At 44.4% G+C, this 65824-nt stretch overlaps 1 protein-coding gene and 1 long non-coding RNA gene across 6 annotated transcripts; one reads left to right on the plus strand and one right to left on the minus strand.

The window, feature by feature from the left end:
* Window positions 1-25445: 25445 nt before the first annotated feature.
* On the minus strand, window positions 25446-41482 carry LOC121536875 (protein mono-ADP-ribosyltransferase PARP4). 5 transcript variants are annotated; one of them, XM_045206507.1, is made up of 34 exons: window positions 41361-41482; window positions 40955-41082; window positions 40581-40800; window positions 39972-40101; window positions 39656-39734; window positions 39402-39509; window positions 39027-39185; window positions 38663-38800; window positions 38362-38541; window positions 37973-38121; window positions 37752-37883; window positions 37566-37664; window positions 37300-37483; window positions 37020-37170; window positions 36694-36839; window positions 36339-36470; window positions 36162-36248; window positions 35514-35678; window positions 35372-35415; window positions 34209-34290; window positions 33955-34092; window positions 33635-33833; window positions 33366-33436; window positions 32727-33014; window positions 32413-32583; window positions 30999-31079; window positions 30846-30926; window positions 30651-30746; window positions 30347-30568; window positions 28804-30200; window positions 28628-28703; window positions 26725-26827; window positions 26283-26421; window positions 25446-26091 (listed from the first exon to the last, which is right to left on the minus strand). In XM_045206507.1, the coding sequence occupies exons 1-34, from the start codon at window positions 41410-41412 to the stop codon at window positions 25893-25895; spliced, it is 5826 nt and encodes a 1941-aa protein (XP_045062442.1). In that variant the 5' UTR covers window positions 41413-41482; the 3' UTR covers window positions 25446-25892. The 5 variants fall into 5 exon arrangements, with proteins under 5 accessions (XP_045062442.1, XP_045062444.1, XP_045062443.1 ...); XM_045206509.1 differs by having other exon boundaries at window positions 40955-41086; XM_045206508.1 differs by lacking the exon at window positions 41361-41482 and adding an exon at window positions 41260-41352 and having other exon boundaries at window positions 40955-41086.
* Window positions 41483-44288: 2806 nt separating this feature from the next.
* Window positions 44289-46591, plus strand: LOC121536297. The gene is made up of 3 exons (XR_005994850.1): window positions 44289-44492; window positions 46199-46286; window positions 46463-46591. It is a non-coding gene; the product is annotated as an uncharacterized LOC121536297 (long non-coding RNA).
* The last annotated feature ends 19233 nt before the right edge of the window (window positions 46592-65824 follow it).

A 65824-nucleotide genomic window follows, 5' to 3' on the forward strand; every position in this document is an offset into this window, starting at 1 on the left:
TAATTATTTGAATGGATAACAAAGGAAAATAATTTATGGCTCTGGTTCGCGGGTAAAAGAGAGACAGTCCAGCCCGTTGTAAGATTTCAAGTAGAGGTCTAAATACTCGACTGGAAAACAGTTATTTGACTAATTCTAATTGTTATTACTTTATTCGATAGGTTGCTTAACACCAGTGGTGTATGCAAATAGGTGGTGAATTCTAAAACAATCATTTATTTTCGTTACGTGAACCAGGAGATGCAAGTAGCTTTGGCTATTGTGCTGAGGGAATAGCACCAATTTATAGTGGGTTCTAGATTTGTTGAATAAACAAACTTATATTTTAAACTAAAGTAATGCAATAGGCTACAATTATAACACTATCAGAAAAAGGCACAATTTAATGCGAAATAGCTATTACAAGTGTCATTGATCCAGTAATGATAGAAGGATAGAGGAAAGGCAAGGGATAAAATCTCATTTAGGGAAAGAAGAAGAGTATGAAGATATATTAGGAAGGAAAATACCATTAACTGAGGGATATAAAAATGTTTAGCTGAGAAAGGCAACAGGAATAATTTACCCTACACCCTAATATAGACACTGAACCACACAAGGAGTAGGGATGGCAGGAACACCAGTAGCAATCATGAAGAGAAGGTTCCCAAAAAATTGTAATATTGGTAATATCTCTGACAAATGGGAAAAAAGGACCAGGAAAATAGTAACTAAATGGCCAAAGGAGGGAACATTTGGTGTAAGAATGGATAAGATAAGGGAACAAAGAATAACAAGAAAATTAGAAGAGAGAGAGAGAGAGGGAATGAACCAAAAAAGGCTGGTTTAACTACACCACCACCATACACAGAAGGGGGGCAGTATTCTCAGGTCACAGGTTTAGTCTCAATAAAAGGGAATGTAGAGATAGAAGAAGAAAAAAGGAAGCAGCAGGTTTCCACACCAAGGAGAGGAGAACAATCACATTTAGGTATAAACTGTTATGAAAGAGGGGATGTTAACAGAACTGGAAAATTATGGGATAGATGAACAAGAGTATGATGGGCAAAGAGATGGGGGGAATACAAGTGATGAGGAAGGTGAAGAACTTAGACAGTATGCTGACTCTGATCAAGAACAGAGGGAGACAGAGGGACGATTATCACAGCAAGGAGCCACGGGAGGCAAACCTATAGTAACAGAATTAGGTAAGGCACTATATGCTCATCTGGAAAAACCACATTTAAGAAACAGAAGGACAATAAAAAAAGCCAGAAAAGTATGGAGCTCAATATCCCATTTTGGTAAAGGGGACACAGGTTCACTATGTGCCCTGGGGATCACAGGACCTGGAAGGCCTGGTGACTAGACTGCCTAACATACATGAAGGAGCAGGAAAATGGATCAGAACATTTGAAGAACAAACAATGGGGAAACTACTGGCGGTGGGAGATTTGAAGGCATTGCTGGCCAGGGTGGTGGTAGTGGCCAAAATGGAGGACCTGTTGCAGGCGGGTGGCCTCATTCAGGCGGTGCAGAGGACGTTACTGGATGGAGTGGACTTTGACAATTATAGGCCAGGACTATGGCACATTCTGAGAATAGAGTATCCAGCCAGAATAGACCCTAAAGCACTGAGAGGGGAGCCATTGGGGGATAAAGAAAACCCGGCAGGGTACCTGGAGGACCAGCTCAAGAGGTGGCGACAAGAAACAGAAAAATACCCAAAGGGGGATCCACTGATGACAACACTATTCAGGACATCACTGATGGAGGCAATGCCAACGCCTGTCAGAAGCAGACTGGAGGATGGGGTGGGACTAACGTCAAAGTCACACAAAGAGTTCTGCGACCATGTTATCGACGCAGTGGAGAAATACAGGAAGGACGAACAGAAATTGACAGAGAGGGGAGAGACATTCAGAGAACTGAGACAAATGCAGCTGGAAGAGCTGACAAGAAAGGACAAAAAGAAAACACAATTACTCCAGTACTGCCAGAGGAGGGCGCAATAGCACCTGTTCTCCAGGGAGGTTCACAACCACCGCCTCAACCGCAAGGCCAAAGAGCTACTGCCATACCAGTAATGAATGTGTACATACAACAATTCCCTGGACAGTGGCAAAACAAAAATTATGGACCCAGGAATCAAGTGCACCAACCACAGCAACAGGCATACCAAAATGGTGGACCAGGAAGACCTCTAGGTGTCTGTTGGAGGTGCAATAAATCAGGACATACAAGAAGGAATTGTCCTACCAAACCATGGTGGCCTAGAAAACCACAACAAGTAATTGGCAAAGAAATGACACCAGCTCAGATGCATGGCGGCAGTCTCAGATACAGGCCCAGTGAACCCGTGGGGAGGACCAAATCATGGATACTAGGGGTGCCCAGGGAATCCTAAAGGGGAGGGTCAGCTAGTGGCAGTAACTATGCAGGCTGATGAAGAACCTATGCTGCAGGTTCAGGGGAATAATAGAGGCACACCCATGATGATAGATACTGGAGCAACTTACTCATGTGTAAGTCCAAATTATGCCTCTCACCTCCCCAAGTTAGGTCGATATGCAAAGACAGTAGGATTTTCGGGACAAACGTAGCTAATACCTATGACAGTTCCAGTAAAACTAGAAGAAGGAGTACTGGTTAAAACCCAGAGTGACTGTAACACACCACTGCTACCAGTACTAAAAGCAGACAAACAAAAGTGGAGACTGGTCCATGACCTGAGAGCAGTGAATGACGTAGTTGAAGACTACCAAGCAGAGGTGCTCAATCCCCACACACTGTTAACAAACATTCCACCAGATGCAAAATGGTTCTCAGTAATAGACTTATGTGGAGCATTTTTTTGTGTACCTTTAGCAGATGAAAGTGGACACTTGTTTGCGTTTACTTACAAAGGACAGTAATTTACATACACAAGGAATTAAATAAGGCCATTTTTGTTTGTACCATATGGTTTGCAAATAACAACACACAACACACTTGTTATGAATATTTGTTAATGGTGTTAATACCATGTTTGATTTCTTGTGTTTTTTGGGGAGGTTTAGTGGATTCTTCACAGGTTAGAAATAATACACCTTCAAGGGCACATAAATTACATTTTCTGAAGTTTCTATTGCCAGAGTTTTGGTTGCACACATGTACATTATCCTGAAAACAAATGTACTGAAAGACTCAGTGTAAACCTGGTACACATTATGTTTGAACTGTCTTTAAATAATGTCTGAGATACAGGGGAAGAAAAGGGAAAGAGACACTCACTTAATGGGGTTGAATGACCTCTGACCTCTTGTTCTGACTTTCTGGTGAGGCCTGATCACCCTCACTGGAGAGCCTAGATACATTGGGTGAGATTTAAATATAATATGTAAACACTAATGATTAGGAAGAAGTTTATAATTTAGCAATAGTCCTATTGTGATTCGGACCATGACAAGGACAGAGAGAGAGCGCTAGCCCTGAATGAGGGACACCTGTCGTTAGTCAATTTTACTATTCCTTGAATTACCTTATGGGATACAATTAAGTTAAGATGTTATCAAGGGTTGTCATTCTCATTTGATTTGTTATTTTGATTTAACAGGCAGTGTTGTTTTGTTTTTTGGGTATGTGTATGGACAGTATGTGAATAGAAAAGGTGTGTATAGCAGTAGTTATATAGGATGAGCCATGACTAGAATACAGTATATACATATAAAGTGGGTAAACCAGTATGTAAACATTATTAAAGTGACCAGTGGTCAATTACTCTATGTACATAGGGAAGCGATCTCTATGGCGCAGGGGAGAGTAGACAGTGGTAGCCGGCTAGTGACAGTGACTAAATTCAGGGAAGGGTACTGGGCGGAGGCCGGCTAGTGGTGACTGTTTAACAGTCTAATGGCCTGCAGATACAGTATAAGCTGTTTATCAGTCTCTCTGTCCCAGCTTTGATGCACCTGTACTGTCTCCGCCTTCTAGATGGTAGTGGGTTGAACAGGCCGTAGCTCGGGTGGCTGAGGTCCTTGATGATCTTCTTGGCCTTCCTGTGACACCGGGTACTGTAGATGTCCTGGAGGGTAGGCAGTGTGCCCCCGGTGATGCGTTGGGCTGACCGCACCACCCTCTGGAGAGCACAACAGTTGCAGACGGTGCAATTGCCGTACCAGGCGGTGATACAGCTCGACAGGATGCTCTCAATGGCGCATCTGTAGAAGTTTGTGAGGGTCTTAAGGGCAAAGCCACATTTCTTCAGCCTCCTGAGGTTGAAGAGGCACTGGCATCAAGTCTGACACCAACAGGCTCCTGAACAGCTTCTATCCCCAAACCATAAGACTGCTAAATACCTTGTATTGTATTTTTTATTTTTGCACTGTCTCTATGGGCCTACACACACTGACACTCCAACAAACACACAAACACTCACTCCATAATTTGCTCACACACACATACATTTATACTGACTCTACACACACGAACACTCACTCACATACAATCATCATATACGCTGCTGCTACTCTGTTTATCATATATCCTTATGCCTTGTCACCTTACTCCTATACATATCTACATCTATCACTCCAGTATCCCTGCACATTGTAAATATGGTACTGGAACTTACTTTCTTGTGTGTTTTTGTGCTACCGTATGTTATTTTTAGTATTACGTTGTTATTAATTACTGCATTGTTGGGTTTAGAGCTTGCAAGAAAGGCATTTCACTGTACTTGTTCACGTGACATTAAAACCTGAAACTTGATGGGACCATTTCAACTTGAAGCATTTGACCCTCTCTACTGCGGCCCCGTCGATGTGGATGGGAGCGTGCTCTCTCTGCTGACTCCTGCAGTCCATGATCACCACCTTCGTTTTGTTGACATTGAGGGAGAGGTTATTTTCCTGTTACCACTCCGCCAAGGCACTCATCTCCTCCCTGTAGGCTTGTCGTTGTTGTTAATCAGGCCTACCACTGTTGTGTCGTCAGCAAAATTCATGATTGAGTTGGAGACGAGCGTGGCCACGCAGTCCTGGGTGAACAGGGAGCACAGGAGGGGGCTGAGCACGCAGCCCTGTGGGGCCAACGTGTTGAGGATCAGTCAATGGCCTTAAGTCAAGTAAGTCTGATTATATCCCTATTTCCCTCCTCTGGTCAGAAATGTTCATGTAAAGTCAGTAAGCAGTGCACACACACCTAAGTGACAATATCGACTCAAGGAGAGTCCCTCCCTTTCCTGAGTTCAGGGTTTGATATTGCATGAATGACATAAAGTAGGTGTGGACTCCACATGTGGAGCTACTGTTGATCTCATACAGTATGTAGCTGCTGTAGACAACACATCACATGGATACTGTCTGTGGACTCTGGTAAAGGGAGCAGCTGGAACTATCATAACCCTGCTAAGAAAGACACAGCTACCATTGAGGAGCCATGGCTTCCCTTGGACAGATCATCTTCTGGGGGTGAGGCCTCTATTCAATGTGTATTTGTTATTTGATGCCCAGCAACAGCTGTGCTTCTTATCACCAACAAGTGCATAGTGAGATGAATTTATCATTGGATATTGTGATGTTCATTTGACTTGGAAAGTTCTTATTCTTCCCCTCCCTCGATCTCTATTTGCAGCCTGATAGTCAGTATCTTCGTAACCGCTGGACTCATCATCCTCATCTTGCCTGTATCATTTCCAGGTATGTAGTGAGCATATATATTCACTTGTGTCACCATCATTGTCAATATTCATGTCATGTCTCTGTTAACATGTAACATGTATTTGAGCATATGTGAGAGTGCATGTGTACCTGTGTGCATTTGCCAGTGTGTGTGTGTAACTATAGTCCCTACAGTGGCTTGTGAAAGTATTCACCCCCCTTGGCATTTTTCCTATTTTGTTGCCTTACAACCTGGAATTCAAATGGATTTTTCTGGGGTTTGTATCATTTGATTTACACAACATGCCTACCACTTTGAAGATGAAAAATATTTTTTGTTGTGAAACAAACAAGAAATAAGACAAAAAAACAGAAAAGTCAATACTTTGTAGAGCCACCTTTTGCAGCAATTCCAGCTGCAAGTCTCTTGGGGTGTGTCTCTATAAGCTTGGCACATCTAGCCACTGGGATTTTTGCCCATTCTTCAAGGCAAAACTGCTCCAGCTTCAAGTTGCATGGGTTCCGCTGGTGTACAGTAATCCTTAAGTCATACCACAGATTCTCAATTGGATTGAGGTCTGGGCTTTGACTAGGCCATTCCAAGACATTTAAATGTTTCCCCTTAAACCACTCAAGTGTTGCTTTAGCAGTATGCTTAGGGTCATTGTCCTGCTGGAAGATGAACCTCTGTCCCAGTCTCAAATCTCTGGAACACTGAAACAGGTTTCCCTCAAGAATATCCCTGTATTTAGCGCCATCCATCATTCCTTCAATTCTGACCAGTTTCCCAGTCCCTGCCGATGAAAAACATCCCCACAACATGATGCTGCCACCACCATGCTTCACTGTGGGGATGGTGTTCTCGGGGTGATGAGAGGTGTTGGGTTTGCGCCAGACATAGCGTGTTCCTTGATGAACAAAAAGCTCATTTTTAGTCTCATCTGAACAGAGTACCTTCTTCCATATGTTTGGGGAGTCTCCCCACATGCCTTTTGGCGAACACCAAACATGTTTGCTTATTTTTTTCTTTAAGCAATGGCTTTTTTCTGTCCACTCTTCCGTAAAGCCCAGCTCTGTGGAGTGTACGGCTTAAAGTGGTCCTATGGACAGATACTCCAATCTCCGCTGTGGAGCTTTGCAACTCCTTCAGGGTTATCTTTGGTCTCTTTGTTGCCTCTCTGATTAATGCCCTCCTTGCCTGGTCTGTGAGTTTTGGTGGGCGGCCCTCTCTTGGCAGTTTTGTTGTGGTGCCATTTTAAATGGATTTAATGGTGCTCCGTGGGATGTTCAAAGTTTCAGATAGTTTTTTTTTTTTATAACCAAACCCTGATCTGTACTTCTCCACAACTTTGTACCTGACCTGTTTGGAGATCTCCTTTGTCTTCATGGCGCCGCTTGCTTGGTGGTGCCCGTTGCTTAGTGGTGTTGCAGACTCTGGGGCCTTTCAGAACAGATGTGTACAGTGGGGAAAAAAGTATTTAGTCAGCCACCAATTGTGCAAGTTCTCCCACTTAAAAAGATGAGAGGCCTGTAATTTTCATCATAGGTACACGTCAACTATGACAGACAAAGTGAGGGAAAAAAATCCAGAAAATCACATTGTAGGATTTTTTATGAATTTATATGCAAAATATGGTGGAAAATAAGTATTTCGTCAATAACAAAAGTTTCTCAATACTTTGTTATATACCCTTTGTTGGCAATGACACAGGTCAAACGTTTTCTGTAAGTTTTCACACACTGTTGCTGGTATTTTGGCCCATTCCTCCATGCAGATCTCCTCTAGAGCAGTGATGTTTTGGGGCTGTCGCTGGGCAACACAGACTTTCAACTCCCTCCAAAGATTTTCTATGGTGTTGAGATTTGGAGACTGGCTAGGCCACTCCAGGACCTTGAAATGCTTCTTACGAAGCCACTCCTTCGTTGCCCGGGCGGTGTGTTTGGGATCATTGTCATGCTGAAAGACCCAGCCACGTTTCATCTTCAATGCCCTTGCTGATGGAAGGAGGTTTTCACTCAAAATCTCACGATACATGGCCCCATTCATTCTTTCCTTTACACGGATCAGTCGTCCTGGTCCCTTTGCAGAAAAACAGCCCCAAAGCATGATGTTTCCACCCCCCATGCTTCACAGTAGGTATGGTGTTCTTTGGATGCAACTCAGCATTCTTTGTCCTCCAAACACGACGAGTTGAGTTTTCACCAAAAAGTTCTATTTTGGTTTCATCTGACCATATGACATTCTCCCAATCCTCTTCTGGATAATCCAAATGCACTCTAGCAAACTTCAGATGGGCCTGGACATGTACTGGCTTAAGCAGGGGGACACCTCTGGGACTGCAGGATTTGAGTCCCTGGCGGCGTAGTGTGTTACTGATGGTAGGCTTTGTTACTTTGGTCCCAGCTCTCTGCAGGTCATTTACTAGGTCCCCCCGTGTAGTTCTGGGATTTTTGATCACCGTTCTTGTGATCATTTTGACCCCACGGGGTGAGATCTTGCGTGGAGCCCCAGATCGAGGGAGATTATCAGTGGTCTTGTATGTCTTCCATTTCCTAATAATTGCTCCCACAGTTGATTTCTTCAAACCAAGCTGCTTACCTATTGCAGATTCAGTCTTCCCAGCCTGGTGCAGATCTACAATTTTGTTTCTGGTGTCCTTTGACAGCTCTTTGGTCTTGGCCATAGTGGAGTTTGGAGTGTGACTGTTTGAGGTTGTGGACAGGTGTCTTTTATACTGATAAGTTCAAACAGGTGCCATTAATACAGGTAACGAGTGGAGGACAGAGGAGCCTCTTAAAGAAGAAGTTACAGGTCTGTGAGAGACAGAAATCTTGCTTGTTTGTAGGTGACCAAATACTTATTTTCCACCATAATTTGCAAATAAATTCATTAAAAATCCTACAATGTGATTTTCTGGATTTTTTTTCTTCTCAATTTGTCTGTCATAGTTGACGTGTACCTATGATGAAAATTACAGTCCTCTCTCATCTTTTTAAGTGGGAGAACTTGCACAATTGGTGGCTGACTAAATACATTTTTTCCCCCACTGTATATATACTGAGATCATCTGACAGATCATGTGACACTTAGATTGCACACAGGTGGACTTTATTCAACTAATTATGTGACTTATGAAAGTAATTGGTTGCACCAGATCTTATTTAGGGGCTTCATAGCAAAGGGGGTGAATACATGTGCATGCACCACTTTTCCGTTATTAATTTTTTTGCATTTCTTGAAATAAGTTATTTTTTGCATTTCACTTCACCAATTTGGACTATTTTGTGTATGTCCATTACAAGAAATCCAAATAAAAATCCATATAAATTACAGGTTGTAATGCAACAAAACAGGAAAAACGATTTGCTGTGTGCTGTCCTCTAGGTCAGGGTTTGGGGGTTTCCAAGGGCACTGTGGATAGCACTGACAAGTGGCCCATTGGGAACTTGGGGAGGATGTCATCCTGAGCTGCAAGTTCAAGACTTCCACTAACAGCAGGGAATCGACCAGTCAGGTTTCAATCACCTGTACGAAGGAGGGGCTAAGTGAGGTGGTGTACGATAAAGGACCAGACATCACAGTCATAGCAAGTAAAATGTTTTTGTAACCGTTACTGAAAATGTTGTTATAGTGGGAGTTTTCTGTTAGTTGTGTCAGGAAATGTTGAATATGATTAATGCCAGCCCTGAAGCTTTTGAAATGACTAACATAAGTGTGAGTGGTAGATGGCAGTAATAATAAATTATCCATATCTTCATTATCTTATTGTAATTGGAAATACAACTTTTGAGCCTGACAATGCTTTCTTCATTAACATTTTAAAGGAAAAATGATGTATGGTTGAAATTGGCTATTGAAACAATCACCAAAAAGTATGTATTTTCAACGTCTGTAGAAGACGTCCTTTCTACTTTTATTTAGAACTGAAAATGAACGTGATTCCACATATGTAAAAGACATCTTTTCAACATCCAGAAAATATGTATTTTCAACGTCCGGAAAATATGCATTTTCAATGTGAGGAAAATATGTATTTTCAACATTTGAATTTTTTTTTTTTAAAGGTATAATCTTCGTAAATGATATCATAGGTAGGACTGGTGGAGTTATGTCGCACATGCAGCTAACAAAAACAGATGGAAATGTCTGCTCTACCCAAAATTACAACCAAATAATTGCAGCATTACCGCAAAAATGGAAGAGGAAAGTGGAAGGGGGAGAAAGTAAGGAACTTGTCTGTCGGCCCTGCATTAAAGAACATAATTGGTTAAAGAAAATTGTGAAAAATAAAAAAGTATACCAGTTTAATTTAAGGACCAAAGGTTTGACAGCCGTCCCATATAGATTAAAAAATTGTTGGGAAGAGATTTTTGACGTATCGATTCCATAGCATAGCATAGCACCCGAGTGGTGCAGTGGTCTAAGGCACTGCATCGCAGTGCTAGCTGTGCCACTAGAGATCCTGGTTCGAATCCAGGCTCTGTCGTAGCCGGCCGTGACCGGGAGACATGGGGCGGCGCACAATTGGCCCAGCGTCGTCCAGGGTAGGGGAGGGAATGGCCGGCAGGGATGTAGCTCAGTTGGTAGAGCATGGCATTTGCAATGCCAGGGTTGTGGGTTTGATTCCAGTATAAAAATAAATAAATGTATGCACTCACTAACTGTAAGTCGCTCTGGATAAGAGCGTCTGCTAAATGACGTAAATGTAAATGTATGAGCTGATATGCAAAACGACGCCGGATTCAAAACTTAGAATTTTTCAATTAAAATTATTGCACAAAATTCTTGCTACCAAAATAATGTTATTTATATGGGGGATACAATCTACCCAGCTCTGCAGATTTTAGATCATTTGTTTTGGTACTGTCCATTTGTAGCTTGTTTTTGGACACAGGTCCAGGAATGGCTAAAGGATTGCAATATTTACCTGGCGCTAACCCTGCAGATAGCACTACTGGGTGATCTGAAAAGTCATAGTCAATCGATCAATAATATAATAATACTTTTAGCAAAAATGTTTATTTACAATCTGTAGAAACAGTGATATTAGAAGGGTTCAGAACTTTTGTAAAACATTACAGTACAGTTGAAAAATATATGGCAAATAGAAATCCAATATGGATGGTGTTAAGAGATAGATGGGAGGTGTTGAATGGAGTTGAAGGATGGGACTAATAACAACTAATAACAACAAGATAACTAATGTAAAGCATACTGTGTCCATAATAAGTATATAGGTTGAGAGCTTTTGTGAAAGAGCACAGTTAGAAAGATATGGCATATAGTAGCAAACCGGATGGACATCATGAAAATGATCGGAGAGGTTGAGGGTCGAGGAAGTTCAGGAGTAAAAACAAACAAAATATAATTATTGTAAAATTGACTGTCCATAAAATGTATATAGTATGTATAAGCTGGAAGTATATGTGTGTGTATATATGTATATGTGTGTATATATGTATGTGTGTGTATATATATATATATATATATATATATATATATATATATATATATATATATATATATATATTTGCGAGAAGAAAAACATCAGGGATTGAAAGTGATGCAGACAATTACATTGATGGAAGTTACAATCTATCTGCAATATTAAAGCTGATCTACCCCCTAAAAAAAAAAAAAAATGTTTTAAGGAAGAATGATCTTTGGTTGAAATTGGCTATAGAAACAATCACCAAAAAATATGTATTTTCAAATGTCTGTAGACAACGTCCTCTCAACTTTAATTTAGAACTGAAAATGAACGTGATTCCACATATGTAAAATACATACTTTCAACATCCAGAAAAATGTATTTTCAACGTCCGGAAAATATGCATTTTCAATGTCAGGAAAATATGTATTTTCAACTTTCATTCAGAACCGAAAATGTACATAATTTCAACATCTGGAAATACATTGCTACGTCTTTTTAATATCATAATGCTCACTGGGCTGAGTCTTCAAGAACAAATGGAATAAGATGAGACTCTTCTGTGAACACTGACTCCTGATTTTCGTCTGACAAAAAGAAATCAGAGTATGAAATATCTTGCCATGAATTCCCAGGAGTCCCTCTCCTGATGAACTGAAGGTGTCGAAGACAGATCCTCTCGGCCCTCTCTTTTGCAATTTTCTGCAGTTCATTCTTCAAATGATTGTTTACCTCCTCTGAAAGAATTTCCTTGTACAACCTTTCATAATATGGTTGATTAACATGGCCACACTTCTTTGTTCTTTTGAGACCGGTGAAGATGCACTCACACAAGTGCCAGAAAACAAGGCCCCCGGCAACCAGAGGCAAGCCAATGACCTGGGAAAGAAAGTAGTCAGTAGCTAGGTTTGCATCCAATAGGCACAGATTTCCAAGTGAATATTCCTACAGAGGTTAGGTGGCTAGTTAGCTACAGTAGTTAGCTACTGCCATCAGCTGTGTTATCATAATAATAATATAATATGCCATTTAGCAGCCGCTTTTATCCAAAGCGACTTACAGTCATGCGTGTATAATTTTTTTTGTGTGTATGGGTGGTCCCCGGGGATCGAACCCACTACCTTAGCTTTACAAGCGCCGTGCTCTACCAGCTGAGCTACAGAGGACCACCATCATATTTAGCCTATTCCACGTTTGTAGTATGGATACTGGCATTTGAATATAGCGCAGGAACAGGGAATCCGGACACACTGTGGACACGTTAGACACATTTAAATGTAGGTCTAGATGTATGATCAGAGCTCTATGATCAGAATACTAAAGCCTATTATTCAAGGAACTTGATTTTGTTTCACGGGTGGCTGTTTATTTAAGCAATAAGGCCTGAGGGGGTGTGGTATATGGCCAATATACCACGGCGAAGGCTGTTCTTAGGCACAACGCAGTGGAATTGTACGATTTATAAAATTGTGTTTATTTTAATTTATACAAGTCCTAGCAAAAAAAACTAGTATAAATTCTTCATTTTCTGGTTAAAAGAAAGTGGAGGGGCAAAACAAAAGTTTGCACCCCCTATTTTAATTTGCTCCATGGCTCAGGCAGCCAAGTGTATGCTACCGCGAAAAGCTGTTTGGCTCAGTCGCAACTCGAGAAGAGAAAGAACTTTGCAGATGTTTCTGATCAATAAACATTGCCATGCTGGTGGGTGGTAACATTCCAATAAACTCCAGCCCTGAAAAGAGACAGACTGAAAACTATTAGCACGTCATATCATAAGGGAAACTAACGGCATTGACACAGAAAAAATCTGAAGGCCCCACTTCAAGACCAAATATAGCATACTTTGACTAAAACAATGACTTATTGACTTCAATCGTTTTGCAACATCATGGGTAAGCTCCGGTCATTGTCTTTCAGTTGAAAAAAATGAATTTCCGCTCGTGGTACTTTAAGTTTCAATGTAGGCCTACCGAATATAAAGCAGAAATTCAATTGCATTTTCAACTCTACCAACAGTTTTGACACAAAAACTGTTGCAATAAATAGCAAACGTGGCCAATCTGGTTGTGGCACATTTTAACAAGACAACAATTTGCTGATAAAGTGGACAGGGTAGGTTATAGGATGAGGTAGGGATAATAGTAATATCATTTTTATTTGATAATTGGCAGCCAAGCATCCATTATCATGTCACCAGCTTTCAAATAAAACTCTAGATACAGTGAGCTCCATAATTCACTGGACAGTGACCATTCTTTTGTTATTTTGGTTCTGTACTCTAGCACTTTGAGTTTGAAAGGATACAATGACAATGAGGGTGAAGTGCAGACTGTCAGCTTTAATTTGAGGGTATTTTCATACATATCGGATGAACCGTTTACGAATTATAGAAGCTTTTGTACATGGTCCCCCCCATTTTCGGGCATCAAAAATCATTGGACAGTTTAACATAATGTAGAATAAAGTAATCATTGTTAATATTTGGTCGCATATCCTTTGCATGCAATGACTGCTTGAAGTCTGCGATGCATCGCCATCACCAGACGCTGGGTATCTTCCCTGGTGATGCTCTGCCAGGCCTGTACTGCAGCCATCTTCAGTTCCTGCTTGTTTCGGGGACTTATTGCCTTAAGTCTCCTCTTCAGCATGTAAAATGCATGTTCAATTGGATTCAGATCTGGTGATTGACTCGGCCAGTCAAGGTTTTTCCACTTTTTGGCCATCAAAAACCCCTTTGTTGCTCTAGCAGTATGTTTAGGGTCATTGTCTTGTTGCGTGATTAAGTGCCGTCCAATGAGTTTGGAGGCATTTGGTTTTATCTGAGCAGATAAAATATTTCTGTAGACTTCAGAATTCATTGTTCTACTTCTGTCTGCAGTCACATCATCGATGAAGACAAGTGAGCCTGTTCCACTGGCAGGCCATACAGGCCCAAGCCATAACACCCCCTCCACCATGTTTCATGGATGAGGTGGTATGCTTTGGATCATGGGCATTTCTTTTTTTTCTCCACACTTTTGTCTTTCCATCACTCTGGTACATGTTAATCTTTGTCTCATCTGTCCACAATATTTTTTTCCAGAACTCTTGGGGTTCTTTTAGGTGCTTTTTAGCAAACTGTAATATTGCCTTTCTGTTCTTCAGGCTTATCAGTGGTTTGCATCTTGTAGTGTACCCTCTGTAGTCCTGCTGGTGTAGTCTTCTGCGTATGGTAGACTTTGACACATCTACACCTGCATCCAGGAGAGTGTTTTTGATCTGTTGGGCTGTTATCAGGGGTTTTTTCTTCACCATAGAGAGTATTCTCCGGTCATCCACTACAGTGGTCTTCCTCTGTCTACCGGGTCTTTTGACATAATTGAGTTCACCGGTTGTTTTTTTCTTGTTAATGATGAACAAAACTGTTGACTTGGGCATGGCCAGGGTTTTTGCAATGTTCCTGAATGATTGATTTTCATTTCTGAGCCTTATGACGGCCAACTTCATTTGCATCGACACTGCTGTCTTCCTCATGTTGTCACACCCCAATAACAACCTCCAAAGGCAATAGCAACGTCTAGAATCATTACTATTCATCAACAGCTCTCCTGCATTCACTAACGACACAAATGAATACACCTGCCTAACGACACACATCTGTGAAGCCAATTTAACAAATACTTGTAGTACCTTAAAATGGGGGGACCATGTACAAAAGGTGCTGTCATTTCTAAACGGTTCATCCGATATGTATGAAAATACCCTCAAATTAAAGCTGACAGTCTGCACTTCACGCTCATTGTCATTGTATCCTTTCAAACTCAAAGTGCTAGAGTACAGAACCAAAATAACAAAACAATGGTCACTGTCCAATGAATTATGGAGCTCACTGTATATATTGAACATTTGCATTTCCTCAACAACTAAGAGCAGGCTCAACTTCTCTGCTGTTTTGGTGTCCTGGCTTCCACACTGTGAACAGTGCGAGGCGAACCCGTGCACATGCGCATTTCGCTGAGTCTACCTTTAAAGCTGGAATCCTTAATGGTGAAACAGCCATGTCCATTTGCAATATTACAACAACAAAGAAGTTACTGCAAACAACAAACAAATTGTTTCCCCCTCGGACATCATTGAACGTGAAATAGAATAGCACAATATGTAGCCTAGGCCTACTGCAAAAATGTTTTACCTTGCTGCACAATGCTCCTCAGTTTGGCATTAAAAACGGTGGTGGGGGAAACCAGTGGCCCTACTGCGGATTCCATCTTTAACCACCATGAAGTTCATCATAACTAATTTAATCTGCCTGTAAACTCTTCAAGTGGCACTCCAGTCTCCTCATCACCTCATTTAACACCTGCTTTTCCATGTTGTAGTGGTAGTACAACGTAGAATATCATTGCGTGACTCCAAGTTTACTTCGACATGATTGTTTATTATATCAATATTTGCTGCGCATAAAGGACTTTCCACTGCAATTGTCGCATAATTCATATTACAGACACAAATATTTCCCACCATGTCGAACGAAAAAAGCAATTGTCTGTTGACATTTGACATTTGTACAGACATTTCATGTTTCCATCACACCGGTCATTATATATTTTTTATAAGGCATGCATGACAATATAAACTGTGGATGAAAACATGTTTAGTGAAAAGATCTGATCCAAATCCCAAAGATTTTAAAGTGACAGTTGGTTATATAGAGACTTTTCATCCATCCCTGAGCAGTCTAAATATTTACATTATCATATTTTAAATCTACACACACATTCACATAATTAATGGCAGGTATATTTATTAGTATTAAATAAATAATTTATTGTATCTAATTTGTAATGCATTTGTCAGTAACATTTGTACACTTGCTCTGTGACACTCTGGCTCCATGGACTTTGATTATTGAGCCAGGGTTGTTCATTTTCATTGTTTGGGTGTATTTCTATGTTGGGTATTCTAGTTGTTCATTTCTATGTTTGGTGTTTGTTCTTGATTAGTCATATGACTCCCAATCGGAGGTAACGAGTGTCAGCTGTCGGCTCATTATCTCTGATTGGGAGCCATATTTAAACTGTGTGGTTTCTCCTTGGTTTTTGTGGGTTTTTGTTCCGTTTCGGTGAGTGTACCGTGGACTTCATTGAGTCGTCTTTTGTTTTGTATAATAGTTACGTTTATTGAATAAAGTCATGTTTCTTGGACACGCTGCACCTTGGTCATACTTGGACGACATAGACCCTCGTGACAGAAAAACCCACCATAAAAGGACCAAGCGGCGTGTCAAGCGGCAACAGGATCCACCTACACAGGATTTATATCCACCCATAAAGGATTCATGGACATGGGAGGAGATTCTGGATGGTAAGGGGCCTTGGGCACAACCGGGAGAATATCGCCGTCCTCGTGAAGAGCTGGAGGCAGCTAAAGCCGAGAGGCGGCGATATGAGGAGGCAGCACGGAGGCAAGACTGGAAGCCTGTGGGTACTACCCAAGAATTTCTTGGGGGGGGGCTAAGAGGGAGTGTGGCGAAGTCAGGTAGGAGACCTGCGCCTACTCCCTGGACTGACCGTGGAGAGCGAGAGTACGGGCAGACACCGTGTTACGCAGTTGAGCGCATGGTGTCTCCTGTACGCAGGCATAGCCCGGTTCGGTACAGTCCAGCTCCACGTATCGGCCGGGCTAGATTGAGTGTTGAGCCGGATGTCATGAAGCCGGTCCCACGCAGCTGGTCACCAGTGCGTCTCCTCGGGCCGGGCGTACATGGCACCAGCCTTGCGCATGGTGTTCCCGGTTCGCCCACATAGGCCGGTGCGGGTTATTACACCTCCCCGTACTGGTCGGGCGACGGGGAGCATCAACCCAGGGAAGGTTGGGCAGGCTCAGTGCTCAAGGGAGCCAGTACGCCTGCACGGTCCAGTATTTCCGGTACCACCTCCTCGCTCCAGCCCAGTACCACCAGTACCTACACCACGCACCAGGTTTCCAGTGCGTCTTCAGAGCCCTGTGTCTCCTCCACGCACTGGCTCTATGGTGCGTGTCTCCAGCCCTTTACCACCAGTGCATACACCACGCACCAAGCCTCCTGTGTGTCCCCAGAGTCCTGTGCGTCCTGTTGTTGCTCTCCGCACTAGCCCTGAGATGCGTGTCCTCAGCCCGGTACCTCCAGTTCCGGCACCACGCATCAGGCCTACGGTGCGTCCCCAGGGTCCAGCATGCCCTGTTGCTTCTCCCCGCACTAGCCCTGAGATGCGTGTCCTCAGCCCGGTACCTCCTGTTCTGGCACCACGCACCAGGCCTACGATGCGCCTCAGACGGCCAGAGTCTGCCGTCTGCCCAACGGGGCCTGAACTGTCCGTCTGCCCAACGCCGTCTGAACTGCCCGTCTGCCCAACGGCGCCTGAACTGCCCGTCTGCCCAACGCCGTCTGAACTGTCCGTCTGCCCAACGCCGTCTGAACTGTCCGTCTGCCAAGCGCCGCAGGAACTGCCCGTCTGTACTGAGCCTGCAAAGCCGCCCGTCTGCCATGAGCCGCTAGAGCTCTCCGCCAGACAGGAGCAGCCAGAGCCTTCCGCCAGACAGGATCAGCCAGAGCCTTCCGCCAGACAGGATCAGCCAGAGCCTTCCGCCAGACAGGATCAGCCAGAGCCTTCCGCCAGACAGGATCAGCCAGAGCCTTCCGCCAGACAGGATCAGCCAGAGCCTTCCGCCAGACAGGATCAGCCAGAGCCTTCCGCCAGACAGGATCAGCCAGAGCCTTCCGCCAGACAGGATCAGCCAGAGCCTTCCGCCAGACAGGATCAGCCAGAGCCTTCCGCCAGACAGGATCAGCCAGAGCCTTCCGCCAGACAGGAACAGCCAGAGCCTTCCGCCAGACAGGATCAGCCAGAGCCTTCCGCCAGACAGGATCAGCCAGAGCCTTCTGCCAGACAGGATCAGCCAGAGCCTTCCGCCAGCCAGGATCCGCCAGAGCCGTCCAGCCAGGATCCGCCAGAGCCGTCCAGCCAGGATCCGCCAGAGCCAGCCAGCCAGGATCCGCCATTCAGTCCGGTGCTGCCCCTCAGGCCGGTGCTGCCCCTTAGTCAGGTACTGTCCCTTAGTCCGGTGCTGCCCCTTAGTCCGGTGCTGCCCCTTAGTCCGGTGCCGCCCCTTAATCCAGTGGGGTTTAGTTGGGGGTGGTCATGTGGAAGGGGCTACGAAGCGGATAGTGACTAAGGTGGGGTGGGGACCACGACCTGGGCCAGAGCCGCCACCATGGACAGACGCCCACCCGGACCCTCCCCTAGACTGTATGCTGGTGCGCCCGGAGTTCGCACCTTTAGGGGGGGGTACTGTGACACTCTGGCTCCATGGACTTTGATTATTGAGCCAGGGTTGTTCATTTTCATTGTTTGGGTGTATTTCTATGTTGGGTATTCTAGTTGTTCATTTCTATGTTTGGTGTTTGTTCTTGATTAGTCATATGACTCCCAATCGGAGGTAACGAGTGTCAGCTGTCGGCTCGTTATCTCTGATTGGGAGCCATATTTAAACTGTGTGGTTTCTCCTTGGTTTTTGTGGGTTTTTGTTCCGTTTCGGTGAGTGTACCGTGGACTTCATTGAGTCGTCTTTTGTTTTGTATAATAGTTACGTTTATTGAATAAAGTCATGTTTCTTGGACACGCTGCGCCTTGGTCATACTTGGACGACATAGACCCTCGTGACATGCTCAGCATTTAGCCTTTTTGCATGATTAAAAAATCATAATTCTTAACATAATATCAACTCTTACTTACAACTGAGTCAGTCTTGTAATCAGTGATGACAAGTCTCTCATCATAGGTCAGGTTTTCCGTTTTTTTACAGGGAATTCCCACTTGTTTGGGGTGGTTGTTGGTCTTATAGCACACATACCATTCTCCATCTATGAAAACAGCAGCTATCCAGTAGAATACTACAGACAGAAATGTGATCCCAATTTTGGTAAGTGAACAGAAGCAATTGCAGCAGTTACACTTCCTGCAGCACCCACTGCATCTCTTGCGGCAAAACGTCTTCTGGTACATCTTATCAACTAGCATGATAACAGAAGTTATTATAATGGGTGGACACAGCATGTACAGTAAGCCATGAAGGCCTATAGGTTGTGTGCTGTCCCATGCAGGCCTGCAGAAGCACGGAAAGTTCAAGTTCAATATGTACTCCAGAATGAAGACAGCCAGGAGAACAAAAACACCTGCAGCTTTGGTCAGCAGGGAGAGCAGTCTCTGAGGAACGTCAAAATTGTGAAGATTCGCCATCGTGTTTGAAGAAAATGCCACAATAAATTTTAAATAGTGGTTTTTGATTCTCTCAAGGTCAGAGGGATAGTTATGTTGATTGCTTGAATGTCTGAGTATTGTAGTCCTGCAGATGTTCTGAGAAATAATTACTGGAGTTGCTGAGGTTGTCGTAGAAATTTTTGACTAAAAAATAGTCAACTCAAAAATATCTCTCAAGAGACTGGAGCTTGTGAATCCAGAAATTAGACTTTATTATTGCGTAACAAAGCCGAGCCACTCCATGGAACGGCTGTCTCTCTTTGGCTTAGAGATCTCTTATATACACACAAATGCACAGTCATGTATACATAGCTTACAAAGCTACTCCCCTTAAGATCACTGATTAACATCTTTAACTGCCACGCCACTATTATCTTTGAAAGTCCAATAACACATGTTGTTTACTCCACAAGGCCATGGGCGCTTTTGCCTCTTTCCCTTATCTCATTATATTGGTGGCATGGCACAGACACTTTTTAAAAATAAAATACATACATTCATCAAAGCATGTTTACACATTGTATTGACTATATTCCTTATTTAGACATGCATCTGGACTTATAAAATGTCAATCATGTTTACTATATTTTATCTTTGACATTTCCCAACATTTTCCTTAATGATACATAAAATATTACCATAAGGTTCCAAAGAGAATAAGTAAAATGGGGATTTCTTGTCTGAGATTTTATGCATTATAAAATAGTCATGAAGGCACTCAAGTAGTTTTGCTCTACCTTTTAAAGCTTTCATATATTACAGGAAGTGGTGCTGCACCAACGTATGCATAGACCACAACATCCTCCCGACCTGCAGTGTCCGAGCACACTGCAGTCTCTGTAACAGCTCTGAACTGGTTCTCCTTCTACCTCTACAATGACTTCGGCAATGCTCTGTTCGGGGGCCTTTCAGCCAAATTAACATCATAGGTTAGAACTAATCCAGAATAGTGCTGCCAGAGTCCTCACCAAGACCAACAATTCAAACGACATCCCCCCCATCCTCGCTGACCTCCACTGGCTACATGTCAACTATAGGAGTGACTTTAAAATCCTCCTCCTACTGTTTAAACCATTGAACGGATTGTGTGGCACCTACATCAGCAAACTCATTTCTGTCAACAAACCACCTCGCGCTCTTCGCTCCAGCACTTACCACTGCTTCAAGTCAAGACACGTCTCCGTACTATGGAGGACTGAGGCTTCTGCTCCCTTCCCTCTCAGCTATGAAATGCTCTCCCTGACAGTATGAGAGCCAGTCCATGCCTAACCGGCAGGTCTCAGCACGTACGAATTGAGTACCACAGTATGAATCATAAAACCCTGAAATGGTTCTAATCGTTTTTTCACCATTCATTTTTCCATCTGGGATTTGAGAACTACTTCATATAAGTTATTTGTTTTGTGTAGGCTGGTGTGACATTTTGATAACCGCGCAAATGTCTCTCGGACAAGGAAACTTTTATCAATAATTAGCATTGCAAATTTCTTCGAGTAAATTGAGGCTAATATCTTGATAAAATAAAAAATAGGCTACTAAGTTCTCAAAATAACTTTGCTTTACAGAGAGTAGACTTATGAGACAGACAGTGATGTGGCGCTCAGTAGTGAGGCTGAGACAGGCTGCAATTCATGCAGGAGGAAGCAGAGGAGACAGAGAGAGCGGAAGCAAGTTAGGAACGGAAAAATATAAAAAATATGAACATCTCCACATTGCATTTTAATGTAGGCCTATAGGGAAGATAAGCAATCAAAATGTAAAATGTGTTTGTAGATGGACTGAGGTGACAACCTACCGCAGCCAAGGTGATAATGGCTGGGGTCGTTTTTTCCTGTTTTTGCTGTTCTCCAAATAGCATTTTAAAGTTGTTTTATTGTATAGAAATGCAGGAAAACATTTAAGTTGAAGCTCATTTACTGCATTTCTATACAATTCAAAAACTTTAAATGCTATTTGGAGAACAGCAAAAACAAGCAAAAATGACCCCATCCATTATCACCTTGGCTGCTGTAGGATCATACTTTTTTGACTTTTTGAAGAGATTAAAACATTTTCTTCTTTTGAACCTCAGCAACTCCAGTAATTCCTTCTAAAACCATCTGCAGGACTCAGACATTCAAGGAATCAACATAACTATCCGACCTCAGAGATTAAAAAAATACTATTTTTAATTAATTGTGGCATTTAGACTTTTTTACAACCACCACAACTCCTCTCATCCCCCTTCTGGATCTCACTAAAACTCAAACCCTGGTTAAGGCCCTGCCTTGGAATGACTTCGATAGCAACGCTGAATCTAGCCTTTTTTTTTTCTGATAGTGGATATAATGTTGAAAATCAGACATTGTTTTAAAGGTACAAAATCAACATATTTTATACAAGGTTAGCCAGGAGCAGGTGCAGAAATGGTTTAATAATAAGAACCATGACCAAAATCCAAAACAGGCGAAACGTACTGAACTTAACCAAAACCAATACCGCCTGATGACTGAGGCTACAGAGGGCTATATGAAGGGAGAGTAATCAGGATGGTGATGAAGTCCAGGTGTGATTAAACGATGGGGAGCAGGTGTGCGCAATGATGGTTACCAGGTGTGCGCAATGTGGGTTGCCAGGACCGGTGGTTAGTAGACCGGCGACGTCGAACGCTGGAGGGAGGGAGCAGGAGTAGGCATGGCAGTCTGTTGAAATTTGGTTACCATGATGACATAACCTGTGGTTGATTACGTTTTTAAAAATCCAATGTATTTTCCAAGTAGATTCCACAGGACTTTGACAAATGATGTTGAAACAACGTTGATTCGACCAGTTGGTGCCCAGTGGGTAGTGACTCAATGTAGTTGGCGGTAAACTCTTCTGGAGGCATCACGCTAGAAACCTGTATGGAAGATATCCATTAAAGGTACACTACATGACCAAAAGTATGTGGACACCTGCTAGTAGAACATCTCATTCCAAAATCATGGGCATTAATATGGAGTTGGTCCCCCCTTTGCTGCTATAACAGCCTCCACTCTTCTGGGAAGGCTTTCCACTAGATCAGGGATGCCCAACCCTCTTCCTGGAGATCTACTGTACTGTAGGTTTTCAGTCCAACCCTAATTTAGCATATCTGATTCAGCTAGTTAAGGTCTTGTTGAGCAGCTAATAAGTAGAATCAGGTGTGTTAAATTAGGGTTGGACTGAAAACCCACAGGACGGTAGATCTCCAGGAAGAGGGTTGGGCAGCACTGATCTAGTGGAAAGATGTTGGAACATTGGTGCGGGGACTTGCTTCCATTCAGCCACAAGAGCATTAGTGAGGTTGGGCATTGATGTTGGGCGATTAGGCCTGGCTCGCAGTCAGCGTTCCAATTCATCCCAAAGGTTTTCGATGGGGTTGAGGTCAGGGCTCTGTGCAGGCCAGTCAAGTTCTTCCACACCGATCTCGACAAACCATTTCTGTATGGACCTCGCTTTGTGCTCGGGAGCATTGTCATGCTGAAACAGGAAAGGGCTTTCCTTAAACTGTTACCACAAAGTTGAAAGCACAGAATCATCTAGAATGTCATTGTATGCTTTAGCGTTAAGATTTCCCATCACTGGAACTAAGGGGTCTAGCCCAAAACATGTACAACAGCCCTAGATCATTATTCCTCCTCCAACAAACATTACAGTTGGCACTATGCATTGGGGCAGGTAGGCAAGATTCGTCCGTCGGACTGCCAGATGGTGAAGTGTGATTCATCACTCCAGAGAACGTGTTTCCACTGCTCCAGAGTGCAATGGCGGCGAGCTTTACACCACTCCAGCTGACACTTGGCATTGTGCATGGTGATCTTAGGCTTGTGTGTGGCCTCTCGGTCATGGAAACCCATTTCATGAAGCTCTGGACGAACAGTTATTGTGCTGATGTTGCTTCCTGAGGCTGTTTGGATCTCGGTAATGAGTGTTGCAACCGAGGACAGACAATTTTTCGCGCTTCAGCACTCGGCGGTCCCGTTCTGTGAGCTTGTGTGGCCTACCACTTTGCGGCTCAGCCGTTGTTGTTCCTAGCAGTTTTCAAAATAACAGCACATACAGTTGACCGGGGCAGCTCTAGCAGGGCAGAAATTTGACAAACTGACTTGTTGGAAAGGTGGCATCTATGACTGTGCCACGTTGAAAGTCACTGAGCTCTTCAGTAAGGCCATTCCACTGCCAATGTTTGTCTATGGAGATTGCATGGCTGTGTGCTCGATTTTATACACCTGTCAGCAACGGGTGTGGCTGAAATAGCCGAATCCACTAATTTGAAGGGGTGTCCACATACTTTTGTATATATAGCGTATCTAAGTAGAGCTAGACAGAGTGTTGCCTATTCGTACCTGCTGAGACCTGCCTGTCAGACATGGAGCAGCTCTGACTGTCAGGGAGAGCATTTCATAGGTGAGAGGGAAGCGAGAAGAATGCTTGGTCATGCATAGTACGGAGACGTGTCTTGACTTGAAGCAGTGTGAGGTGGTTCGTTGATAGAAATGAGGTCGCTGATGTAGGTGGCACATAATCTTTAATTAATTGTGCCATTTTCTTTCAGCCACCATGGCGAATCTTCACAATTTTGACATCGTTCCTCAGAGACTTCTCTCACTGCTGACCAAAGCTGCAGGTGTTTTTGTTTTCTGCAGGCCTGCATGGGACAGCACACGACCCATAGGCCTTCATGGTTTACTGTACATGGTGTCCACCCACTAATAACTTGTGTTATCATGCTAATTAATAAGATTTACCAGAATACGTTTTGACGCAAGAAATGCTGTGTAGGGTGTGTTGAGGGTGTGTTGAGGATTATAGCTGCTGCAATTGTTTCTGTTCATCTTTTAAACATGTGATCACATTTCTGTCTGTAGTACTCTACTGGATAGCCAGCCTGGTCTCAGAGCATTTCGTATTATTCTGTATGTACATTTTAGAACTCAATTTAGCATGATATGTTACATTTGGTATGGTGACAGATGGTTACTTAAGGCAAAAATGAAAGGAGGGTGGTTGGTTGGTTGGTGTGGATGGGTAGGCTTATAACACAAACGTCTAGCAACCCATAGGTTGCAAGTTCAAACCTCATCAGGGACAACTTTAGCATGTTAGCAACTTTTTTATTACCTAATACTTTTTAGCTACTTTGCAATTACTTAGCATGTTAGCTAACCCTTCACCTAACCCTAACTATAACCTTAACCCTTTTAGCTAACCGATTCCCTAACCTTTACCCTTTAACCTAACTCCTAAACTTAACCTTAACCCTTTAACCTAATTTTACCCTTAGCCTAGGTTGCAGCGCATAGCTGCTGTATGTGTGACTGGTATGTGTGCTAAAATACCAACAGAGCAGAGGGCGGTAAAGATTCAAAGGAAACAGAACATTGGAGAAAGGCTTTATCAGTATGACTGAATCTATAAAACAGACTTAACACACACACCTCCAGTCCAAAGTCCAACTGCTCCTTTTAGTCCCCATACATCATGTCATTTACAGCAGCCATGAACTCTTTTGTAAACCCACAACCACAGTTCTGTATGTGTTATAAAAAAGGGATGGACACTGCTCCTTGAGTCAGTTTTGTCACTGAGGTGTTTGTGCACTGGGTTGTCTTACAATACAAGATGGCGCCAACATATATGGCAGCTCTGCTTCTAGCTCCTAAGCAACTTTTCAGTATTTGTTTGCTTTTGTGTTATTACAAGACAAGGATTTAGCTACACCCGCAATAACATCTGCTAAATATGTGTATGTGACCAATAACATTTGTTTTGATAAAATTTGATTTGATCTTGGACAAGATACCACCATTTAAGAGAGCCTCAACAATTGAACACATCAACCAAGAAGATATCAATACATTTTCTCCTTTGAACCTTGGCAACTCAAGCAATTCCTTCTCACAGTTCTCAGACAGTCTGCAGGACTACAATCAGTTGGATAAACACGCCCACGGTGAGTTTTGAACTGGGGCCTCTTGTGATGCAACACTGTCACTGACATGAAACCACTTGCTATGTACTTCGGCAATGACTTCATGTGGTATCATCATAACTCTATACACTCCCCCAATTATCCAAAAATCGAAAAAATACAAATGCTTTGACAAACCATAATGTATTGTTGTTGTATTGCTTTAATGTTGTTTAGCCACAAATAGAGATACAATTAGGTTTTTGTGAAGTCTTTGATTTTCACATGGAAAGGAAGGTGAAGCTTCATAGAACATTTGATTTGATCCAGGCTCTATCAGTACACTGAAGCACAATTACAATGATAGCTGTACTGATATAGAAAATGACCATACATTTAGTATCAATACCTTTTAGAAATTATCGCTCATATCGTTTTATTTTCAGCAAACTAAAAATCACCCCATTAAAAGCACAGATTTAGAATTACAAAATGTATTTGAATAAACATGCTTCAGCGAAAAGGAATATCAGTACAGTTATAGTACCTTAAGTACGTAACAAGCAAAAGAGTAAAAGCAATAGCTGCAGATATATACTGGTATATAGTGGTCATACACCCTTCTCCTTCTGGAAGTCTGACACTGAGGGTGTCATTTGGCCCTCACTCCCCCTGTGGTCCCCAGTAGGATGAGGGGAGAGTGGGGGTGTGGGGCGTCGATTCCCAGAAGCTGGCGTGTGGACGACTCCCAGTCCCAGCCAAACTCCAGTCTGCTGCACACACACGGATACTCCCTGTCTGCCCAACACACCCAGTCCACCGCCCTCCTCACCGCCTCCCAGCGCTCACCCCTGGGAGAACACAAACAGTAAACACATTTAGTAAAGTACACATATACAGAGAAAAGCATCAAAGAAAACTAAACATAGACACCCTTATCCCAAGAAAAACACATGAAACATGAACTTTCTCAAGTTCTAATTTAGACTGCAGACCAGAGAGACCTAGAGCCATCTATATATGGTGGATCAGATAGATGTACCTAGGCTGAGGAGCGTGGTCCAGGTCCAGACGGAACAGGCTGAGCAGCAGCTTCCCCTCCTCCAGCCTCCTCACCCTCATCAGCTGCAGCACCAGCAGACTGGCCACCAGCCTCAGGATGTCAGCATGAGCCCTCACACCTGACACACACATGAATGACACGCAATCACGCAATATTTTTTTACATTTTCCTTACTGCTCAAAAAAAGCCCAGAGAACCCCAAACAAACAGTCTTCATAGGCTCCCAAACAAACAGTCTTCATAGGCTCCCAGACAAACAGTTCTCTAGTAACAGTCTGTAGCGCAGCGCAGCGTACTGTACTGTAGTGCAGTGTAGTGTAGTGTAGTGCAGTGCAGTGTACTGTAGTGCAGTGTAGTGTACTGTAGTGCAGTGTACTGTAGTGTAGTGCAGTGTACTGTAGCGTAGTGTAGTGTAGCCTACCTAAAGAGCTTATGCCCTTCTTCTTCAGGAAAACGTTCGCAAAGTATGTCACATCCACATTGAGGAGGGATCCCAGGCTGCCAGAACACTCCCAGAAACCTTCCTGGAACAAACAAACAAAACAAAACAATTCCCCTCTATACAATGACGGCTTTTTGGCACACAATGGCTGCCATTGGTGCCACACATTGGAAGTGGATGAAGTGAGTTTCCTTCCCCATATCATGTAAACTCAGCAAAAAAAGAAATGTCCTCTCACTGTCAACTACATTTATTTTCAGCAAACTTAAGATGTGTAAATATTTGTATGAACATAACAAGATTCAACAACTGACATAAACTTAGCAAGCTCCACAGACATGTGACTAACAGAAATTGAATAATGTGTCCCTGAACAAAGGGGGGGTCAAAATCAAAAAAGTAACAGTCAGTATCTGGTGTGGCCACCAGCTGCGTTAAGTACTGCAGTGCATCTCCTCCTCATGGACTGCACCAGATTTGCCAGTTCTTGCTGTGAGATGTTACCCCACTCTTCCACCAAGGCACCTGCAAGTTCCCAGACATTTCTGGGGGGAATGGCCCTAGCCCTCACCCTCCGATCCAACAGATCAAAGACGTGCTCAATGGGATTGAGATCCGGGCTCTTCGCTGGCCAGAACACTGACATTCCTGTCTTGCAGGAAGTCACGCACAGAACGAGCAGTATGGCTGGTGGCATTGTCATGCTGGAGGGTCATGTCAGGATGAGCCTGCAGGAAGGGTACCACATGAGGGAGGAGAATGTCTTCCCTGTAACGCACAGCGTTGAGATTGCCTGCAATGACAACAAGCTCAGTCCGATGATGCTGTGACACACCACCCCAGACTATGACGGACCCTCCACCTCCAAATCGATCCCGCTCCAGAGTACAGGCCTTGGTGTAAGGCTCATTCCTTTGACGATAAACGCGAATCCGACCATCACCCCTGGTGAGACAAAACCGCGACTCGTCAGTGAAGAGCACTTTTTGCCAGTCCTGTCTGGTCCAGCGACAGTGGGGTTGTGCCCATAGGCGACGTTGTTGCCGGTGATGTCTGGTGAGGACCTGCCTTACAACAGGCCTACAAGCCCTCAGTCCAGCCTCTCTCAGCCTATTGCGGACAGTCTGAGCACTGATGGAGGGATTGTGCGTTCCTGGTGTAACTCGGGCAGTTGTTGTTGCCATCCTGTACCTGTCCCGCAGGTGTGATGTTCGGATGTACCGATCCTGTGCAGGTGTTGTTACACGTGGTCTGCCACTGCGAGGACGATCAGCTGTCCGTTCTGTCTCCCTGTAGTGCTGTCTTAGGCGTCTCACAGTACAGACATTTGAATTTATTGCCCTGGCCACATCTGCAGTCCTCGTGCCTCCTTGCAGAATGCCTAAGGCACGTTCACGCAGATGAGCAGGGACCCTGGGCATCTTTCTTTTGGTGTTTTTCAGAGTCAGTAGAAAGGCCTCTTTAGTGTCCTAAGTTTTCATAACTGTGACCTTAATTGCCTACCGTCTGTAAGCTGTTAGTGTCTTAACGACCGTTCCACAGGTGCATGTTCATTAATTGTTCATGGTTAATTGAACAAGCATGGGAAACAGTGTTTAAACCCTTTACAATGAAGATCTGTGAAGTTATTTGGATTTTTACAAATAATCTTTGAAAGACAGGGTCCTGAAAAAGGGACGTTTCTTTTTTTGCTGAGTTTACAATGCTTAGAGTATGTGGAAATATCTTTCTGAATTCATTCTATGTTCCTGCACTGTGTTATTAATAAACAATAGAATGGATATACGTAGATATGATTAGTTAACTGTTTTCTATCACTAATATAGTATTTTATTTGCACATGAGGCTGGCCTTGAGAAAAGGGAATGGTTCCTGTACTTACTGAGTGCTGGAGGGCAAAAATCTCTGGCCATTTCACTACATCAAGAATATTCTTCCTGAATTCAAAACCACCCCTCCTGAAATCAAAAACCACCTCATTAGGATACCACAGAGATACACGTAACAATAAACCTCTCCAATACAGTACATACACAGACAGACAGACACACATCATACCTTTCACTATCTCCTTCACATTTCAGTAAGTCCTTTCTTACCACCAGATGTTTTTGTGGTTGTGGTTTTATTCGCTGTAGTAACGGTAGTAGTTGACGTGGTCGTCTTATTAGTTGTTGTGTCCCAAGAGGGCTACCGAAGAGAGAGGATTCACGTGGCCCTGCTGCCTCAGAACTGGACCTTGTAGAACCATGTAAGGCCACTAAAGGACGGGTCAGATGAGCGCCATGAGCGGTGGGTAAAAGTGAGATACCAGAGCCTTGAAGTAGTCCGCCAGTAGGTGTTGCCCCAAAACTAAACCCCATTGGTGGGGCTGAGCCTACAGGTGGAGGGGGTGGGGGGGCGGCCTTCGCTCCCTCAATAGAGCCAAATGAGATACCAGGGGCTGCTAAACCTGTAGTCATAGAACTGGTTGAAGGGGAGCCAAACAGGGAGCCTTGAGGTGGTCTGCCTGCAGTTGATGCCCCAAAATGTAACATTGCTGATGGTGCAAGGTTAAGGGGAGGTAGAGGCCACTTTCCACCACCAGAAATCACCACTCCTTCTGAAGAAGCCCCAAATAAACCACCAGAGGGCACCAAACCTGAAATTAAACTTGTACTGGCTGTGGCCTCGAACAAAGAACCTTGAGGTCGGCTGCTTTGAGACCCTGCCCACCCGCCCCTGAAACCAAACGCTGAAGAGGGCACAGAGGCAGGGAGAACAGGAGGCTGCTGGCAGTGGTCCAACTCCACCAGTCCATATTCCATATCCTCAGGTAAGCCATGATACATGTCCACCACATTGCTAGTCTTACACATTGACACTTTCACAGGATAGGGCTCTGGGGGTTTGGATAGTGGCATGTCCCCACCGGCTTGCAGTCTCTGGAACGTAGCAGTATGGGAGATACCACTAAAAGGTCTCGGAGGGGCCTCCCTTGTGCAACTCATTGCTTGACGCTCATTTGAGACAGGAGCAGAGGGAGGATTCAGAGAATCTGAAACTGCGGCGGAGAGAGACTGCGGCTGAGGAGGAAGAGCATCAGACACAAGGAGAGACTTACGCTGTGAATGAAGAACGGATGGAAGAGGAGGAGGAGAGGAATAACAAGGAGAAGGATGAGGAAGATGAGGAGGAGACTTCTTCCGGGAGAGAGGCATTCCCATTTTCCACCTCTGGGGCTCTACAGGGTCAAAGGCCGGATCGGCACAAACCTTCCTGTGTCCGTCCTCCTGTCTACCGAGCGCCCGCCTCACTCTCTTTCGTTGAGACTGGAGGGTCTCCAGCATATCCAGTTGTTTGGAAGCAGCGGATGGGGTGACTAGGCTGACTGACATCAATTGGGTACATGAATAGGGGTGAGACAGAACCTCACTATGCATGAATACTGAGCCACCAAGTGGGTCTTCAGGGTGCTGTAAAACAAAGACAACAGTTCAGTGATAAAACATTTTTTACAGGGACCATTTTTCTTTACAGGTAACAGCAAGAAAGAGGCAGATGTATGCTCCTCTTCGTCCCCCATACCCTCCTCCAGGAAGGTTTTCAAGCATGATTTTACCATTGACCAATTCTCCTTCTCCACCCCTCCCTCCTCCTCCTCGTAGACTTTGAGGAAAACACGCCCTGGCTCGCTATCTATCGAGTCTGACATGGAGGCCATCCCACTTCCCAGATCCTCCTCCTCATCTCTCTGCCAGCTGAGGTAAGGTAAGAAGTCGACGTCCTCATCTGAGATGAGCTTGGGAACGTCTGTGAAGCCCATGTCAGGCTGCTCTGAGTCCTGGGAGAGAGAACACATCAGAACATTGTCTTTTTGAACATTTGTATTGAGTATTGTTGATGTGTGTGTGTGGCAGACGTACCCTCTCCTCGATGGCCACAAAGCTGGTGAACTGAGACAGGATGGAGAACTCTTTGCTCAGCTCAATGATGAAGGACTTCAGCTCTGCTTTCTTCCCCTGAGAGAATTGATACTAGATATGTAACAAAACATTCCACACACACAAACAGCACAGGTAGTGTACACACTCCATACAAAATCTAATATGTTCACACACCTCATGTTCGGCCTCGTTGGTGTGAAGACTGCCATCCTCGTAGTCTCTGATAACGGCCCTCGCTGTAAGCTTATGAAGGAACTGAAACACACACACAAGTGTTCAGTATGATGTTAAGCAGTATAAACAGTGAGGTGTGGATGGTGGTCTCACCGTGCCCCTGGTCTTCTGCAGCTCAGTGGTGGACACCATGGTCTCAATGTCCTGACCACTCAGGTCTCCAAGAAGAGTGGCCTACAGCACCAGACACATGGACAGGTTAGTCTCACAGCGCTGTGTGATCTGTGCATGTCATGTCCACGCACACATTCACGCATTCACACATCAGGCTTTCTGTTAGCCGGTAAAAGCTGGCTTTTGGCTGATAAAAAAACGGAAAAGCCGAGAAATAAAATTGGCGCTGGCCAACTGTCCAGGAGAAGAAAAATCCCATTGCAAAAAAATAGCTTTTTAGCATTGATGGAAATACATTTGACTGGTCATGCTTATCGGTCTATAGGCTAATTTAGTGTAATTATATTGGTGTGTGTGTACAGTATATTCGTTATGTAGGCCTATCTTATTCATCACACGCGTTTAGCATACTGATACAGAGCCCTTGAGCGGAAAATCTGTCAGACAGCGCGAGAGCTGCTGCTACAGCATCTCAAACAGCAAACACAGGCAACGGGAGGCAGGTTTCATCAGCGCGTCACACACCACTTTGCATTGAGCTGGAGGCTGTATGCATTTAGAAAACATATACTTAAATTGTTTGAAACCTGAATGTTATAATACATATTATGAGGCATGTCTTACCTTGCTTCAAAGTAGCCTAACCAAAATCAGTTTCATTGTCCAGTAGCCAAAGGCAAAATCCTAGTCAACCCATGCTAGTTGTTGCATATTAGATCTCCCCTTTCTAAATTTCGAACGGATATTTTAATCTCTTGTCACATGAAACCGTTCGCATGTGCAGTGCCCTTTTGACAACAGTGTTTTCCCGCTAATTGCATTATGGAACGAACATCCGCACATAGAAACAATAGTTTATTAACATTTTAAGCTAAACGTTCTGATCTGTTGCATCAGACTTTTTAAGGTTTATGTAGCCTAGGGCTACTGGTTGTATGAATTTGGGATCTATCGTCCCACAACTGTCCCAGAGTCAGTTTGGAATAGGCCATTTCTTTCTCGACCAGAAGACCAATAGAATAGGTCAACTTTTTTACTATGGGGGGATAGTAGATTGACATAAGCTAGTGATTTTGCTATTTGTTTCTGAGGGAACAATTGATGTGGACAGTTATTTTAACATCTTCAAACTGTAGTAAGGACTGCACATCGTTGCATCCTCAACTTGCATGTTCTGTTAATATGAATTACTATAATCTAAAATGTGATTTTTGTCATTCTGAGCACTGTGGGTGGACGCCCTAATCAGGTTACACACCCAATACATATGGGTTCTGTACATTTCTCAAATGTCCGGTAAATTAAAATGCTGCCGGTCAAATGTCCGGCACCACATTTTCCTAACGGAAATCCTGGCACACACATACACACACACACCTCAATGACAGTATACCTGTGTACAGTGTTGCACAAAGCCGTAGACCAGGGTGTGGCAATCAGAGAAGAGTGCGTGGAGCTGAGAGGGGGCCTGGACAGGGGGGGATGCTGAGGGGTTAAACTGCTGCCACTTCACAGACACAGAGCTGCAGCCTGGAGACACCATGCGCTTCACCTGACACGCCACCTGACACAAACACGGACGCAAACGGGTGTTTAAAGGGATAGTTCACCCAAGTTGACCTCATGTTGTGTGGTTGAGTTGGAACCAAAGATAATATCTAGATATCTGATGACAAAGGAGAGATCAGTGTAAAAGTGTGTTGTTACCTTCTCTATCCAGGTGTGCTTTGTCTTTGTGTCAAAGAACTCATAGGCCCCTCCCCCTGCCTGGGCCAGGGCCCGCAACATGTGGCGATTGGCTGTTGGGCTGAGGCCGCAGGTGAAGAGGCGGCTGTGCTGGCAATGCTCTTTGACCAGCTGCATGGTCAGCGCCTGGTTCTGGACGTGGCCGTCTGACAGCAGCAGCAGGTTCCTCACACCCTGCGACGGAGGCAGCAGACTCAGGCTGCGCAGGGGCCTCCACAGCTCGGTGCTGCCCCCAACAGGTTGGGAGGACTAACATCAACAACAGGGGAAAGTATAGCACAGGGAATATTTACATTTACATTTTAGTCATTTAGCAGACGCCCTTATCCAGAGCGACTTACAGTTAGTGAGTGCATACATTTTCATACTGGCCCCCCGTGGGAAATGAACTCACAACCCTGACGTTGCAAGTGCCATGCTCTACCAACTGAGCTACAGGGGAATAAGAACATGACCAAGTACAACATTTACATGGACACGATACACAGCATATAAATAGTTACCTATTTATATGCTCTGAAAAACAATGTGTCCCTAATATTCTAGAGACTAATGATAAAGGATTGTTATTGGCCCCTGGGCCTGTCCGTCAGCACTCACCATGATGAACTTCTTGGCTGGTTTGAGGGCCTCGACTAGAGGGTGGGCAGAGAGGAAAGCCTCCTGCTGGTCTGTAAGACACAACCACATCCAGACAGATGAGTATGGGGGAAAGGCTACAGCCTCTTACTGTCAAACTCTTCAGTCTGACGTAAAGCAAAAAACGAAGTACCCCACTAACAAAGTGTATGCAAACAACATGATACATGATTTAGAAGATTTAGAAGTTGATTTAGCTCAGTTTGAAGACTGGTTGAATGGGAGCCCACCTGAGCCAAAGGAGATGACGTTGACTCGGACGCTGTGGTGGTCCAGGGTATTGAGGAGCTGCAGGGCAATTCTCCTGGCATTCTGGAGAGCTTCTCCTCTCATGGACTCAGACGAGTCCAACAGAATGATAACTTCACTGGGGTCAGACATGGAACTGGGGCTGGGCTCAAAGTCTGGGTAGAACACCAACATACAGGCCTGGGGAGAAGGAAAATGTAAAGAGATGGATATGAATGGACAATGAGGGAAGGAGAGATGGAGAGGGATACTGACCAGGCCGTATTTTTGAGGGACAGATGTACAGTATAGAGAGACTGACCTGGCTTTCTTTGTCTGGGTGTTTCTCCACCCACATCCTGGGCAGGTGGATCTGAGCCAGACTGAAGCAGAGCAGGAACCCATCTGGGCCCAGAGTCTCACCTGGACACGTCCTCACCACCGCCTTACAGTCTGTCCTCTGGGGTTAACACAACACACACACTGTTACACACACCTTTACACACGCACGCACATATACGGAAGCACAGACACACACTCAAGCATGCACACACATAGCTCGTTCTGCTGAGTTACCTTGATCTTGACTTTGTGGGTGAGACAGCGCAGGTTGATGATCTCATTGGGCATTTCAATACACATGTCCAGACTGAACGCCCTGAGGAGAGAAAAACAAACAGTTCAGTATGGGGAGAGACAGACAGACACTACAGGTCAGATTGTGGAGAGACAGACAGACACTACAGGTCAGCATGTGGAGAGACAGACAGACACTACAGGTCAGCATGTGGAGAGACAGACAGACACTACATGTCAGCATGTGGAGAGACAGACAGACACTACAGGTCAGCATGTGGAGGGACAGACAGACACTACAGGTCAGCATGTGGAGAGACAGACAGACACTACAGGTCAGCATGTGGAGAGACAGACAGACACTACAGGTCAGCATGTGGAGAGACAGACAGACACTACAGGTCAGCATGTGGAGAGACAGACAGACACTACAGGTCAGCATGTGGAGAGACAGACAGACACTACAGGTCAGCATGTGGAGAGACAGACAGACACTACAGGTCAGCATGTGGAGAGACAGACAGACACTACAGGTCAGCATGTGGAGAGACAGACAGACACTACAGGTCAGCATGTGGAGAGACAGACAGACACTACAGGTCAGCATGTGGAGAGACAGACAGACACTACAGGTCAGCATGTGGAGAGACAGACAGACACTACAGGTCAGCATGTGGAGAGACAGACAGACACTACAGGTCAGTATGTGGAGAGACAGACAGACACTACAGGTCAGCATGTGGAGAGACAGACAGACACTACAGGTCAGCATGTGGAGAGACAGACAGACACTACAGGTCAGCATGTGGAGAGACAGACAGACACTACAGGTCAGCATGTGGAGAGACAGACAGACACTACAGGTCAGCATGTGGAGAGAGACAGACACTACAGGTCAGCATGTGGAGAGACAGACAGACACTACAGGTCAGCATGTGGAGAGACAGACAGACACTACAGGTCAGCATGTGGAGAGACAGACAGACACTACAGGTCAGCATGTGGAGAGACAGACAGACACTACAGGTCAGCATGTGGAGAGACAGACAGACACTACAGGTCAGCATGTGGATGTACCGTAGAAGAGGGAATATCAGAGGTAAATATAAGGATACAGGACTGGTGTCCCCATCCCTCCAGGGCTGGCATAGAGGAACACTCACCCCTGGGAATCCAGGTTGGTCACACACACCTTCTCCAAAGTCACCTGAGAGAGAGACACACAACGACACATGCATGACGCAAACCTGAACACATCATTAATAGCATGTAAATAAATCAATCCATCTATCCAGTCCCTCCTACCTGAGTCCTCTGGTTGAGCGCCGAGCTCTGTTGCCATGGCACCACACTACCGGGCAGCGAGAAGTTGATCAGGCCCTCCATGACGACGAGCTCGGTGACGAAGGTGACTTTGATCAGGACGGTGGCACTGGCAGGCAGGTTCCCAACGCTGATGGTGAACACATCCTGAGGGAACACAAAGATGACATCACCATTATGACTCAAGACATGATAAGAAAGACTGAAACCAGAGATTGTATTTCAACCATAGAATCATCATTACCTGATTTAAAAGAATGATACGAGACCTTAGTCTATCAAGAGCTTGGGACTAAGGTTCTATCTGCATTTTTTCCCTAATTTAGTTATTGACATAGCCTTGTTCTGTTCAATGTTCTCTACCTATATAGTACTCTAAATACCCCAATTCATGTTGTTAAGTTCAAAAGAATACAAGACTTTAAAAAGTTGCTGACACCATTCAAACCAATGAGGGTTCAGAACTTTAAAGCCAATTATCTCAGAATCATCTTTTTGCAGATAGAACCTTATAGTCCCAAACTCTCGATATGACATAGCGTACTAAAGAGAGCACATTCTATTTCCTGGTCAATGTAAAGTAACAAAGTGTGTGTCTGCAGAGAGGTGAGGAGGTAGGGAGAGACGTACAGGTGCATCCTGGTCCATTAGGTAAGCTCCATGGCCTCTCTCTATAGCCTGTTTATACTCTTTACGTGCCTGCTGCTTCTCCTTCACCTGGGACAGAGGGACATAACAGCTCACAACACAATACTACACATGCAGAACGGATCACTGTGTGCTGCTGAGAGGGTGGGGGTGAATTACCTGTCCCACTACATGCTTCCCATTGATGAAGGCCTCAAAGCCACACACAGCAGCAGAATCATCCAATGGGAAGACGTATTTGGCTTCGATGGGGGCTGTTCTCTGATTGGTGTATGTCTGGAAGATGATGACCTGGTAGCCAATAAGAGAGAGGCCTGTTACTGAGGGACTTATGTCATGGTACAATAAAGGTAAACAGTCCAGTCCAGTCAAGTAAAACTCAGTGATGTTTGCTCCAGTCCAATCCAATCCAGCCCATTCTATTCCAGTCCAATCCAGCCCATTCCATTCAAGTCCAGTCAATTCCAATCCAGTCCAATCCAGCCCAGTCAAATCAAGTATAGTCCAGTGGTACCTGGCAGAGCAGATCCATCAGCTTGGCCCTGACGTGGACGGCCTGTAGAGGGAGTGGTTGTCCAGAACTGTCCAGCAGGCCTGCAGTCACCTCCTCTAGAGGGTTTTTACACCTCCCAACACCCTCCTCATCCTCACCACAGGACACTACACACAGACAGGTCATCAATAACAGCCTCACAACAAGCTAAAGTACATATTCTAAATCTAGTCTATATTGTTGCTCATTGACCTTCCTATTCCCTTGTTAATTGGGTCTGCTGTTGACGTACGGTCCTGTGTTTGTTTGTATGTTTATGATAAAGAGTTGTTGAATTGAATTCTTACCGAGGTCAGAGGGAGAGACAGGAAGTGGCAGCACGGTAGAGGAAGTATCTATGGTGGGCTGGAAGTCTTTCAGCTGGTCCTCCTCCAGTCTGAACTGAACCACATACTGCAGCCTCACCTGCTCCGGGCTGTACACGACGTACTCATCATCCTGGAACACACACATATATATATACACATCAGTAACACACACAGACACCATCCCACACGATCTAAACATTACAATGTCAGCATTAGCACTGAACAAATACAGCCAGGTACAGAATATAAAAAGGGTGACCTCAAACTCAGAGGGTGTCTTGGGGGTACAGCGGACCCCATGTACACTGTGGTATCCCTCGGGGGCGTGAGTCAGGCTGCTGTCCCTCTTCTGGAGGTGCGTACAGCGCCCCAACGCCACGTCACACACCAGCAGCAGCCGACTGCCGTCCGTCACACTGGGCTTAGAGTACCTCAAACTGGTACTGAGGATACACACAGAGAATACAATGACAATATTCACACTGTTGCTGATAACTTATCTGGCATATGATGTTGTCTACTGACCTCATTGAATCACTGAAATAGATGCCACCGCCCAAATTCCCAATGTCTGTTCTCTCAATTCCATGATGCTCCACTCCAACCCTGGGCAGTAACAGACCCCTAGAGACAGAGAATTGAATTGATAATATACCACGTCAGTGATGTACAATATGTCAAACTCAGGTGTGTGTGGGTGTGTGTGTTCACCGAGACAAGATCCCCACAAAGCTGCTGGGGCTAGAGGAGTGGAGGAGGGGCTTAATGTTTCCAAGCCCCTCCCTAAACATCTGTAGCTCCACCTCTCTGCTTACTTTCAGAACCTGCAGGATCTGCACCTGTCTGTAGGAGAGAGATGGAGAGAGTTAGGCACGCACGCCCGCGCGCACACACACACACACACACACACACACACTGCAGTGGGTCTGTACCTGTCCTGTAGCAGTTCGGTGACAGACAGAAACTCAGGACCAGGGGGAACTCTTTCAATGCTGCACCTCAGGGCACGGTACTTCCCGAGACAGGAAGGGGCAGTGCTTCTCAGCGTGACCTCGCTGACATTCAACACATCTCTGATTAACTACAACAGAGAGTCGTGTTAAACACGCAGTTCATTCTTGTTCTCTTCTTCTTTCAAAAAAGATGAGAACGGAGAGACGTCCTCCTCACATTTTTCTTTTTATTTAAACAGTTTAGAATAAAGATGTAAGGGTCTATTTTATTGGGGAGAAAGTCAATAATTGGTTGGTAGAGTGCAGCACTACCCTGTGCAGTGCTCATTCTGCTAAAAAAGAACATGGTGTTTGTGTGTGTGTGTTACCTGGCAGAGGTCCAGCTGTGATGAGATAAGTTTAGTGTGGACGGGGAGGCGGGACAGGTCCGTTTTGTGGGGCAGGAGGGTGTAGACCTCCTCCATCAGCGAGACCACCTCAGTGTCTGGCCCCTCCCCCTGTCTCAGCCTCCTCTGGACCTGTAGCAGCAGCCCTTCAGCCCTGCTCACCTACACACAACAACAACACAGCTTTAGTGAACACAAGCACTCAGACACCAACAGACAGACAGATAGACAGGTTAATACAGTATGCATTATGAACAGTGAGAGCCAACCACATCTCACTTACATCGTTGAGACTGAGGCTGGTGAATGGAACCTTGAGGACGTTGTCCAGACAACCAAGGGCCTCTGCCCAGAGCAGCTCCACGAACACACCCACTTCCTGTGATAGGGTGCTGCAGCTCAGCTTCTCCTCCAGCAGCAGCTGTAAATTATAACACATGTTAATCAACCACCCCTGACTGCCAATCACAGCACTGATTACTATACTACAGTGCAGAATCACATAATCTAAATCTCACAGTGGGGTGCCAACATCTATTAGGTTATTTCTCAGGAAATGGGTCGAAAAGTGCAAATCTGATATAATATGTCATGTCTGTCTGTATTTTAAGAGACTGTGTGTCTATACATTAGGGGGAGTTTCTGACCTGCTGCAGGCTGGCAGAGCCCAGGTCCGGAACCTCTGGAGGGAGGGTGGTCCTCAGTGTGAGGCCTCTGACCTGCAGCTCCTTCCTGAGAGTCTGATAGACCTTCACAGCCTCCTCTGAGACAGAGAAGAACACCTGCTTGTCTTGCACAGCTTCTGACTGACAGACAAACAGAGGACAATTCACAGTTTAACCTCAAATTCATAATCTCCAGAATCATACCAGGGTCCACATACTGTATGTGAAAACAGCCATTTTCTACATTCTGTGGTCAAGGCATAGAGGGATAATTCACCCAAATGATAATCGTACCTCATTTTATGGATAACTAGCCAATGGATCCCAGTGAATCAATGACCTAAGACATGAGCTCACCTTAGCACCATGGTCCTCTCTCCAGTACCTCACTACACGGTACTGCTGCTGTCCTCCCTTTCCTCTGCTACTCTGCAGCTCCAACACCGACCATGTGCTGCTGTTAGCCTAGAAAACACACAGGTACACACACCCTATAGTATGATACACATACACTAAACAACCAGGTAAAGACAGGTATGTCACAAAACAGGATCAGCAAGTAAAGATGACGTGAGCTAAATACACTGTATGACGTCTATGGGTGGTCTTACCTTTTCAAAAATTGAGTATTTGGCCACTTGGAAATTTGTTGGATATGTTGGAAGATCATTGTCACTTTCAGTGTACACTCTAAATGAAAATAAAAACACAAAACTAATCATGTAGCTTGTTACTACATTACTGTAGGTCAATTACATGGGTTGCATACAACAAATAGATAACCTAGGTTATTCAATTTGTTAGTACTCTGGTATAAGGCCTGTGTAATCTAATGTGAGGCCATGACAGGTTATAGTCAGGAGGGAAGGTATGACATATACTGTAGTCCAGCAGTGATTGGCAGGTGAGTGTACAGTAGGTACACACTTGAATTTGCCCAGGTAAGTTCCAGTTCTCTTTGGATTCTTTGCCCTCTCGGCTTGATTGACAGCATTCAGAGTGAGTGACTGAACTTCAGACTTCTGTTCTGCAGCCGGCTGGCTCGTCACCTTCAGAACTTTAAACACACACGACACACACAATACACACCCTCTGTCAAAATCCAGTTCTTTTTTAAATGACACAAACACACACACCCTTGTCAAAAGAGCATCATTTTTCAAACACATGACAACATATGCAAAGACACACCAATAGTGAGCACACGGAGCCTTTATCAGTTAAGACGCAACTGTTAGCAAAAGCAGCCTCCTGATTAACTCAAGACTCTGCTCTGGGTAAATGAGTCAACATGTTGTCTATGGAGACACCCCCATTGTGATTGTGTCAAAGGAGAATGCCTAAAGATGATAAACCCTTGCTCTGCTTGCTGTATGCGCAAGACGCTTTCCGTGGGAAATATACATGCCTGAATTCAAGGGAATGGTGGCATAATTTTTGTGTAACTTTGTATATTTTTTTAACCAATAAAGCATATAGGAATTTGGGACAATGGCAGAGTTGTGGACCTTAGAAGAGGAAAAGTTTGGTTTCTACCTGACTGAGAGGGAGAGGGTGAGGCCGGTCTGGGTGTGAAGAGAGAGGGAGGGGTAGAGGGAGGGGGGGAAAGGCGGTACTCCTCTACAGGCAGCAGGACTCCCTTTTCCAGGCAGCGTGACACATACTCCACCCCTACTACTGGAATTTGGTGCTTCTTCACATTCCGCACCCGGCTGGAGCTCAGACTGGACACGCTGCTTGTCACTATCAGAGTGCACTGTGGGGGAGAGAGAGAGGTGGGGGAGGAAGGAAAGGAGGAAGGGGAGGGAGAGAGAGTATGAAAGACAGAAAGCATCAATCCCTCCAACATGTTTTAATCTGACCAATGAAGGTGAGATATTCAAGTGTTTCTGTGTCACTATCAACCTGACCTGTTTATTGACCACATAGGAAATGCTGCCCCCATTCTCTGTTATTGCCAGCTTCAGTCTCTTCTTCTCCTTATAAGGCACATTCTTCAGCTCCAAAACCACAGAACAGTTGTCAAACAGAGCCATAGCTACCTGAATAAATGAAGTAGGCTATTAAATTATAAGAAACACATTTTAGTCTCACTTTTATGCATTTGAAAAGTAAATGAGCGCAAACATTGTAATATACGCTCTCTTGTCAAGTTGTCATGGTGTACAAGTAACTACAACCTGTTTGTCAAATGAAAATCGAAGCAGATGCGTACTTTCTTCACCATGGAGTGGAGTTTAGGTCGTTAATGCGTAGGTACCCCAACAATGCTACACATTCAAATCTGTATAGAACATCTGTAGCTAACTATTTTACCGTAAACTCGAGTAGACGTCCGACTATTGCTTTCTTGCAGTGTTGAGAACATTACACTCAGAAAAATACGAGGTCAAATCATGACGTCAGTGATCTTCAGGTCTGAAAGTCGGAGCTCTAGAAAGAGGCCCGAGTTCCAGAGTTAGAATTCCGAGTTGGATGACCTTTCAAATCAAATTTTCCCAGTCGGAACTCGTTTTTTCCGAGTTCCCAGTTGTTTTGAACGTACTGAAGTAGGAAGTAGGAGATTTCCGAGTTCCCAGTTCTTCTTCGATGAGGTTTAACAGCGGTTGGCATCCCGAGTTCCCAGTTGTTGCTACTTCCAGGTACAGAACATAACGACACGCCCACTTACGCGGTACGCCCATATAACTGCCCTCTGTAGGCGTAAAAAATTAATGCCACTGCACAAGACTATCACAGAAAGAAAGAGCCAGATGTCTTACCGCTCGCTGGGTGTATAAATCTGAAGCATCCTTTTAGAACTGCTTCTCACCACCAAATATGGTGATGAACATTGTTTTATGTCAGATAGCCAGGGCCGGCGCGCCCATTAGGAAGAATTACAGGGCGTATAGACGTCTATGGTATAGACTATACAGCGATAAACTGCGGCTTCGGCCGCCCAGAGGAGAAGGGGGCAGCTGCATCCCAATATGGCGACCGCAGTATGGGCGAGTGAGGGGAGGTATAACATGGTCCCGGTTCCAGGGATATCACAGGATAGAAAATCCCATAGAGCCCCACAGTGGAGGTGTCATAATACCCATAAAAACTAGCGCTCAAACAGGGAAATGGTTCCAATCATTTTTCCACCATTCATTTTTCCCATAGGAGATTTTAGAAACACTTAAAATAAGGGCTGTGTTTTGTGTAGGCTAACCCTGGCGTGACATTTTGATACATTTTGTAAATCTCTTTCGGACAAAGTGACTTTTATCAATTTACTCTCAGGTAAAAAAAAATGCTAATTAGCATCAAAGTAGACATGTAAGTCTACAAATCCCTGCAACTCCTGCATTTCATCTCTAGCTGACACCTTTGCTAACAGGTATTGTGTCAATTTAAAACTTGCCTAAGACAGTTCACAGAATTGTCCATTTAAAGAAATGTAGCCAATTTATTCATTACTAAAAAAAAAAAATGTTGGTATTTTACCCCCTTTTTTCTCCCCAATTTCATGGTATACAATTGGTAGTTACAGTCTTGTCCCATCGCTGCAACTCCTGTACGGACACAGGAGAGGCGAAGGTCGAGAGCCGTGCATCCTCCGAAACACAACCCAACCGAGCAGCACTGCTTCTTACATTTTACATTTTAGTCATTTAGCAGACGCTCTTATCCAGAGCGACTTTACAGTTAGTGAGTGCATACATTTTCATACTGGCCTCCCGTGGGAAACGAACCCACAACCCTGGCGTTGCAAGCGCCATGCTCTACCAACTGAGCTACAGGGGACTACAGGGCCCGCTTAACCCGGAAGCCAGCCGCACCAATGTGTCGGAGGAAACACCTGGCGACAGAGTCAGCATGCACTGCGCCCGGCCCGCCACAGGAGTCGCTAGGGCGCGATGGGACAAGAACATCCCTGCCGGCCAAACCCACCCCTAACCTGGACGACGCTGGGCCAATTGTGCGCCGCCCCATGGGTCTCCCTGTCGCGGCCAGATTCATTACTACATTTAGCTAACATTAGATAGCTAATCCAGAGATTCTTACCTTTGCCTCTCATCCAGATCATCATGGCATGTGTAGTTCTTTATGATAGCCACATTAGCAGCTAATTAGAATTTCATTTGTTGGGGGTAAATAAAGGCAAATATGTTGATAAAATTCATATATATATACTGTATATTGCCTCCTAATATTGTATAATCTGTGTGTCGTTTCATTGGCCTGGGTTTTTGTTTGTTTGAATTCAAGACCAGATTGATCTTCGTTTGTCAGAGTAGCCACTCATTTTGGTCATTTGTGTGGTATTAAAGAACATTCAGCTAATGTCTTCTGTCATGTAAATGATGTAGCATTGCATTAAATGCATTTTTTTTATTTCAATTTTTTTCAGGACCATGCTAACAAATGTTCCCCATGTGTGGAAATCCTAAAAACACCTCTGCTCAACTGTAGCCTATGCCACATCATTTTTTATTTATTATGGCTTTATTATACATTTGAAGGGGTTGATTTCTTAATCTGTCCCTTTCGGCCCCAGTAATGTACTGGGCCGTAGGCATTACCCTCTGTAGCGCCTTGCGGTCAGATGCCGAGCAGTTGCCATATCAAGCGGTGATGCGGCCAGTCAAGATGCTCTCAATGTTGCAGCTGTAGAATGTTTTAAGGATCTGAGGGCCCTTGCCAAATCTTTTCAGCCTCCTGATGGGGAAGAGGTGTTGTCGTGCCCTCTTCATGACTGTGTTGGTGTGTTTGGACCATGATAGGTCCTTAGTGATGTGGACACCGAGGAACTTGAAGATCTCTACCCGCTCCACTACAGCCCCGTCGATGTGAATGGGGGCGTGTTCGGCCCTCTGTTTCCTGTGGTCCACGATAAACTCCTTTGTCTTGCCCATGTTGAGGGAGAGATTGTTGTCCTGGCACCACTCTGCCAGGTTTCTGAGCTCCTCCCTATATGCTGTCTCATTGTCGTCGGTGATCAGGCCTACCTGTGATGCTGCCACAAGTGTGAGGTGATAGGCACATAGAAATATAATTATGTCTGGTTTAAAGTTTTTAAAAACCTTGCAAGGTTAAACTTTTATATGTATTTTCATTTTCATACTGTTATATTATGTATTTGCCAGCTCTGACTGTGTTATTTGCACTGGCAAAGCTAAGATGGCCACCATTGTCCTTGTGGTGGACTATCCCTTTAAGAAGGCATGTCCCTTTAAGAATAGGAGGGCAGTTTGGGGAAATGTTTGGCATGTACCTGGCTGAGGTTCTTTTTCTGTGGACAACCTTTTAAGCAGCCAAGATTAACCATTCAGAGGGAATAATTTTTGCTCATTATTGTGGATTTTTACTCCTGTGACAAAGGATTCCTGTGTTGTCGGTTTTGGAGGATGCCATGAAATTGTACCCGTTGTAAGGAAATCGCGACCAGGCCAGATATCCCTCTCATGCAACAATCTGGTGAGATCTATCCTGTTGTAAAATTCTCTAGATCCAAACTGTTACAGACCTATATCCATCCTGCCCTGCCTTTCGGAAGTTTTTGAAAGCCAAGTTAACAAACAGATCACCGACCATTTCGAATCCCACCGTACCTTCTCCGCTATGCAATCCGGTTTCCGAGCTGGTCATGGGTGCACCTCAGCCATGCTCAAGGTCCTAAATGATATTATAACCGCGATCGATAATAGACAGTACTGTGCAGCCGTCTTCATCGACCTGGCCAAGGCTTTCGACTCTGTCAACCACCGCATTCTTATTGGCAGACTAAATAGCCTTGGTTTCTCAAATGACTGCCTCGCCTGGTTCACCAACTACTTCTCAGATAGAGTTCAGTGTGTCAAATCGGAGGGCCTGTTGTCTGGACCTATGGCAGTCTCTATGGGGGTGCCACAGGGTTCAATTCTCGGGCCGACTCTTTTCTCTGTGTATATCAATGATGTCGCTCTTGCTGCTGGTGACTCTCAGATCCACCTCTATGCAGACGACACCATTTTGTATACATCTGGCCCTTCATTGGACACTGTGTTAACAAACCTCCAAACAAGCTTCAATGCCATACAACACTCTTTCCGTAGCCTCCAACTTCTCTTTTAAATGCATGCTCTTCAATCAAACGCTGCTGGCACCTGCCCACCCGACTAGAATCACTACTCTCGGGGGTCTGACCTAGAGTATGTGGACAACTACAAATACCTAGGTGTCTGGTTAGACTGTAAACTCTCCTTCCAGACACACATTAAGCATCTCCAATCCAAAGTTAAATCTAGAATCGGCTTCCTATTTCGCAACAAAGCCTCCTTCACTCATGCTGCCAAACATGCCCTCGTAAAACTGACTATCCTACCGATCCTTGACTTCGCCTCCAACACTCTACTCAGCAAATTGGATGTAGTCTATCACAGTGCCATCCGTTTTGTCACCAAAGCCCCATATACTACCCACCACTGTGACCTGTACGCTCTTGTTGGCTGGTCCTCACTACATATTCGTCGCCAAACCCACTGGCTCCATGTCATCTATAAATCACTGCTAGGCAAATCCCCGCCTTATCTTAGCTCATTGGTCACCATAGCAACACCCACCCGTAGTATGCGCTCCAGCAGGTATATCTCACTGGTCATCCCCAAAGCCAACACCTCCTTTGGCAGCCATTCCTTCCAGTTCTCTACTGCCAATGACTGGAACGAACTGCAAAAATATCTGAAGCTGGAGACTCTTATCTCCCTCACTAACTTTAAGCATCAGTTGTCAGAGCACCTTACCGATCACTGCACCTGTACACAGCCCATCTGAAATTAGCCCTCCCAACTACCTCATCCCCATATTGTTATTTATTTTGCTCATTTGCACCCCAGTATCTCTATTTGCACATCATCTCTTGCACATCTATCATTCCAGTGTTAATACTACATTTTAATTATTTTGCACTATGGCCTATTTATTGCCTTACCTCCATAACTTGCTACATTTGCACACACTGTATATATATTTTCTGTTGTATTTTTGACTTTATGTTTTGTTTACCCCATATGTAACTCTGTGTTGTTTTTATCGCACTGCTTTGCTTTATCTTGGCCAGGTCGCAGTTGTAAATGAGAACTTGTTCTCAACTGGCTCACCTGGTTAAATAAAGGTGAAATAAAAAAAATCTTATGTCTTTTCAGGATCTATGTAAAGGAGTGTGAGCTGGAGGGGGAGCTGTCACCTGCATGGGTGAAAAAGAAGTGGGAGAACCATGAGCAAAAATACACGGTACACTACTGTATGTGATCTTGACATGTATTGCTGTGCTGTGGTCCTACTTTGCTAACAACACTTTCCCATCTATTTATTATGCTTCATCAGCACATTCATGTAAGTGTGAAGATATACAGTGCCTTAAGAAAGTATTCACACCCCTTGACCTTTTCCACATTTTGTTGTTACAGCCTGAATTTAAAATGGATTACATCGAGATGTTGTGTCACTGACCTACACACAATACTCCATAATGTCAAAGTGGATTTTTTACAAATTAATACATTTGTACAACTTTAATAAAAAGTGAATAGCTGAAATGTCTTGAGTCAATAAGTTATACTTTCAGGAGTAAGACTGTGCTTACAAGTCACATAATAAGTTGCATGGACGCACTCTGTGTGCAATAATGGTGTTTAACATGATTCTTGAATGACTACCTCATCTCTGTACCCCACACATACAATTATCAGTAAGGACCCTCAGTCGAGCAGTGAATTTCAAACACCGATTCAACCACAAAGACAAGGGAGGTTTTCCAATGCCTCAGTAAGAAGGGCACCTATTGGTAGATGGGTAAAAAAAAAAAAAAAAAAACATTGAATATCCCTTTGTGCATGGTGAAGTTATTAATTACACTTTGGGTATCAATCACTGGGCGTATCAATACACCCAGTCACTACAAAGATACAGGCCTCCTTCCTAACTCAGTTGCCGGAGAGGAAGGAACCCACTCAGGGATTTCACCATGAGGCCAATGGTGACTTTAACATTTTACTGCAGTGGCCAAATCAGGGTCACACAGTGTTTCTTGATAGTCTTACATAAATCTAATTTGAAACAAAAGTAAACGCTTAAAAAAAGACACCTGTACTATGTCAGATATGGAGTTGAAATGTATTATATTTTGAGTTTGCATCAGTTTAATTGCTGTGATAGGAGAAAACAACTGAGGATGGATCAACAACATTGTAGTTACTCCACAATACTAACCTAAATGACAGAGTGAAAAGAAGGAAGCCTGTGCAGAATAAAAAATATCCTGTTTGCAATAAGGCACTAAAGTAAAACTGCAAAACATTACATTTACATTTACATTATTTAACAGTGGTAAAGAAATTAACTTTATGTCCTGAATACAAAGCATTATGTTTCGGACAAATCTAACACAACACATCACTGAGTACCACTCTTCATATTTTCAAGCATGGTGGCTGCATCATGTTATGGGTATGCTTTTCATCTGCAAGGACTAGGGAGTTGTTTTAGGATAAATAGAAACAGAATAGAGCTTAATTTGCAAATAAATTCATTAAAAATCCTACAATGTGATTTTCTGGAGATTTTTTTTTCTCAATTTGTCTGTCATAGTTGACATGTACCTATGATGAAAATTACAGGCCTCTCATCTTTTTAAGTGGGAGAACTTGCACAATTGGTGACTGACTAAATACTTTTTTCCCCCACTGTATGCATGTTCTGCCAGTATGGGACAAGCTTAGGACATTCCTAAAATATGTGGTAATGGTTTGCCTCATTAGATCCACATAATCTCCAACATCCCGTTCCATTACCCTGAAGTATTTTCTGCAGAGGAGTGGTAAAGAATCGCATAATATTTTTCCATCCAAATTCCCTGCAAGTAAATGAGCTTGTTCATTTTCACTGAATATGATTGGCATAAGGTTTCTCACTCCTCCACAGAAATAACCATGTTCCCCTCCCATTCCCATTTCTCCTTCATGTATAGTGTATTTTCAGATTTGGACTTTAACAGCCATTGTATACTCTAGAGATAATTTTGCTGCAATGGTTCAGATTTGTAAGCAGATATCAATATTTTTAATATGCCATGTTCTATAGTCTCCGAATCCTCCTCCTTTATGATTTCATCAATGCGATGACGCATTTGGAGATATCTATAGAAATATTGACCTTCTAATCCTTGGCTCTCTCTTAGTACTTGGAAGCTTTGGAGCGCCCCCCCTGTGTACAAAAAAGTACAGTAGGCTGAGAGGCCTCTTGTTGCCCATCCTTTAAACCGGTTATCTATTCTACTGGGAGCAAAATCGGTATCATAGGCACACCGTCTTAGTATTTTCTCTGAATCTTTCAAATGATTCTTTTTAACTATCTCATGCTAAATCTTCAAAGGTATGTTGATCCAAGGATTCTCTTTATCTATGAGGTTGTCTATCAACTTCCTATCTGCTATCATAGCCTGTAATGGGACTCCCTTTGTAGTTCCACACTTAATGTCCTTCCACCTTGCTGTGTAGACTGGGTTGCACCAGCACACCAGTGGCCTTATCTGTGCTGCATAGTAGTATTCTCTTAGACATGGGAGAGCCATTCCTCCATTCCCTTTTGATAACTGCAAGGTTTTACATCTGATTCTAGGCTTTTTCCCTTGCCATATGTATCTGGAGATTAACTTGTCCCATTCCATGAATTGCTGCACAGGCACCTCTACTAGGAGAGTCTGGAAGAGATATAGTAAACGTGGTAATATATTAATCTTAACTGACAATCCTAGTGCTCATGCTAAGGAAGGGGATAAGGTTCCAGCTTAAGATATCTGCTTTGAATTTGGAATTTAGGGGCCGTAGTTAACGATTGACAGTTTTGCAATGTCTTTAGGTAGGTATTTCATAGACTCTGCATCCCATTTCAGACCACACTTGTCCCTGATGTCTGCCAGGGAGTAGTAGTTGAATGTAATAACTTGAGATTTCTGTACATTCAGGATATAACCTGAGAGGGACCCATACACTTCCAGAAGTGACATCGGTTCTAGGAATTATTGTGTAGGTTGTCCCAGAAAAATCAACACATCATCAGCAAATAATGCCAATTTCTGCTCTCCTCCCGCTGTATCTATCCCTTTGATGTTATTATTTTGTCTAATCCATTGACTCGGGGGTTCTATAAGTAGGACGACGAGGAGGGGGTACACAGGGCATCCTCGTCTACAACCCCGTTGTAATATAATTGGGTTTGAGAGGTTACCATTGATTTGAATTCTTGCTGATGGTCTATCATGCCTGAAACGCTTGAATGTCCTCATGAAATCTAAATCTACATAAGACCTTATAGAGATGGGCCCATCTGACAGAACCGAATGCCTTCTCAGCATCCAGGCCCAATAGAATGGCTTCTTCCTTATTCACTTGGACTGTCTGGTCTAAGTGAATGAGCTCTGTATTGGGGATTTTCAAATGAATCATCTTCCATATTTTACAAATATTTGTATTGAAAAATATTTATAGTAAAAAATATGTATATTTGGAGTATCTGTTGTCAATTCCTTCAGTGGCTTGTCAACTTCATCACCGATGGCTAACCCATCACCGATGGCTAAAAATACAAGTAAAACTCTAGCATCATCCTAGAGCTCCGACTTCTCCGACCTGAAGATCACCGCCGCCATGATTCTTCTTAGTCTGAGCTCGTTTTGTTTCAGAATTCCCAGTTGTCTTGAACGCACCAAAAGTAGTATGTTTCGGCCGTGGCATACTTGATACTTTTCACTAAACAGTACGTGCTAACACAGCACCAAATCCCCTAGTTTCAGACTCCTAATTATCCTTACACCTCTGAAGACTAGCCACTTCCATGCCAGTCGGAAGAGCTTAATTAAGTGTTTTATCTCTGAACACTCAAAAGCTGGTTTCTCCACCGACTGTTGGATAAGGGGAACCATGGGGTGTTAACACTAATGGGTGCTAATTCTGTCACTAAATCAAGGAAAGGCCAAGTGCTTACTATATAAACATGATTTTATTTGTTAAAAAGAAGTGTTCAAAAGTCAAATTATAAAATACATCTCTAATGAAAAAAATAACTATATATATTAATAATAATAATAATAATAATGTACAACATAAGACATAAGTTTTTTTTAAAAATCCCAAACCCCCTTCCAAAAAATAAGTAATGAAATAACAAAACAAAAAATTGCAAGCTCTACTCAACAGTGCAATACATATTTACTAAACAAATACACTATAAAGACAGTTGAACGGCAAGACACAGCCACCTTTCCCGAGGAATTGCCATTGCAGCAAGAACAGACCTAGGAGTTATTTAGGCAGGATGAACATGGTATATGTGTGTGTTTTAATATTACAGAGTCACGTGTATCTGTAAAAGCATTCATAATCTCGTCCCCCAGTAGCCTATTCTCCAACTACTAGTGTAAAAGGCCTATATGATAACAATTTATAAAACTGGCAATTATTTTGCCTGGCTTTTCAGGCCCCTGTTTATTTTCAATGTAATTCTTTTAGAAACTTTTATTAGAAACGTTTTTTGTTAGTGTGATGTTTTTTAAACTTTCATGTAGCCTACTTTCACCACCATCTTTTTATCTGTTCAACAACACAGATCCAGGTCAAGCTGCAACAAATGGCTACAGACATTTCCCTGGAAATGGGGTGAAAAAGCAGATTACTCCATCATGCATTGAACGGACAACGTTAACAAAATGGAAGGGAGTATGTTGACACATGCGAAGACCAAGGCAGAGAGGAGAACAGAGACTGAAACTGAGGCCAGATTCTCTGAGCTATTTAAATAGCCATATTTCATGCCCATAAGGCATGGATTTAGTGGGCCCTATGCATAGTCTTTTACTGGGGACAGCAAAACATGTTTCTACCGTCTGGAAGAATATTGGTGTGCTGGATGATGGAATACTAAGAAATATTCCACTTAAAGTTGATGCACTGAAAGCACGTACAGACATAGGCCAACTACCCGCTAAAATCTCATCAACTTTTTCTAATTTCAATGTACAAGAACGGAACAATTTGACATGCGTTTACTCCTTATTCACGCTTAAGGGACTTATGGAGGATGCCCATTATGATTGCTGGACCCATTTTGTCAAAGCCTGTAACATCTTATGTACAAGATGTATCACAATGGAGCGAGTTGGAGAGGCTCATCGCCATTCGCAACAGTTCTGTGAGAGCTTTGCAATGTTCTATGGAAAACAGTATTGCACACCAAATATGCACATCCATAGTCACTTGAAGAAATGCGTTTTGAACTATGGTCCAGTATATGGTTTCTGGTGCTTTCCATTTGAGCGAGAAAATGGTTTCATAGGTAAACAGAAGACCAACAATCACAACATCTCAGTTCAGTTAATGAAAAAGGTTTTAACTGCCCAAGAGGTTAAGAGCATGGTCTGGCCAGGCGGTCATGAGCGATTACATACATGTAGGTCCTGATGGTGCCAAGTACTTACATGCCATTGATCAGAGTGAGAATAAGGAACTGAGCATTGTTGAATTTGCATTGAGCTCAGACATAATTTGCCTGCCCCCTAAACAGCTGTTTGTCATAGCAAGTGAAGAAAGGAATGATCTGTATAGTGTCTTCACATTAATGTATCCAAACAAGGATCTCACCATTGTACAGCTGACAGAACATGATGAGGTAGACATGCTGGGAGAAGTTATAAGCACTGATCAAAGTAGAATACGTTTTGGTTCATCATGTGTACTTGCAGAGTGATTTGCCACTGCCAGACAGACGGGTCTACCACACATTCTACCAGATGTAGAGCTAACACCAGGCATAGTAACACAGTTGTTCTCTTGTGATGTGCTTGTTGGTCCATATGGAACACACGCATTTCTCATGTCATGGCTCGTGTAAATTGTTTCCTGAAACATCCAAATCAATATCATTTCAAGCCCACTGTTGAGGTTTAGGGCAAGGCATTGAAATCTGTATAAGGCACAGTTTATTCCAGTTCAGATAATTATGAAGCGCTGTGCATATTGCCGGTATAAAGTGCAGTTTGCCAGGACTACAGAGACCGTAACTATGGTAGTACCAGTTTCATGCAGGGCGCTTTTTAGGCATTAGGCTACTTGGAGGTGAAACTATGAGAAATCAAGGGGCATGAGGGGTTAAAATCCCATTTGTCAACAAGCCTTTTTAGCTTGGTCTTTAATCAATGACGCCTTTGTGTTTTATATTCTTTGATGACATGTCATTTTTATTACCATGCTTGTATTTTCATTGTATTGTTTTAAGTGTGTTGCTTTTTTAAATGCACTTCAAATAATGTTTGATTTGATATTGGATCTTTAATTGATGATTGTATGAATATAGACTCCATTGACTTTATAGTCCATCATTCTTATTAAGATGTTTTAAAAATGTATGAACTAGGTTATAGGCCTACTAAATAAATGTTTGGAGTACATTGCCTGCTGAGCTGAACTGGAGTGTGACATGAGTACAATAGACATGGTGTTAGGGCCTATTAACGTGGAAAAATCAATGACCCCTCAGAGCCGACTAATCAAGACTGGTCAAGCTCTGTTTTTATTCTGACTTCTCTATACCAAGCTTCTACTTCTTATCATTAAAGATATTCTGACTTACATCTACAAACTCGGAAACAGGCAATTTTACGCAGTGTAAATAGTACATAGTATGCAGTTTAAGTAAGTAGTAGGCAAGCCAGATTTCAGCCACTGTGTGTGAGTGTGCATACACTGATGATTAGGCGTAGCCTATAACTTTCACTTTTGATAAAGACCCAAAGAAAGCAATCGCATTACGGCTACTTCTGCACTGAAGATTGATAGTACATTTAACCACCCAGATAGGCAAGCACACCACAAGAGAAAGCAACACAAAAAATCTATGGTTCTTGCTGATGGAAAAACAAAAATCTACCTGTTGAAGCTGTTTGAAAGAATGATCATGACCTTCAGTACTTGGTTTCAGCACATACTGTACTGTGTGCTCAGACAGACAGAGGCCTGCAGACAGACACATAGACAGACAGGCAGGGTTGGGGAGTTTGTAATCGGATTACATTAATGTTTTATTTATTTTTGTAATCAGTTATGTTACCAGCAAAAATATTGTAATCAGATGACAGATACTTTTGAAAAACTAGACGATTACTTCTTGGATTACTTTTTGCGAAAAAATACATTGATACTTTTTTATGTTTTCTCAATTACATTGAATTCAGCATTGGAAAAAAAGGCGCAAGTTTAAGTTTGTTCCACCTGAGCGAGTCTGACCATGTATAAACAAGTTTATTAGTCAACATATATTTTCATATTTGCGCTTTTTATATAAAGTTTCAGATTGAGAGTATCAGAACAACACTCTGGAGACTGGCATTTCTCTCAAGCAGACATTCACAGCAACAACATGTCTGTCTCATTCCACCCCTCACCAGACAACTGCTAGAAAAGAAGATGTCTCTGTTTCACAATCATACCCTTTCAAAGGAGAGAAATAAGGAAATGGTCAATGTGATCTTATTATTATTATTCCTTATCAATGTGTATTGAAGTAGTCAAAAGTGTAGTATTTGGTCCCATATTCCTAACACACAATGACTACATCAAGCTTGTGACTCTAGAAACTAGTTGGATGCATTTGCAGTTTGTTTTGGTTGTGTTTCATTTATTTTGGGCACAGAATTATCTGAATGGTAAACAGCGGCGGACTGGGACCAGAAATCGGCCCTGGCATTTCTAACACACCGGCCCTTTATTTTTTCCTTTAGGCCCCCAGTATTAGCCAGATGATGATCATTTTGCGCCAAATAAATAAGTTAGATGGGCTGGTCCAATTTTAGCCCAGTGGGCCTATCTGGCATTTCCTTTTATAAGGTAGAGATACAGGCAGCTATGTGATATATATTCACCAAAACAATGTTGTTCCTTTGCTCACCCCCTCAGACCATAAATGCATTTTACAAAAAGGAACATTCATAACTTATATACAGCAAGCATTAAGATATTCTTAACAACATATGTTCACCTTGCATGCATGGCTTCAACTCAAAGTTTTGAACTGTTTTAAACGTAGCCTGAACACAAAACGTCATTTTTGCTCAGTGGAAAAATAAGATCTGACCCAAATTAAAGAGAGTAGGCCATGAGACCACGATGCACTGCAGCGCTGCAGAGCGTCATGAAAACGTCCTCTCTGTGTGGGCAGGAAGCGGTGTGTTTCTCAGAAACACATGCACATGTCAGAATGAAAACACCTGCACAAAACATCCTCCCTTGCTAATCTGGCCCTGGAAATAATGTGACAGTTCAAGTCAAAGAGTTTCTCATAAAGACCCTTGAGTCACCAACATCTTTTTGTGTTTATTTCAATGTTGTATTTAAATAACTGATGCTCTCTCACAAGCAGTGTCTATCATTTTCACTGATATTGGGATAATGACTGTACTCTTAGAAAAAAAAGGTGCTATCTAGAACCTAAAAGGGATCTTCGGCTGTCCCCATAGGAGAACCCTTTGAAGAACCCTTTAGGTTCCATATAGGACTCTTTCCACAGAGGGTTCTACATGGAACGCAAAAGGGTTCTCCCTGTAACCAAAAAGGGTTCTCCTATGGGGACAGCTGAAGAACCCTTTTGGAATCATGCCAACCTCACCTGTCATTGGTAATGATGAGAGGTTAGCATTTTTTGGGGGGGGGGTTATGATCTTTGTGCCTAGGGCTGTTATGGTGACCATATTACCACCACACCAGCAGTCACAAGTCATGACCCTAGTCAAATTCCACGTGACCGTTTAGTCATGGTAACTAGACTTCTCCAAGCTCTGATTCTGCTGATGGTCATTAGTAGCCTACCAAACCTGCTAACTGCCTGGTACTCAGCACTCTATTGTCCCTCTAATCACTCTAACATCAAAATAGTTTTGATGGCCTCTATTAAAAAGAGGATCCCATCAGGTTTCTATAGGCTAGGCCTACTATATTTATTTCTCTACTTTCCTAATATCGCTCGCTCGGATGCTTTCTCCGGTAATATAGTTTCAGCAGAGAGGAAGTGGCGAAGCGAGAAGGCTCACTATCGCCAAAATCTGTCCATTATAAAGTCATGGCGTTTCTATTGGATAATTTTCAGACCTAAACTTGTCGCCTGCCTTCCCACCTTTGGGACAGACTCCCATTGTTAGGGCGAAGGTGTTGGTGAAACCATAAGGAGAGGAAGTACAAACCAACGACGCTAGACAGAGAGGAATATGCTTAAGCAAAAGGCAGTTTATTAAACACAGAGATAGCTGGTACTGCTCAAGCTACATGCATGGACCCAATCAATTGCCTCTTATGGAGACAGTTGAGAAGGATAAAAAACAGAGTTTACAGCATTACTTTATACAATGTAACACAAAGGAAGGGGTCCTTCTTCTAGTCCCTTGATTGGTTCCCGAGGCGTAGGAGGCGGGTCTGCTCTGTCCAGAGTAGAAGCCCCTTTGGTGCACGGCAGAGTCCTCTGCCCTTGGCACCCGACCAGTAGAAAGAAGTGCAGTTTGTGTGTGTGCGTAACTCGTGAGGCATGAGGATGAGTGTGCGTATGCATGGAGATGTGTGTGTGAATGTGTGTATGTTCTCAAAGGAAAGACTCGTGGGGAGCAACCAGATTGTGGCCTGTGGCGTGGGTGTTGTCCTTGAGAAGATATTGGCTCTGTCCATTGTTCTTGCATAGGAACAGCATTGATTGAAAACAAGCTCCTAACATTAAAATGGGTCATGCACAAGATTTTAGTCAGACCAAGCTATAACATTTTAATATTTACTACGACAAAGGCATCTCGTCATTCTATAGCCTACAGATATCTGTTATCAGCCTCTTACGAATTGGAAAGGAAAGGCTGCATTCCAAACACTTAAAAGACACATCCTCTCCCCTCAAATTAAGTAGACACTTCTGATGACGTTTAATAACGTCTGACGAGTTGACACTTGTAGAGCGGAGCGAGGGAAGCCCGCTTTTGGCCGATGTGTCACTCATTCATCCCACGGTTGTGTTTCAGTCATCATGGAACCACTGGTAGCTGGTGTGTGTACCTTATATGCGCTACAGTCAATTATGATTGCGTTTCATATCTTGGCTAGAAGACAACACATCCGCAGACATCGAATCTTAGCCATCCGACTATATCAGGTAAATCGAAAATTACAATGTATAAGAATGATGTAAGGGAACGTTTTATGCGCAAGCTAACGTTTCCAAAAGCTAACCAAACAAAAACATAATTACTTGTATGCGTTTGAGCCGTCATGTGCATTAGTATCACAATTTGTAAATTATTTACATTCGTTTTTACTTACACTTGTATGTTGACTTCTCCATATTAATGTTGGTTTTACGTTTTGGCGGTCTTTTCTTAGCGGAATTGAATTATGAGGCGTTTCAGGTCCGGGAGTGAACGATTAGTTACCGGAGTGTAACTCCAGTTCTATGAGTGGAGCGGAGCGGAGCCCCATAGGGGAGCTCTGCTCCTAGTGGTTTACCCTCTGCCCTAAGGCAGCATCAGCCTGAGACAAAATGATGCACACACCTGCAGCCAATAGGAGTACAGGTGTCCCTATAAGAGGGGATGCCTCCCCTCAATCAGCCTCCCGAGATATTTATCTTCAGCGAGACTAGAGAGGGTCGGCAGGGCCTTAAGTCCTATGGGGCTCCGCTCCACTCATAGAACTGGAGTTACACTCCGGTAACTAATCGTTCTATATCGTGGAGCTCCGCCCTCATAGGGAGCCTCTGCTCCTAGTGGTTTAAGGCGGAGCGTAGCGCTCCCAAAATGTACTTCCCTGCCGAGCCCAACACTTCCCATCAAAATGAAAAGGTCAGGCCTAGCAATGGCTGCAACCAAGTCCCGCAGTACTGCAACTACTGAACCCATACGGGCGTCACAATATACCGCGTCATCGGTTAAAGACCGGCCCCACCTAGTCCAATGGCAATGCCAATGACTAGTGGGCAGATCACCAGAATAGAAGCCATACTAATCTGTACTAGCAGATAGATGTGCCTCGATATCCTGTGAAAAAACTACCGACCACTAATGGAATGACACCAAGTGTCACTCTACATTGTGTACACAGTAGACCGCCTCACTCACTCAATGGAACCCCAGAGATTAGTGGGCAGAAAACAGAACATGAGTCATACTAAACTGAACAAGCAGATAGATGACCTCACATTCCATTACATTGTTATGACAGATCCAATAGTATCGTAACCAAGTTACTACTATTATCCCCCATCATTCCGCCTCACTCCAGTGAATCACTGGTGGGCAGATCAATACATGCCCTCTACTGTACTGAACCAGTCAGTCAGGAGTCATGCCAAAAAACATGCCTTCCTATCCAAAGCGGACCTGATGGAAACCTATGTCCACAGTCCTGCTTTTCCTCTTCTTCTAGCTCAAGATCTCCCTTCAGCTATGCCGAGTACAGATCGAACGAAAGAGTTAAAAGGCATATCTACAAAACATGTCTTCCTATCCAAAGCGTACCTGATGGAAACCTGTGTCCACAGTCCTGCTTTTCCTCTCCTTCTAGCTCAAGGTCTCCATTCAGCTACGCTGAGTACAGACCGAGCCAAAGAGTTAAAAGACATATCCAAGAGATAGAAACGGATAAATGGAGACGGTGACGACCACGACGCCGCTGCACAGATATCCTGTTACAACCATACCGCCCACTAATGCAGTGACACACAGTGTCACTCTACAATGTGTATACGGTAACCCACCACACTCAATCTATGGATGCCCAAAGATTGGTGGGTAGTATCCAGAACATGAACCATACTAATCTGAACTAGCAGATAGATGGTGCCTCCATATCCTGTCAAAACAAAACCGATCACTAATGGAATGACACAAAGTGTCACTCTACACTGTGAATTCGGTAATCCACACACTCAATCTATGGATCCCCAAAGATTAGTGGGTAGACTCCAGAACATGAGTCATACTAATCTGAACAAGCAGATAAATGACGTCACAATTCCGTCAATATATATGACCGGTCTAATAGTAATGTAAACAAAGTTACAAACACTATTTCCCTCATCATTCCGCCCCAACCCAGTTATGCACTGGTGGGCCGATCAATAACATGCCTACTACTGTACTGAAACACGTCAGTCAGGAGTCATGCCATATATGTCTCTCTCCTAGAAAAAGAGCGGACCTGATGGAGACCAGCCCCTACAGTCCTGCATTCTTTTCTCTTAGTTCACGTCTTCCCATCAGCTACGCTGAGTACAAACTGAACGGGAGAGTTAAAAGACATCTCTAGAATTGAGGACATGAGCTAAAAACTGAACTGAACACAGCAGACAGTTAATACTCTAATATCCCTATAACTACTGGTACTACAGTGTCGCAACACAAAATGTCGCTGAACACTGTGCCTTCAGTAACCCGCCGCCCCTAGTTCAAGGAAACCCAAAACTAGTGGGCAGGAACGTAATACTTGAGTTTAATAGTAATGTAATACAAGGTTACAAAAACTATTTCCCTCATCTTCCCGCTCCAACACAGTTATACACTGGTGGGCAGGTCAAAATACATTACCTCTACTGTACTGATAACCTCAGTCAGGAGTCATGTCTCTCTCAGAAAAAAGCCGGCCTAATGGGAACCCAGCCCCCTGGTCCTGCATCTTTTTTCCTTAGTTCCAGTCCTTCCATCAGCTACACTGAGTGCAGACTGAACCAGAGAGTTAGAAGACATATCTAACAGGTAGAAATGGATAAAAGGAGACGGTGACAATCAAGACGCCGCTGCGCAATTATCCTCTACACATGTTCCTCTGAAAAGGTAATAGAAGCCGCTACTCCACGAGTGGGTTGGGCTCTTCTACCCAAAGGCAATTGCCGCCCTGCCGCCTCATAAACCGTCTCAATGTCTTACAAACCCAATGAGACAGACGCTGTTTATAATGTGGTCTACCGAGTGCAGCCGCACCGTGACACACAAAAAGCAGTTTAGGCGATGACCTAATCACCGCCTTGCGCTCCACGTAGCGGGCCAAGGCGCGCACTGGGCACAGGCGATAGAGCCGTTCCTCTCTCCTCTCAACCTGGCGAGAGGGAGAGAAGGCCCACAGCTCTACGGTCTGTAATCTATATAAGCTCTTAATAACCTCAGGTATAAATACCGGGTAAAGACTTAACACCGTCCTGCTCAATCACCATAAATGGCCAAGCAGTCGGATCTCGTCGAAAGAGCCCACAATCACTGACACGTTTAGCAGTGGTCAAAGCGAGCAGCAGTGTCTTCAAAATAACATTTTAAGGGGGATTAGAGTCCTCATCATTACAGTGTCTAGCTGTATCCCCAGGTAGACAATCTGATGACTGGGCCAGGGCGTGCTCTTTTTCCAATTCACAGCGAACCCCAGACGCGTGAAATGAATCACTGTCTGTGTCGTGTGAATGAACGTCGGCTCTGCTGACGGGGCGAGAACCAGTAGGTCGTCTAGGTAGGCTAATAGCCGTATTCCCTGACGACGCAACGGCTCCAATGCCGCCTCTACACACTTGGAAAACATGCGAGGTGCCAGGGTGTACCCAAATGGCATCCTCGTATTCGTACGCCACCCCTTGAAAAGCGAATCGCAGAAACTTCCTGTGACGCGGCTGTACCGGCACATGAAAGTACACGTCCTTTAGGTCTATGCTCGTACAAAAGTCTCCTTTCTGGACACATTCCAGTAGACGTTTTGTCGTTAGCATTCGAAAGGGCCGTTTGGTTACGCTCTCGTTGAGAATGCGTAAATCCAATATCGGCCTCATTCCCCCCGTCTTTTTGGGCACTAGGAAGTAGGGTGAATATAGCCCCTTGTTCCTTTGCTCCTGGGGAACCACTGTGACTGCCTCCTTCGCCAAAAGTTATGTAATCTCTGAAACCAGAACGGTCACTTTTTCAGGCGTTTTCATCACCGTCTCCACCACTCCCCTGAATGGGGGTGGGGTCCGATGGAATTGGAGAGCATAACCCTTCTGCAACGTCTGTTCTAGCCAGCGTGAGAGGGTGCAGCTTCGCTGCCACTGTCAGCAATGCAGAGAAAGTGGCCGAGCGCGAAGCTGTGGTACATTCAGTAGGAAGGACCTGTATTCCTCTATGGCCCTTGCCGCCGCTGTTCCTCGACACTGAGGAGGTGGAACAGCCCAAGGCGGGCCTCCCATGAAAGGGAGAGGAAACATTGGTGCGTTCTGAACCCAAAGGGGGGGCAGAAACGTCAGTTAATCTCGTAACCGTCAAATTCCTGCCCTTCGTGAACGCAACACGGGTCTGAATTGCACTGACCGAGGCCACAGCCTGCGACAGGGCACCATCCCCAGTAAGCGATTGTGTCATCGTAGATGCCTGCAATTCGCTATTAGAGCCACTCACTACAACACTCCTAGGAGTCTGCAATATGAGGTCTCTATGAAGTAACCCAAGGCGGCGCCTTGATACCTTCTTAGCCTTCACTTCTGTGTGTGTTCAACTCTGCACCCCTGGTGGGTTGAATCACACTCAGTGTGAGTATTAGCACGTTATGTGAGAAGTGGGGCTCAGATACGTCAGTTATTCTCATAACCTTCGTAATCTGGCCCTCCGTGAACGCAGCGTGGGTCTGAATCGCACTAACCGAGACCCTAGTCTACGATAGTGCGCCATCCCCAAACAGTGGCTGTGTCCTCATGTCACCTGACTGAGGCTGTAGCCTACTCTGAGAGGCACTCACTACAATACTCCTTGGAGTCTGTAATGTGAGGTCTCTTTGAGATATACCAAGACGGCGTCTTGGTATCTTTTCTCCTTTCACCTCCTGTGTGCGTTCAGCTCTGCACCTCTGGTGGGCTGAACTACACTCAGTGTGGTGAGTAATGGCGCGTTCAGAGAGAAGTGGGCCAATACACTGGGCACCTTCTAACTGGTACCACAAGGTGGCGCCATGATACCTCTTTATCACTAGTCACATGAGTCTGCTCAGCTGCGCACTCTTGGTGGGCTGAGCTACACTCAGAGTAGTGGGTATCATTGCATTCTGTGTTAAACGGGGGCGCCGATACGTTGGTTACGTCCTGTAACTCTAGTATTCCGGCCCTCCTTGAACGCAGTATGAGTCTGTACTGCACTGACTAAGGCATTAGCCTGAGACAGGGCGACATCCCCATATGTAGATCGCGTCATCATGTCATACTCTGACCGAGACTGCAATCTGTCGTGTGAGACTCTCTCTACAGAGCTCCTAGGAGTCTGTGACATGAGGTCTCTCCTCGGTAACACAGGGCTGTGCCCTAATACCTGCCTCCTGTGTATGCTCAGTTACACACCTCTGGTGAGTCGAGCTACATACAGAGTGGTGAGAATCAATACGTTCTGTGAGAACAGGGGGCGCCGATACGTTGGTTACACCCGTAACTCTAGTATTCCGGCCCTCCTTGAACGCAGCACGGTTCTGAGCCGCCCTGACTAAGGCACTAGCCTGAGACAGGGCGCCGTCCCCAGATATAGGTCGCGTCATCATGCCATTCTCTGGCTGAGACTGCAGCCTGCTGTGTGAGACGCTCACTACAGCACTCCTAGAAGTCTGTGACGTGAGGTCTCTATGAGGTAACACAAAGGCGGCGCCTTGATACCCTTTTATCTTCACCTCCTGAGTGTGCTCAGCTCTGCACTCCTGGTGGGCTGAGCCACACTCAGTGTGGTTATTATCAGCGCGTTCTGAGAGAAACGTGGTCGCCGATACGTTGGTTACGCCCGTAACCGTAGTAATCAGGCCCTCCGTGAACGTAGCACGGGTCAGAACTGCACTGACTGAGGTGTTAGCCTGAGACAGAGCGCCGTCCCGAATAGCGGTCGCGTCATCATGCCATTATCTGGCTGAGACTGCAGCCTGCTATGTGAGACACTCACTACAGCACTCCTAGGAGTCTGTAAAGTGAGGTCTTTATAAGGTACACTTAATACCTTTTATATACCTGCCTTATGTGTGCGTTCAGCAACGCACCATGGTGGGCTGAGCTGCACTCATAGTGGTAAGAGAGAGAGCGAGAGTGAGGAAGGTCGAACGCGCTCTCGGATGTATTATGGAAAAGGGGCTCTTTTTTTGACAGTGTCAAGTAGAGCCAACTCTTTATTACACACATCAACAAAAAACATTATCCTCCATACACTCAACGGTAGGGTGGGGGGACAGTGGGCTCGGTCAGCAGGCGCGCGTCTGTCCGGTCTTCTGGCCGCCTTTGACCGGGGGAGGCACGCTCCCTTGCTGCTGGAGGCCGCCGTCTGACGCCAAGCTGTAGCGAGAGTAACGGCCGCCCTTCATCATATCCACTTCCGGGTTGGAGGGAATGGGGGCAGCTTAATCTCCCACTGTTTAGCAGCCCACTCAATGAGATCTGAAAATTCAGAGCACAGAGAGGCTGTGGCGTCATCATCCAGGGATGTAATGACCTCACAATTTCCTGAAGGAAAAGGGGTGTTAAACATCTGGGTCAGTGTAATGAATTGTTCCAATAGAATATTCATTTCTTCCCCAATAGCCCTGTCATCTCCTGAGTCAGCGCCTTCAGATGATGCCTAAGAAGCTGAGACTAACATTGATAGCACATCCTCAAGAGGAATATCCTCCCTACAAATGCCCAACGCTGCTTCCACTCCTTCAAAAAAGGAGGGCGCAGCTGGCACATAGTGGGGGATTAATGAGGCCGTCCCTGGCGTGCTGTGTCCCTCAACCCACGAAACATATGTCGGGGGGGGGGTGACAGCCGCCAAGGGGAACAGCGACATTGAGCTCTGAAAAGAGCTTTTGTTAAATGCTTACCCTATGGGTAAGCTTGGTGTGCTCATTGTAGGACGACGTCGATGATCTGGAAAATCGACGGCGTTTTCTTCGTCCTGAGTCTTCTCTTCGTCTCTTCTTGGCTTCTTCAGTCTAGTCCAGTCGCTGAAGATAAAGGGAGGCTGATTGAGGGGAGGCATCCCCTCTTATAGGGACACCTGTACTCCTATTGGCTGCAGGTGTGTGCATAATTTTGTCTCAGGCTGATGCTGCCTTAGGGCAGAGGGTAAACCACTAGGAGCAGAGCTCCCCTATGGGGCGGAGCTCCACGATAGAGAACATAATTGTACACTTGCAAACTCGATCAAAAACGAGGGCTGGGGTGCTTACGTTGCCGACATCCCTTGCTTGGCTAATAATTTGGACCGACGACGGGGATTCCCCCAAGGGCATAAGGCGAGGGTAAGTGGAGGAGAGTGTGTCTTTTAATGAGTTTGAAACGCAGCCGAAAGTTGGCGGGTGCACAGTGCACTGTTAGGATGCTGATGGATTGCCCTAAAGTAAATAGATGTTTCTCAAATTATAAAATTACTCCTGTCTAAATAAAATCTTTAAAAATACTTCACCAGGGAGTATGACTTAGCCACAGAGGATCATTAGCTTCTCTTTTTAAAATAGCTGTTGATTGCATCAAATCAAAATAAAATAAAATAGTATTTGTCATATGTGCTGAATACAACAGGTAGACCTTACAGTGAAATGCTTACTTACAAGCCCTTATCCAACAATGCAATTTTAAGAAAAATAAGTTAAGTAAAAAATTTAAATAACATAATTAAAGAGCAGCAGTAAAATAACAGTAGCCAGGCTATATACAGGGGGTACCAGTACAGAGTCAATGTGCGGGGGCACAGGTTAGTCGAGGTAATATGTACATGTAGGTAGAGTTAGTGACTATGCATAGATAATAAACAGAGTAGCAGCAGTGTAAACGAGGTCCAAAAGAAGCCTTTTGGACCTAGACTTGGCGCTCCGGTACCGCTTGCCGTGCGGTAGCAGAGAGAACAGTCTATGACTAGGGTGGCTGGAGTCTTTGACAATTTTTAGGGCCTTCCTCTGACACCGCCTGGTATAGAGGTCCTAGATGGCAGGAAGCTTGGCCCCAGTGATGTACTGGGCCGTATGCACTACCCTCTGTAGTGCCTTGCGGTCGGAGGCTGAGCAGTTGCCATACCAGGCAGTGATGCAACCAGTCAGGATTCTCTCAATGGTGCAGCTGTAGAACTTTTTGAGGATCTGAGGACCCATGCCAAATCTTTTCAGTCTCCTGAGGGGGAATATGCTTTGTCCTGCCCTCTTCACGATTTTTTTTAATTTAGCAGACGCTCTTATCCAGAGCGATTTACAGGAGCAATTAGGGTTACGTTTGGACCATGATAGTTCGTTGGTGATGTGGACACCAAGGAACTTGAAGCTCTCAACCTGCTCCACTACAGCCCCGTCGATGAGAATGGGGGCATGCTTGGTCCTCTTTTTCCTGTAGTCCACAATCATCTCCTTTGTCTTGATCACGTAGAGGGAGAGGTTGTTATCCTGGCACCGCACGGCCAGGTCTCTGACCACCTCCCTATAGGCTGCCTCATTGTTGTCGGATATCAGGCCTACCACTGTTGTGTCGTCGGCAAACTTAATGTTGGAGTCATGCCTGGCCATGCAGTCATGGGTGAACAGGGAGTACAGGAGGGGACTGAGCACGCACCGCTGAAGGGCCCCCGTGTTGAGGATCAGCATTGCAGATGTGTTGTTACCTACCCTTACCACCTGGGGGCGGCCCGTCAGGAAGTCCAGGATCCAGTTGCAGAGGGAGGTGTTTAGTCCCAGGGTCCTTAGCTTAGTGATGAGCTTGGAGGGCACTATGGTGTTGAACGCTGAGCTGTAGTCAATGAATAGCATTCTCATGTAGGTGTTTCTTTTGTCCAGGTGGGAAAGGGAAGTGTGGAGTACATTTTTTATCAATAGAGATTGCATCATCTGTGGATCTGTTGGGGGCGGTATGCAAATTGGAGTGGGTCTAGGGTTTCTGGGATAATGGTGTTGATGTGAGCCATGACCAGCCTTTCAAAGCACTTCATGGCTACAAATGTGAGAGCTATGGGTCGGTAGTCATTTAGGCAGGTTACCTTAGTGTTCTTGGGCACAGGGACTATGGTGGTCTGCTTGAAACATGTAGGTATTACACATCCTGGTAAGCCATCTGGCCCTGCGGCCTTGTGAATGTTGACCTGTTTAAAGGTGTTAAGATAATTTATTAACTAACATTTTCGGTGTCTCTGTGCGTCTCCCAAAAGGTTGTAAGGCTTTTGGATCAAGAAACGGACAGAGCCTCAGTGCAATAGCCAGGTCTTTATTCAGAGAATTCTGTTATCACAATTTCAGAGTCCATCTTTTATACACACACGTCATACAAAAATCCCACCCCGCTTTAGACGGGCTGCATTTTTCCACTGTACATGGGTTTAGCAGGTTGTCCTCTGCTCTCCTAACCATCAGGTCACACACACACACACACACACGTTCTTATCATAATCTACTCCCTGGTCGGGCAGGCTGCATTCCTTAGTTATCGCCGTCCTCACAATATCCTGCACCATATTTCATACACTCTTCCAAGTCTAACGGTTTCTCTCCTCCCTAAATTGGGAGGCCTCTTTATCTTGGTTTCTCAGTTGTCTGTAGACAGCTCTCCTTGTCCTTTGTTGTCTGGTCTAACTCCTACTCGCATTGCTAAATATTAACACAATGTCAATCTTTACTGGTCCTACACTCACACATTCTAACACATTTCACAGTTTCAGGGTGTAATAATTAGTCATTAGTAATTATTCTATCAAAAGGTCTTACACATCCGCTATGGAGAGCGTGTTGCTTGCCTCGAAGCGAGCATAGAAGTAATTTAGCTCGTCTGGT

This window comes from Coregonus clupeaformis, chromosome 23 (assembly GCF_020615455.1).
Source record: "Coregonus clupeaformis isolate EN_2021a chromosome 23, ASM2061545v1, whole genome shotgun sequence".
In the NCBI taxonomy this organism is placed as follows: Eukaryota; Metazoa; Chordata; class Actinopteri; order Salmoniformes; family Salmonidae; genus Coregonus; species Coregonus clupeaformis.

What these genes read in the sequence shown, in the direction of transcription:
- LOC121536875 (XM_045206507.1), bottom strand. Translation starts at nt 41,412, where the DNA reads ATGTTCTCAACACTGCAAGAAAGCAATAGTCGGACGTCTACTCGAGTT. An exon ending in TGTCTCTCCCTCTGACCTCG is followed by an intron (nt 36,840 to 37,019) that starts GTAAGAATTCAA and finishes GTCTGTGTGTAG; the next exon opens with TGTCCTGTGGTGAGGATGAG. An exon ending in TGTGAAGGAGATAGTGAAAG is followed by an intron (nt 28,704 to 28,803) that starts GTATGATGTGTG and finishes TTTTGATTTCAG; the next exon opens with GAGGGGTGGTTTTGAATTCA.